The sequence below is a fragment of the Panicum hallii genome, chromosome 3 (genome assembly GCF_002211085.1).
Source record: "Panicum hallii strain FIL2 chromosome 3, PHallii_v3.1, whole genome shotgun sequence".
Lineage (NCBI taxonomy): Eukaryota > Viridiplantae > Streptophyta > Magnoliopsida > Poales > Poaceae > Panicum > Panicum hallii.
In genome coordinates, this window is record NC_038044.1 from 52977579 (window position 1) to 53048636 (window position 71058).

Consider the following 71058-nt stretch of genomic DNA (forward strand, 5'->3'; position numbering starts at 1 on the left):
CAAACTCTAATTAAGTAAGACATCCATATACATAAAATGAAGAAAACATTAAAACAAAACGGTAGAGTACAACATCTATTTGCACCTGACTAAGCGGCCAACTGCATGTACGAATGTTGTGACCAAGTCTGCCGCATCTACCATATTTATTTTTGTCGGGGTCAAAAAGAAAGGGGGTTCCTCTCCTCCGTCTAGTTCTTCTTGAAACTTGGTCCATGGCCATTTTATATCTCATCCTCTTCCTAGTTCCAAGCTTTTTCCAACGGGCCCCTGGATCCGCAATGTATTTCGGACCCGTATACGTTGGCCACTGTCCCTCATCTAGGTAAGGCTCAAACCAGGGAGACCATGTAAGTACAAGGTTGTTAACAGTGAACTCCCGTGGTATCCTGCTCTTGTAGGCAAAGTTGCGGTGCCGAGCTGCTGCAATATAATGGGAACATAGAAAGTGGTTCTGCCTTGTTCTCCCACATGTGCATGAGAAATCAATCAGTATGACAATATAGCTCCTCGAAGGCCGCACGTCACCATCGGAAGTTGTACCACCCCTTTCCGTGACCTCATACTTTCCCGTCGTGTGGTCAAAACATTCAACCTCATGTGTGCGAGCCCTATCCTCTGCCTTAGCAAGATGACGCATAGGTTTAGGGGCCCATAGCTGGTTCTTGCTCTATAGTGCCATTGCTTGTGAGTATCTGTCATTGAACCATGCAACAAGCCTGTAGAAGGTGAATGATACGATAGCATTGACAGGCATCGCCCGTATCCCCTTAAGCACAATGTTGAATGACTCAGCCATGTTGCTAGTCTGAAACACGTACCTACGGCCACCATTATCATACGCTCTTGACCAGTTCTCAGGCTCCCTCATAACTCCTCTTAACCAACGCCTACCTGCATCGTTTGTTGCCTTTTTAGCTCCTGCTACTTCTCTTGAAAGAACTGCTCGTCAAGCTGGCGAGCAACATCCTTGAATAGAGTAAAGTTATCCTTGTTCCCATCTGTATCTAGTAAATTCTTGGCCATGTGCCGAGTGCACCAACGATGGTGCAATGGTGCATATCCTTGAATTTGCTCCTGTACCGCACTAAGTATACCCTGGTGTCTATCGGATATGACGCCAACCTCCCTGCCAGGGCCTACAACATGTATCCGAACTAGCCGCAAGAACCATCCCCAGCTGGCTTTGTTCTCCCTCTCCACCAAACCAAAGGCCAAAGGAACCAATGCGTTGTCAGCATCAACTGCAATGGCTATCAATAGTGTGCCCTCGTACTTACCAATCAGAAAAGTACCATCAATGGATAACACCGGAAGACAATGCCTGAAGGCCTCCACACACTGTGGAAACCACCGGAAAGCATGTACTCATAGTGCATGCCTGGATTAGCTGCTTTCATTGCATTAGACAGTGCAGGTAGCTTTTCATACCCCTCCTCCCAGTCCCTATATATCATCACAGGCCCATTGTTTTGCCCTCCATACTTTCCCATACTTGATCTTGTAACCAAATATTTTCTCAGCCATATCCATAATTGTCTTCACCTTCAAATTGGGCTGACACTTCAATGTTGAGTACAACTTTTTGACAATGAGGGTAGAGGTCAACTATCAATGCCTCTGCTGTAGATCTATGCCGGCACAAGTGTGTGGACATACAATTTTTATGATTTCGAACTTTACCGTGGTCTTCTGTTTCCGAGCACAGACCCTCCAATTGCAATCAGCCTTCTCGCACACCACTGTGTAGCGCCACTCCACATAGGAGTGCCTAACCTTGAATGGTCTTTTATGTTTCGCAGAATACTCCTGTAACCACATTCTCAATGTAGGCAAGTCCTTGAATAGAAGGCCCTTCTTAATTTCCATGTTGTCCCCAGCCTCAGGAGCCTCTAGTAGCTCGCCATCTCTTCCTTCTGCATAAGCACTACGAGAACGACTGAGATCGCTGAATTCATGAACTAGTGGATCACAATCAGGACAAAAAAGTCCGATGCACTCCATATCTTCTTCGCTCAATGCTGCAATTGGGCGGTCATCATCTGAATCAACAGCTCTTGCATTCCTATAAGGCTCCTCGTCATCATCTATCTGAACATCCACACTACTAGAAGCACGTCCTGTATTGGAAGACAGAGGCACAGGGGGAACACCAATATTATCTGGAATATCTCCTGCATTTAAACAACAATTAAAGATGGCATTGGGACAAAGGAATGGAATCAAGGGCGAATAATAAAAGAAAAGGTGGTGTTACTACAACACTTACTTGGATGGTTCTGCGTCAAAGGAATGTCCTGAGGGGCCGTACCAACATCATCAATCCGACAATGTGCACGAGCATCAGGACAAATGCCAAACTTATTTGGGCCGGATTGAGCATCAGGGACTGCAACTGCATCTTCCTGATCCACCTCAAGGTTGGGTAATGGAGGGTCAACAGATGGCACATTAGGGGCTAAATGCACATGAGGGCTAGGAGCCTTTGACAACTTCCGCACAACCAAATCCAAATATTGATACTTATTCTTCATGACAGTCTTCACATACTTCTCCCATTTAACCTCACATGCAATAGCGACCAGCTGTCTGAAAATCTGGTCCGATTTACCAAAGTGGATGACCCCTTGATTTGAGATGGCATCCTCATTTGAATTGCATTGAAGCTCATCACGAGCCCTACCAAACACCTCACTAAATAACTGCTGATCATCGAATATCATGTAGACCTTGTGCATTCCATCAAAAGTGATATTCTCAAACACATCTTCCTCGACACTGCCTCCATGATACAAGGTCACTAAATTATCCATCTAGTTTGTATGCACAACACAAAGGTTATAACAGGTATAATATTGAAAAATAAGTAATAACATTTCCTAACTATCTAAATTACCTAAATAACTAAATTACCTAACTAAATACCTAGAATTACTTAAAATACCTAACTGAAGTACCTAACTAAATTATCTAATTAAAGACCTAAATTTATCTAACTAAGTTACCTAACTAAATACCTAACTAAATACCTACATCTACTGTCTAACTAAATTTTCTAACTATGGTTTCTAACTATCTACAAGGAATTACTAACTACATTACCTAATTAAACTACTAAAACTAATTAAATAAATTATTTAAAATTAAATAGACTACTAAAATTACCTGAATTGCTAACTACTACAATACCGAACTAAATTAAAAAACTAATTGAAAAAACTTACAGGAGGGGAAGGCGGAAGAGGCCACGCGCCGGCTCGCGGCCGCGCCAGTGCTCTCGTGGTGGTTGGGCGGAGGAGGGCGCCGGCAGAGGCGCGGCCGGCAAGGGAGAGCAAGAGTGCGCGGGGAGAGAGAGAGGAAGAGGGCGCGGAGAGAGAGAGGAAGAGGGCGTGGCGTATAGGATAAGGGCTTGTCACCATGGGTCGTGGCGCCGAAATCTCAGGCACGTTAGCGCCAAGTCAACGGCTAGGTGAGGGACCTCGGCGCCATAGCTCATGGCGCCGAGACATGTTACCCCAGCGCCGTGAGTCATGGCACCGACCCACAGGGTCCAAAATCGGAAATACGTTCTCCAGGATCCAAATGTGAACTTTTTTTAAAAAAGACCAAAATGCAAAAAGTACTGTCGGTCTGAGACCCAGTATCCACAGAATTTTCTTCCACGGATATCAGCTACGAAGACTTAGCTTCAGAGTGATGCTGGAGGGTTGGACCGGCAATAAATGACCTACGGACCGTTTCAGGCTAAAATTCCAGCTCGTGCTCTGACTCGTTCGATAAGGATATATGTCTCAATTCGTTTGGAAAAACTTTCACAAGCCCACCAATATACTTGGGGCTAGCTAATACTCCGTAGCTATGCTTATTTTATAAACCCACCAATACTTAGAACTTTTTTATTCTAACAAAACTACAAAATTTTGACTCTTGCTGTTTCCTATATGCACTCGGACCCACATGTTAGTGGAAGAGAGACAAAACCTTTCCTTCTCTGACGTGTGAAAAGTCAGAGGGAAGCAGCTCCGACGCTAGGGAATGATAATGGAGCTTCGTTGTGCTCGCGAGTGTGACTCTACCCTATCCGATCCCTACGGTCCTCCGATTTCTTGCTAGAGGAACCGGTTTCGTCCGGTCCAAGCGAGCCTTCTCTCCGGTACAATAGAGGGACTCATTCTACTGATATGACGTAACTAGGTGAAACGAATCTCTATTGTATAGGAACGTTTCCGTCCAGACCATGCAAGGAGATATGCATGGGCTTCGTTGTTCCATACTTCCATGAGATGTTTATTATTATAAACACAGAACAATGATGTATTTGAATAAATTTAAACTTATTTCATAGAAATAAAGAGTACTCTCTATCCGTTTCATGAAAAGTGCATCCCTACGATTAAAAAAATCCTATAAAAATGCAATTCTAAAAATTAAACCTCAACTACCTATTTAATTAAGTGGTCATATTTAATTTACATGCTAAAACTAACTGCATGTGGCGACAAATAAGGGTACGGTAGTATTTTCATGCTACTACTAATCTATTTTAAAAAAATTAGAATTATATTATTTTATGGGACGGAGGGAGCTGAGGATGACACATCTACAGCCTACACAGTGCTGCTCCAGTCGGCTGAGGCGCGCAGCAACGAGGGAGATGCCAGACTGGCAGGTCAAGGAGAAGAGCTTGACCGCTGGTAGAGCTTACGGAGACTCGGGGTGTGTTCGTTTCCTGGGGTTTAAAATTTAGAGAGGTCACATCAAAGAGAATCTTATCATTTAGAAGTATTAAATAAAGTCTAATTATAAAACTAATTGCAGAACCCCCATGCTAATTCGCGAGACGAATCTAATGAGATATATTAGTCCATGATTAGCGGATGATTACTGTAGCATCACTGTGGCAAATTATGGATTAATTAGGTTCATTAAATTTGTCTCGCGAATTAGCACCCAGCTGTGCAAAAAATTTTATAAACAGATTTTATTTAATACTTCTAAATAGCAAGATTCTTTTTGATATGATGGGTCTAAAATTTAGATGGTAGGAAACGAACAGGCCCTTGGCACTGCTATCTTTACTTCGGGTCAGTGTCACCCATTAACTGTGAAATTCAATTTTGCAGCCTGCAGGCGCTTATAATTAGGGCCCTCTTTAGTTCACGGGCTGTAAACGTAAAATTTTCGAAGGAATTTTGCTAATTTGAAGTACTAAATGAAGTCTATTTACAAAACTTTTTGTATGGATGGGCTGTAAATCGCGAGACGAATCTAATGAACCTACTTAGTCCATATTTTTGCAACAGTGATGCTACAGTAACCATCCGCTAATTATTGCTTAATCATGGATTAATTAGCATCATTAGATTCGTCTCGCGATTTACAACCCATCTGTGCAAAAAGTTTTATAAATAGACTTCATTTAGTACTTCAAATTAGCAAGATTCTTTTGCAAAAAGTTTTTTTTTACACGCAACGAATTAAACAGGCCCTGGAATGATGTATTGCGGCACGGGCTCAAATCATGAGATCAAATTAGATCTTGTCCGACGGCTGTTGACTTGGCGTGCTTACGTCGGATTCTCTGACTGAAGGGCAAGACTCTCACGTACCGTTTATTCCAACGCCAGCGCATGGAATAAATGTACATCGGATTCACATGTATAGCGGGCTCAGGCAGGAGCAGGAGGCAAGGTCGCCGCTCGCCCGCGGCGCTGCTGCAGGTGGACGCGCAGCCGGACGTGCGGTGTGGCTTCAGGCGGTGGCGCGGCCGTGGCATCGCTGGACGCGCACGCGATGTCGCGGTGCGAGGCAGTGGCGTAGCTAGAGGCAGAACAGGATTGGTTGAGAAGTACAAAAAATTAAAAAGCTACGAAAAGATAATTGTTTCAATCCTATCTTCTACTCATGTACTACCGTGCCAAATACAATTCACTATAATTTCTAGGACATATTAACAGGAACGTAAAATAACCATGTTTACTCCTATTTATTACCTATATTTCGCAGTAATTGATTCTTACCACAGCTAAAGAAGTGAGCATTTGTCCCTAGTGTTGGTACCGGCAGCATAACACCTGCATTTAGCACCGGGCTAAAAGAACGGTGCTCCGGGAGCCATTTAGTACCGGTTGGAGGCTCCAGCTGGTACTAAAGTGCGCCACCGATGCTGTGGGGCAACGGGCCGGTACTAAATGGCGCTAAGGATATTTAGTACCAGCTGGAGGCTCCAACTGGTACTAAATGGAGAGATCTAGCACCAGCTTGAGCCACCAGCTGGTACTATCGTGCCTTTGTCTATATATCAGCACATTTCTTCTCCCCGAGCCCGAGCCATTTATTTGGAGCTTAGGCTTCTTCTTCCCCATGGCGTTTTAGAGAGGGGATGCTGCCCATTTTTCTCAAGATTGGTTGGGATTTCACGCATCCAAGTGCTCAAAAGGCTAAACTTCATCCTCTCTTCTTTGATGTTCTTTATGCTTCGTTTTATGGTTTATACTTACAGAAATTTGTGATTATTAGAAAAAGTGAGAATGGGCATGATTTTTTGGTATTTACACATTCATTTGAGATATATAGCTAGAAGTGATGACTAGAATTTGAATGTGGTTAGTTTGCATGTGGAAAATGCAGAGTGATTTTTTTCAATTAATTTCAAGTGATTTGTGTGTATATATCATTATGCTAATATTTGTTTTCAATTAATTTCAAGTGACACGTGTATTTCCAAGAGCGGCCATTATTGGTATGCTTTGAAGCTAGTGAAATGTATAATTAGTGAATGTGAAATATCTAATTTTTCAAAGTGAAAAAATACATTACTTGGTATTTATTTTGTACTATGAAGGAATTATTTTAACACTAATGATGTATTTATTCAGGCTCCCATTGAAACCATCGAGATGTAAAATAAATCTTTGTTTCGCAATATGTATCTATCATTAACCTTTACCATACGATGATGACACTGTCATTCGGGGCCAATATGATATTCGCAACACGGTGCGGTATAAAGACGTGATGAAGGAGTAAAGTCTTGGTCCCAATGAAGAAATCCTCACCTTTGAGTGAGGTGAGGATGCCACCATTCGAACCAAGGCCATACTTCTTCATCATGTCCTTATACCGCACCGTGTCGTGGATATCAATGTTGGCCTCGAATGGCAGTGTCATCACCGCAGGTTCAAGGTTAAGATATATACATATTCCTAAACAAAGATTTATTTTTTCTCGATGGTTTTTGCATATAGAGCCTGAATAAATGTTTGGAACCTTGATTGCATCTCATATGCCATGGGATTATGAGTCTTCGCCTCAAACTGAAGAGTGTCAAAATAATTAGCGTTTAGAAATAGTGAATATGAAATGTCAAGTTGAATGTAAATGCAAAGATGTAATTTGAATATAGCCAGTGCGTATGAGTATATTTTCATTGTAATTCTAAGAATTTATTCTATTATTTACATTTATTTGATAAGTGTAGTGAAGTTAGTTTTACTTTTGAAAATACTGTAGTTTAGCGCTTCACCCAACATGATGAGTAATTAATGTTTAATCTTTATAAATGGCTTTGCAACATGATGCATTGGAGCGCCGTGCTTTTTGCTCGGACGTCGATATGCAATCATTTGAGGCGCACCAGCCATTCCTTTGAGTTTCGCCCTAAAGAGCATCTTGGACTTGTTAGTGGTCGTATTCATCGTTGGATTAAAAAAAGCATTTGGTTGCCTCGCCCTATGTAATGCTAGGCGCAAAGTTGAGCGTGAATTTGATGTGGAGTTGCATGGTATGGATGATGATCATGAGTTGATGGCTCGACGTAATGCAAGGCGTGAAGCGTTAGGGATATTACAAATTGACCATTCGGTGTCGAGAGTTCGTGAGGCGGTTCACGAGGAATCGGTCAATAGGTCTCATGAGTAGTTTGTATTACCATGTAGCTTATTCAGAATTTTAGATCTTTTAATTAATCATGTTGTGTAATAATATCGTAGACCTTTTAATTAGTCATGGTGTGTGATGGTTATTTGGATCTTTTAATACTGGACCTCTTAATTTATTATTCATGTTGTGTGATTGAGATTGCAGACCTTTTAAGTATTCATGTTATTGCAATACTTAAAAATGTGCATCTTTGATTATAGCTCCTTATTAAAACTAGTGTGATCCCATGGTGTGGATAATATGATTGCAGATGGACCTACAATGGACGTATGGCGACCGGTGCACCATTGCGTGGATTAATAGCCTAACGTCTTTTCTCGATGCAACTGAGGCCCACAGGTCATCGAAAGGTTTCATGTGCTGTCCATGCCGCATTTGTAGAAATAACAAGAAATTATCTAGAAGAAGCACTCTACACGTCCACCTTATTGAAAGGGGTTTCATGGATAAGTGTACTCTTTGGACCAAGCACGGTGAACCTGGAGTTCTAATGGAAGACGATGAAGATGCTGATGATGATAACAATATTCCAGATTTGGCTCACTTGTATGAAGCGGGTGCCTTTAATGATGAACCAATGGACGAGGCTGAAGAAAATGCAGTAGAAGAGCAACCACATGACAAACTAGATCAGGTGTTGCTAGATGCACAGAAAGACAGTGAAACTATGAAGGAATCAAAGAAGTTTGAGAAGTTGTTGGAGGATCACAAAAAGTTATTGTATCCAGATTGCAAACAGGGTCACACAAAGTTGGGTATCACACTGAATTGCTGCAGTGGAAGGCAGCAAATGGTATTACCGATAAGGGATTTGAGAAGCTACTAGGAATCATAAAGAACATTGTTCCCGAGGGTAACGAACTGCCCTCGACAACATACGAAGGAAAAAAAAAGGTTGTTTGCCCTCTTGGATTGGATGTACAGAAGATTCACGCTTGTCCTAATGACTGTATCCTCTATAACAGCGACGAATATGAGAAACTTGATGTTTGTCCTGTTTGTGGCACAAAGCGATATAAGATCAGGCAAAATGATACTGGTGATGTCGACAGGGAGCCTGCCAAGTACCCGCTAAGGTTATGTGGTATTTCCCTATAATACCACGCTTGAAGTACTTGTTCAGAAACAGGGCACACGCTAAGTTGATGTGGTGGCAAAAAGAAGAGAGTAAGCAGGATCAGATGCTGAGACATCTTGCAGATGGGTCGCAGTGGAGAAACGTGGACAGAGAATTCCTAGATTTTGATAACGACGCAAGGAACATAAGGTTTTATTTAAGTACGGATGGAATGAATCCATTCGGCGAGTGAGGCAATAGTCACAGTACATGGCCTGTTACTCTATGTATGTTCAACCTTCGTTCCTGGCTATGCATGAAGCACATCATGATGCGGGTGCTTATCCAAGGCCCAAAACAACCTGGCAATGATATTGACGTGTACCTAAGACCGTTGGTTGATGAACTTTTACTGTTGTGGAAGGAAGAAGGTGTACGTGTGTGGGATGAGTACAAATAGGAGACTTTCAACCTCCGAGCATTGCTTTTCATAACCATCAATGATTGGCCTGCACTTATTAACCTGTTGGGATAGTCGAACAAGGGATACTAGACCTGCACCCACTGTCTAGAAGAAACCGAAAGCTTTTATTTGAAAAATTGTCGGAAGGTCATGTATATGGGCCATTGTCGATTTCTTCCCCTCAATCACCCCTTAAGAGCGAAAGGGAAACATTTTAAAGAGGAACCAGAAACTCGTGCTAAGCCTATGTTCCATGATGGAAAGTGTGTTTTCTCGATCATAAAGGATGTGCATGTAGTGTTTGGAAAGGTCCGTGGCAGCCAACAAGTTCCAAATGATGAAAACGGACATGCACCAATGTGGAAGAAGAAGTCTATATTGTGGGAGCTCTCTTATTGGGAAGTATTAGAGGTCCGCAACGCAATTAACGTGATGCACCTGACGAAGAATCTTTGCATGAACCTGCTCGGTTTCCTGGCTACGTATGGGAGGGCGAAAGATACAATTGAAGCAAGGCGTGACCTGAAAGAAATGAAACAATAAGAAGACCTACGTCCTAAAAAGAGAGACAATGGACAACACTACTTGCGTTCTGCTAGCTATGCTCTCAGCAAGGAGGAGAAGGAAAGCATGTTTGATTGCTTGAACAGTATGAAGGTACAGTCCGGATACTCCTTGAATATACAAGGAAGAATAAATATGAAATAGAAGAAGTTCACAAACTTAAAGTCGCATGACTGTCACATCCTGATGACACAATTGCTTCCGGTTGCACTGAGGGGTATTTACCGGAGAATGTAAAATTGGGGATCGTGAAGCTATGTGCCTTCCCCAATGAGACTTCGCAGAAGGCAATCGATCCAAATAAGCTCATAAAGCTACAGAATGATGTGGTCCAATTTCTTGTCAGCTTTGAGATGTTTCCACCTTCGTTCTTTATTATTATGACACATCTCTTCGTTCACATTGTGAAAGAGATAAACATTCTGGACCCTATATTCCTACAAAATATGTTCCCTTACGAGAGGTACATGGCAGTCCTAAAGAGGTACGTTCGCAATCATTCTCGTCCAGAAGGATGTATCGCCAAGGACTATGGAATAGAGGAGGTCATTGAGTTTTGCGTTGACTTTATTGATGATCTTAGTCCGATCAGGGTCCCCATGTCATGCCATGAAAGGAGACTGAAGGGAAAGGGCACACTAGGGAAGAAATCTAATAGCATATCCCTGATAATGAAATCCGCAAAGCAAACTTCACAATGAAATCCGCAAAGCAAACTTCACGGTTCTACAGAATTCATTCCTGGTGGCTCCATATATGGAGGAGCACATGAATATTGTACAGTCTGAAAACCCGGGCAAGTCCGACCTGGATCACACATCATCACATAGATACCTTTGCTATTTGGCTCATGCGAAAATTCATGGGTGATGGCACGATTGTAGAACAACTTCAATGGTTGGCTAGGGGACTATCAATCACAATCATGGAATACCAAGGGTATGAGATAAATGGGTATACATTTTACACCAGAGCCCAAGATGAAAAGAGCACGAACCAAAATAATGGTGTGCGTATAGATGCAATAGGCAATGATGGAAAAAAGGACAGCTACTATGGTGTCATAGAAGAGATATGGGACCTAGACTATGGACCTTTGAAGATTCCTTTGTTCCGCTGCCAATGGGTGAATCGAGCTAGAGGAGGCGTGATGATAGACCGGTATGAGATGATAATAGTTGACTTCAAAAAGATTGGATATAAAGACGAACCATTCGTCCTAGCCAAGGATGTGACATAGGTATTTTATGTGAAGGATATGTCAAGCAAACCTAAGAAGGACATCTCATGCAAATCTAAGAACGATGAGACAAAACGCCACATAGTTCTTCCACGAAAACGAAAAATCATTGGAGTTGAGGACATTTTGGACAAGTTAGAAGATTTTGATCATTGGGCTGGGCCGTGTGCGGGTAGAGTTGGGCTTGTTAGCAGGCCGAATTCGGCCTTTGGCCATTGGCCGGGCTGGGTTGGTTAGCAAGTTAGGGTTATTAGTGGGTCTGGCCAGTTTTGGGTTAGGATAACGGGCCGGGTCAGGGTAGGTTAGGGTAGTTAGTTAGGAGCTTTTGAAATTTAAATTTGAATGGCTAATTCAAATTTAAAACAAGTTAAACCCAATTAAAACCAAATGGAAAACCAAATTAAATCACACTAACAATTATTGATCCTGAATTTAATTTAAATTTTGATTACTAGGAATTTTAGAAAGGGAAGAGAACATTCTTAAATTGATTCTGACTGTGAGGACTTGCACAAATATTTTAAAATTCACCAAAATTCCACTATAATCATTCCGAAAAAATTCAGGATGTTACAGGGCTGGTGCTTATCTTGCAAGCATTCATAGCAGTTGGTCTCGTAGTTGAGAACTTATGAATTGGGTGAAGGCCTTGGTGATGGTATGGTTCTGTAGTTGCTATGGCTTACTGTCATATTGCCTTATTTTAAGCTTCTGATTTATTGTGTGGTACACTATCTGTTTTTGTATATTTTTAGTGTCCAAAGATATAATCTGAGAGCTCCTTGATATCCTCATAAAGAAGCATGGATAAATCATGGATCAATTGTGAGGCTAGGTACAACACAATAGTTTCATAAATACTAAAACTGTTTCAGGGGTTTAACCAAAAAATTGCATGTAGGCACACGAAGGCATATTTGCAAGGGGTGAACAGTTTCCTAGCTTATGTATTCAGAAATTCAGCAATAGGAAACAAGATATTATGCTCTTGCAGAAAGTGTGTTAACTCATTTTGGCAACAGGACATCAAAGTCATCAGGGTATTGCAGGTAATTTATTTTGGATTTACTTTAAACAACCAGCTCTATCTTTTCCTGTCTTCTTTTGTTCAGCTTATATGTAGTCTATTTCCATGCATTCTACCCTCAGTTTAGTGATGATTAGCCCCAAAATTGGGAAACGGTTCCTCTGCAACACTGTAGAGGGACTCGCTCTCACTGACATGCGGGCCCCACAGCACTAGGGCCCATGTGTCAGTGGGATGAGTCCCTCTGCAGAGGAGTTTCGTCCCCAAAATTTGTCATAGATGCTGACTTGTGATCACCGCATTTACATGTGACTTGAATTTGTAGACATCTTCCTATTTTCATTCTTTATAGTACCACTAAAACTATATCTTGCTGTGATACAGCTGCTAGTGTTCTTCAACAAATCCTAGCATGCGTCTGATTGTTTGTCGCTAAAGACAAATGTAGAGTTCAACTGGTACTCGTGATATGTTTTAAGGACAGTCAGTCAGTCAGCTCGGCATGCATACGTCCGTCGGTATTTCTCACTCGAGCGTCTGGCAGTCGGTGTAGGACTGTCCCTCGATATAAGTTTATACCAACGCTGCTTTCAACAACCTAAGGCTTTCGGTACACGTCTATAGCGACTGATGGTACATGCATGCTCTACATCCTCGTCAAGATGCATGTAATTACATGCTCCACCCAAGTTGCCTATGTCAAGATGCGCTATCGGAGATCCCCAGCGGGATCAAGGTGAGCCCCCTGCAGCAGCAAGTATACCCTAAATGAACTAGGTAAGCCAGGTAATGATCCATTAGTGATCCAGCTGCTGAATTACACATTTACATGGAATATAATCTATCATTCCAAGGGCCATTGCTGCGATCACGGATGTATGGTTGAGGGTCTGTTTGGTTAGACCGTGAGCCGTGAAAGAGGGTTTGTTTGGTTAGACTGGGAGCTGTGAAAAAACTGTTTGAACCGTGAAAAAGCCACTATAAACTGTGAGAAAGCTGAAAGCAAGCAAGGTGCACGTGTAGCAGTCGAGGAAAGGAGGTGAGCTCCAATCTGGCGTCCACACCTTCCTACTCCACCTTCGATTTTGGCAAACATGAGCCAATGATTCACATATTTTGGTGTTGTTGCATGTGTGAGCATATGAAACTCTTGATGCTGTTAAGGATGACATTCCGGTTTGTGCTTTTGGTCTTGCACATATAAACTCTCCCTCTGTATTTGCTATCACATTGTAATCCAATTTAAAAAACAAGCGGTACCCAACTTAGCACAACGGAGCTTCACAGCGAATTATTACAGTATAGTTGCTATACCCTCTAAATGCACTGGTATAGTCACAGCATGCAGTGCTAGTGCAGATCATTCGAGCATGCCAATATAAGCTTCAGCCAGATTTACAATCTAGACTGTATCCCTCCAGCAACAACAATGGTTTCAGCTGTGATGAAGGACGCATCGTCAGAAGCCAGGAATGCGGCAACCGCAGCCATGTCTTCCACAGAACCCAATCTCTTGAGCGCGGTCCTGTCAGTAAGCTCTTTCCTCTGCAGAATAATTAAGGTTAGGTACATTCATTTGCATGGATGGAACAACTGGATCGAGTCTTTGAAATGAATAGTGGTGAATGATTTTTTGTGCCAATATTATTATGAAATAGACAGAAATCTCAGCAAGTATCTTCAGGTTTTGTACTTAGGTATGATATAATGGAACAATATCCCCCAAGCACTAGAAGGATAATGGCATCTGATGTAAGTATCGCCTTCTAAACCCATGTTTTTTAGCAAGCCATTTCTATCTTTTGAAACATGGAAACTAAAAATAGACAATAAAAAAGGGATAGCATGTCATTAATATTGAAGATATCATCCAAACGTTAACTATCAGATAATATGCAATAAAAAAATTGAAGATCCGATCAGGGTAGCCTTCAAGCGGCACATCAGAGCGTTCAAAAGTTGTTTTAGTGCATTTTAAATCGAGTTCGCATATATTTTTCTATCCTTCTAAATAAACCGTGATCCATAAAGGCATTGGTAATTCCTTTCTATCTATTTCTTCAAGTGCACTGGCATGTGCAAGTAAAGCTTGAAGCCATACTTGTTGCATCACAAATTAGAAAACTATGTATAGAAGTGCTAAGCAACGATATTTCTTTATGGCACATAACATTGAAACTTTTAGGAAAATAAGGAAATGTTATAAAAAGGGTCAAATGATTCTTTTCAATTAACCCATCATCAAAATATATGCAGACAAAGTAAGCAAGCAAAAATATAGAAATCACTTACAATGGTCTCATTTTCTGTGAGGAAACTAGCAAACCGTGTAGGAACGAAACCAGGAGCTATACAGTTAACACGAGTATTGGGTCCCATCTCACCAGCAAGAGCCTACAAATACATCAACAGCTTAACAATAAAGTATCCAAAGAAATTAGTTGTGATCTTCAAAAACTGTGTACAATATATAGTTTTTTTACTTCTCCAACTTGTGTACTTCTCTCTAAACTCTGAAGTCTTAGCATCAAACTAAACTTCATTCCTGAGGATGTCTAACATGCAGCCCCTAACATAAGTGCAAAACACCAAGCAGACACTTCTATGTGCAAACTTCATGAAGCAGAGGGAGGGAGGGAGAAAGAGAGAGACGCTTACTGTGTTATATGGCACTGAAAGGATCACTTAGACTACCAGACTAATCTTTATTTATGTGGGAGCATGTATGATGGGAATCTGGAAGTTTTCATTCCAAGCCCCATCCAGTTCTGTACCAAAGGTAGATCAGATGAAACCTCATGCGCTTTGCTACCCAACCATACGGAGTACAATGAAATTTTCAGATTTTTAACATATATCAAGCCAACTCATATGCTCCCAAGGGCCATGCGTGAGCACTTACACAAACCTCTCAAAGGGAAGATAACTTGCTTATGTATACTTCATGAACCCAGCATTATTCAGTTAGCAGCTTAAGTCAAACATGTTATTTTTACATTACAAGTTTACAAAAATTGTAAGTATGAAGGTGTATTAAGATTTATGAGAACTTTCTATACATGTCAACAATAATAACATGACTTTGACATTGATCAAATATAGCAAACAAAGTGAAAAATGACAAAAAAGATGAACATATACCTTTGTGAGACCAAAGAGAGCAGTCTTTGTAACACCATACATTGCCAATCCTTTTTCTGGATTGTACCCAGCAATTGAGGAAATAATAATCACAGATGATCCCTTACGTAGGTGGGGAGCAGCATCCTGAAAAGAAATTGATACAGGAAGCAAATAATGTCAACATCATTTGCAGAGGGTGTAAAGCAGGAGGAAGAATTTTCCCACCTGAAGAAAAAGAATAGAAGCCTTGACGTTAATATCCCACAGTTTATCGAGAACAGCCTCTTTCATTTCAAGAATGCCATCTACAGTAGGATTTGCAGCAGCATTCGAGACAAGAATATCAATGTGTCCAAAGTTCTGCAAAAACATAATCAGTTGATTACTACTACAAGAACAAGAAGAGTCACAATGTTATCTGAAAACTACTTAAGTCCTCAAATGCAACATACTATCTAAGACATGAACAGAATCTAGAAAAGTGTGCATCATGCCCAAGACCAGCTGGGCTTAATAAGCAGCCCATTCAGTACAGCGGGTCATCGTGAGTCAATTCTGAGGAAGAAACTAGAGTGTAGTTGGTTAGTTCCTCTATATATAGAGGCCTGCTGTATCCATTGCAGCTTAAGCAGTAGATCAAGGGTGTAGCCTATCTCTCAGCCTCTGGCTTGGGTGCCTGCCGTTGTGACAACTGGTCCACTGCGCCCAGCAACCCTAGGGCACCGACAATGTCCCTCCCTCCCTCCGAAGAAAAACGAAAAAGAAACTCTGGTAATCTGCAAACATAACAGTTTGCAAGATGCTGTACGAAACATGCGATGTGGGATATGTAAAGGCACACTTTTAGAAGCACACAGAGTAAGACTAGGTATGGCTACTGCATGTGGAAGTATTAATGATTTGATGCAATTTCAGAGAGTCATCAACCTGAATGTCAGATATGCTACATTACTGTTCATTTCCTCATCAACTAATAAAGGAGTGTTCTGCTCATTATTGAAACACAAGTAGATGCTGGTACTACTGAGCTTCTCTTTAGTTCATCATAAAGACAATGTTAACTTTAGTGTTGTTATTTGCACTTCTGCGCAGGTAGATGACTCTCTGAAATTACATCCAACCATAAATCCATGTTTCCTGTTCTGGGAACGCTACTGCACGAAGAAATAGATCAAGCAAGCAGCTAGAAATATCAGGTAGTAAACCAATCCCAATTTCGCCATTGACAGAGAAACCATGGGGGCAGGCAGTTAAGGTCAGCTGAGCAAAAGCCAGTCAGTAGCGTAAAACAACTAAACCAGCGTTCCTGATGCACATTTACAATTGTCGAAGCTTAATTCCCAACAAGGTTCGGCACAACATTGACCGCCAGGAGGCCTGACGGGATCGCTGAGCAACAAAAGAAATCTGACTATGCAATGTAACCCATCTGAGAGACTGAAACCCCCTCCCCCAATTCTGACCTTGACTGCCGTGTCGATGAGGCTCTTGCGCTGCTGGGCGTCGGAGACGTGGCAGACGGCCCCGACCGCGGTGATCCCCTTTGCCTTGAGCCCCTTCACCGCGTCGTCCACGTTCTTCTGCAACACCACCCGTCAAACAGCAGAAACCCCCAATCACAAGGACGGTCCAGGGAAAAACCGGGAGCACGCAAACAAGCAAAGCAGGGGAAACGAAACGAGAAGGGGCCTCTGCTCTGCTCGGCTGGACCTGCTTCCGGGAGGAGATGACTACGGCGGCGCCCTCGAGGCCGAGACGCTCGGCGATGGCGAGGCCGATCCCCTGCGTGGACGCCGTCACGACGGCCACCTTCCCCTCCAGGCGCCGGCACTTGACCTCCATCACCGCGCCGCGCCGCGCCGGCCGAGCTTCGAGGTCGCTCGTTTATCCCCTTCGCCGCCGCTTGTACGGTAGCTGCCCTGCACAGGAGTGGAAATTTGTTTCGATTTGTTCAGGAAAGTGCGATAAGACCCGTCGATGAGTATGTATATACAATTATATACATTAAAAAAAAAGAGACCCGTCGATGGAAGCGAGGCAGAACGGGGCAGCAGGCGTATCTGATCTGGATGCTCTGGATGCTTCAGATGCCGGTGAAATAGGGCGGAGACGACCTGCGCGGCGCGGCCGGAGCTTGGGGGCGGCGAGCAGGCGGCCGGGGCGAGAGCAGAGGGAGAGCGGGGCGCGGATAGCTGTCGCTGAAAGCGACAGGCATCAGCTGTTTTTGTCGGCTGACGGCTCCCGCCGGCCCGCACACGCTGTTTTCTTTAGTATCGGCCCAGCCCATGTAAGAAACGAGAAGCATGTTTTGAGCTCTAAGATTCGTTATTTTATTATGCCACATGTATCTACTACTAGAACCGATTCGTTATGTTATTATGCCACATGTATATTAGTTTGGATGGGTGTCAAAAAAATTATACGAGAGCCGGTGTATGCACATGCATCCATCCGAGAAGGACATAATTGACGATGTCATCATACCGGTAAAAAAAATTGAAACTTGAAAAATCATAAATCTTAAATTAAATTCCGATTGCAAACTATGGCTTCATCTAGCAAGATCTTCAAAACAAGACCCTCCTTACCTATATTTGAATATTTTTTATTTTTTAAATTAAATAATCTTTTATGATATATGCACAAATGGAATAAATTCTACAACCCATGGAATAATATAATTATATGCATCGAACAATTATATGAACTCATACAACAAGGATATATATATATACCTTAAATACAAATTATGAAAACTTATGGAACAAATATATGTACACTTATTTACAAATTAACAGAATAAAGATTTGTACACTTAGAATATAATTATGCAAACTTGTAGAATAAATATATGTACATATATGTACATCTACAACAAACTATACGAATCCAGGCGGAGGCGGAGATGAGCAGACGGCTGTGTTTGGCGCGGCGTCGTATACGGGAGCTTGCTGGTCATGGTGAAAGCGCTCGGAGTCGGCGGCTCACTGGACTCCTGAAATTACACAAGCAGGTGGACAAGAGGGCTTCCATTGGCCGGGCCGGGTGGAAAGAAGTGTATACCTGGTTTTCTAATTTTTACTTATTTCTAAAATAAGCAATAAAGCAATAATTTCTTGATCTGTCAATTGCTAATCAAAACCCGACAAATCTTAAAATACTAATCGGAACCGGACAAATCAATCGGAATCCCAATCATAACTTAAATAATCAATACATCACATGGTGACGACACGGCCTGTTATATAACCCATAGCTAGTAAAGGCTAAAGGAGAAACGAGTTCCTACCTCGTCAATCCTGTACAACTGTTTATTTCGAATCAAGTACGACCTCTCTTGCTGGATCTTTGCCTTATTCCTGCTTCTAGCTAGGTCAAATTGAGCTCTGCAATGAAGTACCTTCGGTGGGCATTCAGGCTGCCAACTTACATATAAATGCATCAAAAATCTTTTTAGGTAATCAAGATGAAAATAACGATGAAAAATGACATTATTCCTCACTGTCAGGTATGTCAGTAAGCCATTTCAGAGAGGTTGAATATCCTAGACTACTACAACCTTTGCAGTAGCTGAGCCTACCTAGCAACTAGTCACTACTGGAAACAAATGTTCCTGTGCGTGCCCAATTTACATGGCAAGTGATTACACTCAGGTTAACCATCAAGGAAATTTATTTTACATTTTTCTATTGGTATTTTTGTATTTCTCTATCAGTTTTAGGGATATTCTGTTTTCCACCCTCACACGTTCATCTCTATATACGCCCGCACGCACATGCACCCTGCTCTATGAACGTTCATAGAAGATTGGCTTTGTTGATCTTGAGATTTTCCAATTCACCATAAATGTTGTCTACAAATACAAAAGAAAAAAAATACCAACGACGTTGGTGAGACGCAATATGTTAAATCTTTGATTTGATCATGGTGGGCATGGGTATACGCACATCTCAAATCCAGAAGAAAAAAATCTAGATTACTCCCTCAAGTATCATCAAAGTGCGGATAATACCCTAAACTATTTCTTGGTTCAACTTGCCTCCTAAACTATGTCATTTGATATTATTTACCCCCTAATAAAATTTATCCTTTTTATTTATCTATGCACAAGCGAAGTCTTGAGTTGAAATTTTCCAGGATGATAACAGACATCATAAAATATTTTAGAAAAATATGTAAAGAATTTTTCATAATTATTTCAATAGGGTATAATATTTAATAATTAATTAACCCTTACGACACAAATTATAGAAAAAATAATGATGAAAAATTTATAATATCTTTTCTTTGACATACATTGTGATGTCCACCACAACCTGCAAAATCTTAAATTAAAATTCCACTTATACGTGGAGGAATAAAAAGATGAATTGTATTATGAGGTAAATTGAATCAAAGGATATAGTTTAGGGGCTAAATTGGACCAAGAGATAGTTAAGGGTATTATCCGGACTTTAGCCATACTCGAGGGGAGTAATTGGAGTTTTCCCAATCTAGAAATTAAAAATTATGATGATGCTCTCTTCATGTGGCACACACCATGCCCATTCTATCAAATATCACGGATAGATCAATCAACAAGCAAATGCAACGTCAAGGCAAACCCTAACCGTTCCAAAACCCCTAAGAAAAGAGAGAAATATGGAAAAAATACTGGTGGCTCAGGACCAGTACAAAGGCACACCTCCACAATCGCCGGGACGAGGAGCGGCATGGAGCTGCTGCTACTGCGTGTGCAAGGAAGAAACAGTCTCGTGTCCAAACCCAGCGCCGCCATTTCAGTTCTGCTCTTGCATGCGGCGCGCTGCCGGGTCGCGCCCACCGCCCTCCGGCCTCCATATATAGCCACGCGGATCAGGCTCTCTTCCCCCACACCTCCGAGTCCCTCACCGGCCACTGTCCTCCGCCATGGCGACCCTTGCGCCATTGCTCCTCCATGGGCTCCTCGCCCTCTCCCTGGCGCTCGTCGCGTACGGCATCCCCGGCGACCACGGCAACCTCACCAGGCAGAGCTTCCCGCCCGGGTTCGTCTTCGGGACGGCGTCGTCGGCGTACCAGGTCGAGGGGAACACGCTCAAGTACGGCAGGGGCCCCTGCATCTGGGACACCTTCCTCAAGTATCCAGGTGAGATCGACGAACCGATCGGGCATCACTGCATCTCTTGGGATTTCTTTCACTTGACGATGCATATCGCATCCCTACTGGTCTGACGTCAATGGCTGCTGGCCACCCATGGATGTGCTTGGACAGGTACTACTCCTGATAACGCCACTGCCAATGTGACAGTCGACGAGTACAATCGCTACATGGTTCGTCCAATGCCTGATCTTGATGCTTCGGTTTCTGAACGATCCATGTCGATGCATGACCCATTTTAGTTGTCTCCCGGTGGCCTCTTGCAGGACGATGTGGACAACATGGTGCGGGTTGGCTTCGACGCGTACCGCTTCTCCATCTCCTGGTCGCGCATTTTCCCCAGTATGTGCGGAAACATTCTCGCAACCGCCACTGGTCATTCATAGGGTTTTCACTGCAGTGACGTGTTTCTGTTTTTTTGGTAAAACAATGCAGGTGGAATTGGGAGGATCAACAAGGATGGTGTGGATTATTACCACAGGCTCATCAACTACTTGCTCGCGAACCGTAAACACATGATCTTGGCTTCTAATTTCTTTTGTTCTTGCGACGGAGATTTCTTTCTTGTGAATGTCAGATTTGGAGGCGTGTAACTGATGAGCCTTGTTTTTTCTTTTGTGCACCAGATATTACTCCCTATGTTGTGCTCTACCACTACGACCTTCCTCAGGTGCTGCAAGACCAGTACAACGGCTGGCTGAGCCCCAGAATTGTGTAAGTGCTCAATTGTTCATGATCAACTCCATCTATCTGAATCTTCTGTTTTGTGTCAGCTCTGACAGGAACCAGGTCTCTGATCGGTTCGCATACCGACATGCTGACCTGATCTGATCTGTGACTGTGGCTACCATTCTGCAGGGACGATTTCACGAGGTTCGCAGATTTTTGCTTTAAGACATACGGTGATCGCGTGAAGAACTGGTTCACCATCAACGAGCCCAGGATGATGGCCTCCCACGGGTACGGCGACGGCTACTTCCCCCCTGCCAGGTGCACCGGCTGCCACTTCGGTGGGAACTCCGCCACCGAGCCGTACATCGCCGGCCACCACCTCCTCCTGGCGCACGCCTCTGCTGTCAAGCTGTACCGGGAGAAGTACCAGGCTAGTGACTTCCCCAGATCACGTTAACATTTTTTGTTTGGTTTCCAGCTCGCACCATGCTCACCATTCCTGGGAAAGCTCGTTTTCAGGTCCCGCAGGGTGGAAAGATCGGCATCCTGCTCGACTTCGTCTGGTATGAGCCACTCACATCCTCCATCGACGACGAATACGCGGCGCACCGAGCAAGGATGTTCACCCTTGGCTGGTAACAAATTCGAACCTTACCCGGTCATCACATCAGCATCTGATGGTGTCTGGGTTCAACTGAACATTCATCCATTTCCAATTTGGTTTCAGGTTCCTGCACCCGATCACCTACGGCCATTACCCGGAGTCGATGGAGAAGATCGTGATGGGGAGGCTGCCCAACTTCACCTTCGAGCAGTCCGCAATGGTGAAAGGCTCGGCGGATTACATCGCCATCAACCACTACACCACATACTACGCCAGCAACTTCGTCAACGAGACGCATACCAGCTACGCCAACGATTGGCACGTCAAACTTTCATGTACGGTTGTTTAGTTCAACACAAAGCCATCTTTTTTTTTTATTTGCTGAGTCTTTTATCCACGTAGCTAACACATTGGATCATCTGTCCAGATGAGCGGAACGGTGTGCCTATTGGGAAAAAGGTAGCAGCAATAATCTTCGTCGATTATCGCCTCGTTTAACTCGGAAAATGTACAAGATTATTACACGTTATGCAAGATTTTTCTGATCGAGAAAAAACTTACTACGCAGGGATTCTCGGACTGGCTCTACGTGGTACCATGGGGGCTCTACAAAGCCCTCCTTTGGACAAAGGAGAAGTTCAACAACCCTATCATGCTCATCGGCGAAAACGGTAAGTCACCCAGCAGCCCTTCCTTGAGTTATCAGTAAAATGAGCAGTAGCACTCTGACACAATCTCAAAGGTAGGGGGGTGAATTGATGACCTTAGGTGCAACTCCAACTCTCTTTAGTTCAAATATTTATACTAATTTTTCAAATTAAGATCCAATTTTGAAATAGTAGTATAAATATTTAAACTAAAGAGTGTTGGAGGTGCATGTAAGCGTCACCAATTTGCACCCCTACTCAAAAGCATGAATCCTGATGCTAAGTTCAATGCTGATGACATCTCCAGGAATCGATCAATCTGGAAGTGATTCTTTGCCGTATGCGCTGTACGACAACTTCAGGATAGACTACTTCGAGAAGTACCTTCATGAGCTCCAGTGCGCGATACACGATGGCGCAAAAGTCATCGGGTACTTCGCTTGGTCACTGCTGGACAACTTTGAGTGGCGGCAAGGGTTCACCTCCAAGTTTGGAATCGTGTACGTGGACCGAACCACGTTCATGCGGTACCCCAAGGACTCTGCGCGCTGGTTCCGGAAGATCATAAAGAACGAAGAGTGAAGGAAGGAACTGAATGGTAGCTAGCATACTGTGCTTCTTCGCGTTCTGTGGGCATCAGTTTTGGTTCTTACAAATAAAATGTGATGTAGTTCAGACTTCAAATAAAGATAGTAGTTCTTTTCCTTTTGGTTTAGAATTTCGTGTTTCGAGGATGGTTGTTTACTGAGTTGTAACGGCGTTGGGCAACACATTCATACATCTGAAGATAACAGAGGTGAAGATTCCACTGTCTAGCTTTCTTTTCTGCTGTTCTTTCATAGTTTCATTGTCCCACTTTGATTGTTTATGCACACTTTTACAAGTAGAACTTTAAGAAATAATTCTGACTCTGGAATATCAGATATAAGGTTATGATAAATTTGGTATAAGAAACGTAATGTCATGAAATTGGAAAGTTCATTTGAAGATCCACCTGTTGCCTCAACAAAGATCAGTTGGGTAGGAAAGTTAAGGCCCTCATTTCTGGCCCTGTGCTCCACTTGCCAGCCTTGTGTCGGTTACTGTTTTCTGATTGTTTATCTTTTCTTCACTTGTCAGCCTCACATTAGATAGCATTTTCGAATAATATATCTTTTTTCTGCCCCTATTATTGGGCACACCTTTACTCCATAGTCTGTCCTAGAACAAAGGCGTCCCTTTCAGTATCAGCTGATCAGAGTGGTGCCAAGTGGACAGGTGAAAGACGTCCTTATCAGTATCAGCTGATCAGGATAGGGCTGGCGCCCCCCTCCACACATACCAAAACCGTCCCAGCATCTAAGTTTCGCTCCTCTTTCTATGTTCCATTAGCACAGACTGAACAAGAAGTTTCAGACAAGCTATACACAGCCATCCATCCGAAGTAAACAAGGCCGGCCCATCCTTCTCACTCTTGTTTCTTAGCACTTCATTTAATACTAGTGCAGGCACAGCGAGGAGAGAGAGAGAGAGAGAGAGAGGAGAGGCAGAGCAGAGGGAGAGAGACATGGCGGCCTCGGCGTCCCTGAAGAGCAGCCTCCTCCTACCGTCTCCTATCTCCGACTTCAGCGGCGCAGCCGTCTCCGTCTCAGCGCAGGTGACCAACCGGCAGAACAGGAATGCCCTTTGTTGGTTGAACAGCGTGATGGATTCCGGTGTGCCGGTGAGCCTGACATGGTTGAGGGTTGGGAAATTTTGTTTGGCCGCAGAAGAGGAGGAGGTCATGGCAGCCGAGGGGGGCGAGGGTGCAGGTCTCGGCGGCTGCGGACTCCAAGAACATTCTTGTCATGGGTGGAACCAGGTTCATTGGTGTTTTCCTGTCCAGACTCCTTGTCAAGGAGGGCCATCAGGTCAGTTGTGCCTTTGCTCAGCAATGATCATTAAGCCAAGCAATACTGCAGTCATTCGAAGATAAAGTGTTTTTCTTAAAAAAAGATAAAAAATCTGTTTCGTCAGGTTACATTGTTCACTAGGGGAAAGGCGCCCATCACCCAGCAGCTGCCAGGAGAATCCGATGCAGAGTACGAAGGCTTCTCCTCCAAGGTGTGCTGTTTGCTCCTCTGTTTTCTGTGTCAGTATCCTCAGAGTAATGTGCACGTAAGAATACACTAAGGTACTAAACTAAGGTACAAAGGATATCAGTGGTAGGACAGTGTAAAAGAGCTTGCTAAGTTACCACTTTCATCAGTAATTTGCTATCAGCAGCTGCCAGGAGAATCCGATGCAGAGTACGAAGGCTTCTCCTCCAAGGTGTGCTGTTTGCTCTGTTTTCTGTGTCAGTATCCTCAGAGTAATGTGCACGTAAGAATACACTAAGGTACTAAACTAAGGTACAAAGGATATCAGTGGTAGGACAGTAAAAGAGCTTGCTAAGTACATTCATCATATTATGCTATCATATAAGTAATAATTGGGTTTGGGATGGTTTACATCTGTACAGATCCAGCACTTGAAAGGTGACAGGATGGACTTCGAATTCGTCAAGACAAGCCTTGCTGCTAAGGGCTACGATGTCGTCTACGACATCAACGGTAATGCCTCCAAATCTCAAAAAGCTACAACTGAGAGTCAGACTCTATAGGCTATGAAGAAACTTCTCATAATAATAATCATTATAGCTACAAACCAGGATGGTGATTCTGTGAGATGTTAACGCCTTTCGCCACATGGTGGTTTCAGGACGCGAGGCTGTGGAGGTTGAGCCTATAATCGACGCCTTGCCCAACCTGGAACAGTAAGCTAGCCACTTCACCTGAAATTTTTAGAATCTACAGTAACATCTCTGATGGTCTCCAATTTCAAAAAAAAATCAACCTTCAGGTACATCTACTGCTCATCAGCCGGAGTGTACCTGAAATCAGACCTTCTCCCACACTGCGAGGTATGGCCAGATCCTCACACGATGGCGCCATGAAAATGGCCTTAGCCACAGGGGCACTGACCACGGCTCTCTCGCTCGTGTATGGCCGGCACCGCAGGCCGACGCCGTGGACCCCAAGAGCCGGCACAAGGGGAAGCTGGAGACGGAGAGCCTGCTCACCGCCCGCGGCGTGAACTGGACGTCCATCCGGCCGGTGTACATCTACGGCCCGCTCAACTACAACCCCGTCGAGGAGTGGTTCTTCCACCGCCTCAAGGCCGGCCGGCCCATCCCCATCCCCGGTGCCGGCAACCAGATCACCCAGCTCGGCCATGTCAAGGTCAGCCAGAATTCAGAAACCATCGGTTGCGCAATGCGCTAGATGTTTCAGAGGGCGCGTGTGCTTTGCTCGACTGAACCTCCGAGCCCGTGCTTGTTTTTCTTTCTGTCCAGGACCTTGCAACGGCATTCAACCTGGTGCTCGGCAACCCGAAGGCGAGCCAGCAGATCTTCAACATCTCCGGGGCCAAGTACGTCACCTTCGACGGCCTCGCACGGGCATGCGCGAAGGTAACGAGATTTCGCCAAGGAACCGTGCTGGTTTCCTGTTGAACTGCCTGGTTCTGCTATCTTTAGTGTTCAGCAATTTCAGCAATGGCTACTGTTTGATGTATGCAGGCTGGAGGGTTCCCTGAGCCGGAGCTCGTGCACTACAACCCCAAGGACTTCGACTTCGGCAAGAAGAAGGCCTTCCCGTTCAGGGACCAGGTACAGCGATCCCTCCCTGTCTGAATGCCTGTCTGACCAAGAAACTGTTACTACTGATAGATGAGTGGGCTTGTGTCTCTGACGCTGGGTGTTTTTCCAGCACTTCTTCGCGTCGATCGAGAAGGCGACCAGGGAGCTCGGGTGGACGCCGGAGTTCGACCTCGTCGAGGGGCTCACCGACTCGTACAACCTCGACTTCGGCCGCGGCACGTTCAGGAAGGCGGCCGACTTCACCACAGACGACATGATCCTCGGCAAGAAGCTTGCGACCGTCTGAGCCTGCCTTGATCTTTGGGAAACGATGGCTCCACGTGACACGGCAAAAGGGCCGGTGCAGCTGCTGGGGACCAAAATGCTGGTTGTAGATGTGGGGAATACATGGGAAATTATCTCAATTTTTGTTTGGACTAGGTTTATATCCGTGCGTTGCCACGGGCGTCGAGAAATTTTCCACACAATAAGTGGAGCATGAAACTACATGGTATTTTAGGATAGATCATAATACACAACAAAATATACCTAATCTTAGCAACAGAATGTGATGCATGGACATCAATTTTACGTAGTGTCGAAAAAGCATGAAACTATACTTCATTGCAGGACGAATTATATGTCATTGTAACTTCTTAAGTGAATTTAACGTATAGCACATAAATAACTATAATTTTTCAAATGTAAACCCCTCGAAACCAATGAAAAGCTGGTACCAATCCATCAAAATAGACAAAAAGCTAACAATCAAATCTTATATTTTCTTTGATCATAAATACAGGTCTATTTGGACATTAATGTTGATTTAGGATACAACGTCTAGTAAAATACAACCCCATACATCTCGATACAAAATCTCATAATCATCAAAACAAATAATGACTTTAGCATGGTCAATTCTGCCGGCTTTCTTTAGCTTGCAATGCATCTCGTTCTAAACATTCATCAATCCTGCATTCCTGTATAGCCATGTTATTTATTTGTACACAGATACACGCACATTAACAGGTAAATACAAGCACTACCACGAAAGGTAACCATGTCTGGATCAAGTACATATGAATATGGAGAGAATATACTGTTGATATTAAGGCCAACTTCTGAAACTATTTTGACATCTGAAAATCTCATCTGTCATAACTCTTAACACATTCTCTTTTCACAGGTAGTCGAGAAATCATATTCTTACTTTTGCCCTCACATTGCCTTTTTCTTTCTGAGGATTCATAAAGCAATGTTTGCACTGAATATTGTAAGGAATACCAAGTGTTGCAACATACCTTTGCAACCTGAAATATGCCGACAAGAAAGTCACAAGTTATATGATAAAGAAAAATTATGAGTACAAATTAAATCATGCATATAGACATATAGTAGTAAACTGATTCTATAGAAAATGCCTAGCTTCTGATTTGAGCTGTTTCTTTTACAGCCTTCTAAGATAATCCTACTCTGTTGTTCCCTTTGCTTTTAGCTATGTTTGTATGTCACAGCAATAGACCGCGTAAAACTGAAGACTTAGGATGTTTTAGTCAAACTTAGAGTGAACTTGCACTATATAAATTGAGCATAAAGCCTGCACCAACTTCGCCCTTGGTTACTTTAATTTATATATCAGCTTATAAATAATGCTTGCAAAATGCAAATCACAAAGAAAAGAGTACCTTTCTAGTAGCAAATTCGGTTGCTTACATTATATTTGTTCGGCTATCAGCTTATATGACTGCTAGAAACTAAGTGACAATAACCAGTTGCTAAATATCAAAAGAAACCAGTAATAAATTGTTCAGAAGCTTCTAAACAAAGCACAAAAATATATTGATGTACACATATACTCATGTACTGCTATTTTAGTTTCGTGGTAATACATAATACAAAGCACTACTTAAAATTATCTTAGGAAATAGAAGAACCATATTTAAAGATAGTAATTAATAAATTCCCACTAAAAACCATGAGTTTGAGCTCAGTGTTGTTAACTTAGAAATCATATGCTCACAGCTAAACTTTAGTCTACTGAAAATCTCTAAACAAGCAAACCTGAATTAACAGATAGATCAAATTAACAAACTTATTTATACCTGTTTCCTCACTAGTCCCTCCGTTATAAAGCTTAGATCATGACGATGCCCACCGCCCATAAGCTGCTGGCACCTTCTCTCTTTGCCACTTGCCTCTGTCTATTAAGTTATGTATCGGTCGTATTGCTTTCTTCTTAATGAAATACGTGCTCGGGCGCGTTTGCAAAAATTCTCCAGCCCCTCTGTATTAAAATTTGGATCGTATACTTGGTTCTTTTCTACCTTGAGTTTGTTCTTTTCTACCTTGATTCTCTTCAAGAATTTTTGTCATTTAGGTATGCACCCAAAGAAAAATATGTTATAGGCTTTCACCTGATTCTTCATAGAAGTTTTTTTGCCATCATAACTTTCATTAAACTATATAGGTACTATGACCCTATTTTAGGAAATCCAGATCGGTTAATTGATCCAAAAAATTCCAAGCCCAAAAGGGCTGGAGCCAAGAATGTGCCAAATGCTTGGTTCTTATATTCTAGCCATATGTGTGCTAAAATGCTCAAACTTTGCTACCTAGTTATTTCTATACTTAATGCAATCATTCGCTTAGGGATACAAAGGCTAGGGGACAGCACATCCCCTTGAGCCTTGATCTGCCCCTGATGTGCATCACGTTTTGAGTTTAGGGGAACCACAGTCACCGAAATTAGCTTGTGGGATTGATGTATTTCTGTTCAAGCAACTCATTTTTATTTTCTTGTTTCCCACCAACCACCAAAAGGAAGCATTGTGATGACTTTTTGCTGTCTTCCTCCTTATGCACTGATTTTTGTTTAATTAGATGCAATAAATAGTATAAAGAAACTAAGAAGCAAGGTTTTGAGAACTTTAACTTCTTTTACAAAATGTGAACTAAATAGGATAAAAGCACTGTGATGACTCTTCATCAGAGACCCTGCCTCTTTCCTTCTTAAAGAACCGTGGCTCAACTTTAAAAGGCGATGTGAAGTCACATTTCTTCCTCATCCAGAATGGCATGAGAAAGAAATAAAACTACGAACAAGGGCAAATGAAAATAAATATATTTTGACTTGCTAGTCCATTCTAAAGTATTGAAAATTCAAAAAAGCTACTCTTGTGTGAATAAATCAGTTAAGAGAACTTAATGGTAGCTATAATGACCACCAATCATGGATATTATTACTCTTTATTTGATAATCATATTTTTCCAATAAAAGTATCATTTTACTTTATTTTTCGGATAGATAAAAGCGTAGACCTCAACTATATGTACACTAACTAATTTTATTCTCACCTTTCCAATTTTTTGGGAGACTAGGACAAACTTCCAAGCATATAATTCCTTGTCTCAGTTTCCTCAAAAGCAAGAAAATCTCTATGGGGCACACAATGCTGCAGCATTTCCTAAGAACACTCATGTAAACATACCCCAAATGTTAAGTCATGGAACTAGGCATGCCAATCTAGTATCTTCTTCATCACGCAATGGTGACTCTCAAAGCAATAATTATGATCAAAAGTATCATCGAACTTATTTTTTAGAAGCACATGGACCCCAAAACAAAGCTAAGCAAGGAACTTCATCTACACTAGCATGTCAAGATGCTTAGTGTAATGTAGAATCTTCAATAGGCGATATTGATACAATAAGAGTTTACCATGGGAACTAGTTAAGGCAAATCACCAATGATTACAAAACCCTCCTCGGTAAAGGTGGATTTTGTAAGGTGTACCTTGGGGTTCTACATGATGGCCAAAAGGTCGCAGTAAAAGTGCCAATTCATACGGCTGATACAAATATAGCAGATTTCAAAAAGGACTTGAGGATTCAATCAAGGATTAAGCACAAGAATGTGGTCAAGTTATTGGGCTATTGCCTGGATGTTAACGTCCCAAAGTTTGTGTATGAGTTTGCAGAAAATGGGAACCTTTATGATAGGCTCCACGGTAACAACAAGAGCGACATGTTGCTCAATGTTTGCTTACGGATTGCTCTTGATTGTGCCGAAGCACTTGCATACATTCATTCATCAACTGATTCACACATCCTTCATGGTGATGTCAAATCCGCCAACATACTTTTGGAAACAACCTAATGGCAAAAGTTTCTGACTTTGGTCTATCAAGGCTACTCTTAGCAAGTGGTTATACAATGCATACTCAGAAAGTTATATGTAGCAATGGCTATGGTGATCCGAAGTTCAAGGAAGAAGGCATCCTCACATAGAAGAGCGATGTGTATAGCTTTGGAGTTCTACTGGTAGAACTCATCACTAGGAGGGTGGCATGAGATGAGTTTGGGAAGAATGAACTTGCACTATACTTCCGTTCTTGCTTCACTCAACGGAAACGGATAGTTCATGATATGGTTGATAATGAGGTTGTAAAAAAGGAAGAGAAAGTGGTTATTGAAGACATCTTCAAGCTTGCATTCAACTGTTTAAACACCGATATCAAAGATCAACTGGATATGAAGAAAGTGGCACAACGGCTATCGAACAACGAGGAGAGGGTCAACAGAGCCATAAACAACGAGCCATAAACAACGGAAGCCTTGCATATATTCACTTTTATGTTTATGAACTTTACATAATATTTGATACTTTTATCTCCTAAATAAATTAAATACCATCAATTGTAACGTCAGTTGTTGCTTGCCCATCAAACTCTTATTATATAAGATATTTTTTTAAATGATCTCTTGTCTAATAATTGTTACACAACACATTTACTATTTATCGATTATATCATGTATTGATTGAGAATTCTCTGTGTTTTCTCCGAAAGTCCTCGGTGATTTAGTAGCATAAAGAAAAAGAAAATGTACTAGAATAAAATAGTGTGCTTCGTCTCTGGACGAAAGCAAATGCACTTCCCAGGTAGCATCATCGTTCGCCAAACATCGGAAAACGGCCGAAAAAACCATCAACCAATCTTTTAATTTGAACGGCTGGCATCGCAGCCATCATGCATGCATCCACCACTTGTCTTGTTAATTCTCTCCATCGTAGAAAAGCCAGCATCCCAGTCTGTGCGTGGGCGGCGTCACCAACCCACAGCAGGCACACAGCGGCGGGCCCTGCCCCGTTCGCCGCCGCGTCACCCACCACCGCTGACCCGCAACCCATACAGGAGCCCACGCGGTCGCGACCCACCCCGTGAGTAGGCAGAGGCAGGCAGCAAGTCAGCCCAGCCCAGCCCACGGGCCCCTCCCTCCCTCCGCCCCCTCCCCCGCCCGCCCCCGTCCGTCCCCACGGCGGCCGACCCGACCGTTGCGAATTGCGATCCATCCATCCCCTCTCCTCCCGCGGGGACCGAGCCCAGCCCTAGCCGCCGCCGCCCTTCGCGCTCTCCCGTCCCCCCCGATCTCCAGCGCCGCCGCTTAATCCGCCCCCGGATTCGCCGGCCGGTCGGGCCGGTCCGGGCCAGGAGGCGGCATGATCCTGGAGCAGGTCGGCGAGGAGGAGGAGGGCCCGGCGGGGCTGGTGGCCCCGCCGGCCAACTTCGGGATGGTGGACGCGGGGGTCTACCGCTCGGGATTCCCCGACGCCGCCAGCTTCGGCTTCCTCCGGGGGCTCGGCCTCCGGTCCGTCGTGTGAGCCGCGAAATCCCCCACCCCCACTCGATCGAATCGTTAGATTGGAATTATTTGGATTGGATACGATCGGCTGGTTTAGTTCCTCCTCGTACCGTGTTTGGCGGCGATTGGGCTGTGGGTTCTCCGTGGCTGACGCGGCGGCGGTTTCCCTCCCGCGGGTGATGCAGGTACCTGTGCCCGGAGCCCTACCCGGAGGCCAACGCGGCGTTCCTCGAGGCCGAGGGGATCCGTCTCTTCCAGTTCGGGATTGAAGGCAACAAGGTGGGTCTTTTCCTCGCCTGTATTATTAAATTTGACTAGACTTGGCACATGATTTTTTTTTCTGAGAAGAATGCATCTAATCTACGAGTTCATATAAAAGATAATTATTCTCTTTAATAAACTTTCAAGATGGCTCCTTCCCCCCTTAAATTGCTCATAAGGTTTTGCATTTATTAATTCTTTGTTTAGTACTTAATTGATTGGTGTTACCTCAATTGCACTCTGGCACTAGTGGAATCCAATGTGCTCAAAGGGCATCTTCGGGGATAATCCGTTATGAAAGAAACAGAATACATTCTTTGAAGAATCAAGAAGTACTGCTATATTTTTTTTTTCATTGTTTTTGCTTTGGTAAATCTGCTGGGAAGCTTTGGTAGTCACTTCTCCAGTTGCATACGCAAACTCGGTGGTAATGATAATTTGTGCTTACTTCAATTTCAACTGCAAAAGGTCTGCAATCTTGAGGACAAATACATTGCTACTTATGCTTTTTAAGTTCTCTAGATTCAGAGGTATACTGCTTTATAACATTGATGAATGGTGGTTATATGTAGCTTTTCTTTACTGCAGCCATGCTTTTTTATGTAAGTATAAGTACTCCGTACCTTCTAAAGGGTATTTAGTGTTGTCAGTTGGGCAGGCATAAGATGCCTCCCTCATTTTTAATACTTTTGCCTTAACAAAATTTAGGAAAATAGACCAGTGGGTATTCTTTATCAATTGTCAAAGATGCATTGGTGTGGACAATCAACAGATAATTTTCTGATCCATTGAATGCTAATTTAATGTTTGAATGCCACTGTGCTGGTTTTTGAGGTGCTTATTAATCTGGTATTTGGAAACAAGTGTGGATGGTAAATTACCTATTCTGGTATCCAAGTGCACAACTACTACAAAATTGTCTCCCCTTATCCATGGTTCTGAATAAGTTGTTGCAGGCACCGATCAATATAGTTTCCTTGTCAAAGGATCAGATTGTTTCTTCTGGTATTGTACACTTCAGATACTGCATCTGCATTACTGAAAACAGACATGTGTTTTCTTGTGCATATACAGTATCTGCCTTTCATTTGATATCCTTTCTAATATGTGACTTGGGACCTCTGTAGTGTTAATTCCTGTTGATTTCCTTTGAAGCAACTACTGTTGTCTGCTGATTTTTTGAATTCTTATATCAGCAAGTTCAGCACATTTTAAATGTTTGCATCTGCAGGACCCATACGTGTCCATACCTGTGGATGCCATCGTGGGGGCTCTTAGGGTCTTGCTTGGTACTGAATTAGGCTCAATCTTTCCAATTTAACTTTGCTGTCGACTAATATTGTTAAATGATCATATGAAACTATTTTGACCCATTAATGACCCGTTTCCTCTTTTTTTTATGGTCCTCAGATGTAAGGAACCACCCAGTTTTAATCCACTGCAAAAGAGGAAAGGTACCTAAAAATTCATTTCTCTGTCTTCTAAGTTGATGATTCTTTTTCTTTCTCTTCTCGTGGCCTTGAATTCTTGCTTTCTCTGTTGTTCTCAGCACCGCACTGGATGTCTGGTGGGCTGCTTCAGAAAGCTGCAGAATTGGTGCCTATCATCCATCTTCGAAGAGTACCACCGCTATGCTGCTGGAAAATCCCGGTTGTCAGACCTGAGGTTCATTGAATCCTTCGATGTCACCTGCATGAGGGATTGCATGCTCAGACTCATCTACCGCTACCACGACTGTCTTCAGAAAAGCAAGCGCCTACAGTACGATGTCAGATAACGACAAGGGGACTGGGAACCAACGTCCCAGGCCCTTGAGTTTTGTTGGAGCATGAACTGCTGAAAGAGTTGTAAAACAAGTCACCAGGGCATTTGTTGATTCTTTTATGTCTTCATGCCTTGTTGTGAGTGATTCTTCTGTAAGTGAAAATCTATTGAGCACAGGCCTCAGCCATTAATCCATTGCATGGTTCGTTTCCTCTGAAACAGTTTGTCACTGCAAGTGTTGCAGTACGTTTCGGTGATGGATGATCCTGATAGAATGCCAAAGCTGTTTGGCAAACTGATGCTTTATGGACTGCGTTCTGTTTGCCGAGTGCAGAATCCGTGTTATATCCGTACAAGAAAGATGATCTTTATGGAGCTTGTTTGGATGTTGAATTTTTTATTCAAATCCCTGGGGTTTAGTTAAAACCTAAAAGAAATTCCACGTCAATTCCCAAATCCAAAAGCACCCGCAACTTAAATGAAAAATCCACACACACACACACACACAGAGAGAGAGAGAGAAACAGCTCTTCTTTCGCCAGATATATATTCCTTCAGTGTGCAGGGGAACGAAGTCCAGGTCACCAGCACTGCAGATTCTGTTTCCACGTGGCGGGACGCCGGCGGCGCCAGCTAGGCATCCATTGGAGGGAGGAGATCTACACGCGTTCGGATAAGGGATAGGGTTGCTCACTCCCTTCACCCAATGAGCGCCACACAGCTCTGAGCCATATCTCAGCTGCTGGGCCCATCCATCCAAACACGCCACGGATTTTCTCTCACACTGGGATCTAAAGATCACAAACTTTAATTGGGCCGTCACACGGAGACCTCTTCTGCCATTTTTGCAGGAAGGAAGAGCTCTGGTGTGTGCGTGAGACAGGAAGAGGGTCGAGATGGCTACGGCGTACGCTCCCATGGCGAGCCAAGTGATGAAGAGCGGCTTGGTGCACTCGAGGCCGAGGGGCCTTTCAGGCGCTGCGCTGACGAGGCGGCCACGCTTCACCGTGAAGGCCATCCAGCCTGAGAAGGTCAGTAGATCAACTGAGCACTGAAAAGATGCATCTTTCTTTGAGAGTTTCGTTCGATTCCAAGTTCTTGATTTCACTTCAGTCATCTTCTATGATTCATTTTGATCTTAGAATTCAATTATTATCGGGATAAAATTATGTTTCAGTTATCTTTGTACGATCAATCAAAAGTCTCTGCCTCTATGGTCTGCAAGATCGTAGTCTTGTATTTTTCTTGTATATCAATAGAAACTCGCACTGTTTTGTGTGCCTCTATCTGATAGATACTGTTTTTGTGTTGCGCAGCCAACGTACCAGGTGGTGCAGCCCATCAACGGCGACCCCTTCATCGGCAGCCTGGAGACGCCCGTCACCTCCAGCCCGCTCGTCGCCTGGTACCTCTCCAACCTCCCGGCATACCGCACCGCCGTGAGCCCGCTGCTCCGCGGCATCGAGGTCGGCCTCGCGCACGGCTACCTCCTCGTCGGCCCCTTCGCCCTCACCGGCCCGCTCCGCAACACGCCCGTGCACGGCCAGGCCGGCGCCCTGGGCGCCGCCGGGCTCGTCACCATCCTCAGCGTCTGCCTCACCATGTACGGCGTCGCCTCGTTCAACGAGGGGGACCCGTCCACGGCGCCCACGCTCACGCTCACCGGCCGCAAGAAGGAGGCCGACAAGCTGCAGACCGCCGACGGGTGGGCCAAGTTCACCGGGGGCTTCTTCTTCGGCGGCATCTCCGGCGTGCTCTGGGCCTACTTCCTCCTCTACGTGCTCGACCTCCCATACTACTTCAAGTAGACGGGGTCCATGCATATTCCCTCCTCTCTACATGTGGGTAGGTGATGTGTCTGTGGTTCTTGATTGAGCAGTGAGCACGTGTATAAATGTATTACTTTCTCTGGATCGGACATGGATGGATGGATGGGGTTGTAACATGGAACAGTTAATTTCTTACTTGGATGGAGTTAATTTACATGGGAACAAAACAACTGGCGTACATGGTGTTGTACGTGTACACTTCGTTCACGGACAGTTATCCTCAATAGATTTGGCTTTGTCAAAAAAATTAGCCAAGACTTTGGTCACATTGTTCATCCTCTAATCGTGACCCTAGGCCTTGATGATGATGATGGCGTCTAAATCAGAGAACGTCATAGATAATTGAGATCAATTATGGTTGAGTCAACTCTTTAACCACAAAGGAGCGAAGACCACGGTGGCACCGTCCTAGATTTGTAGGAAGGCATCCTGATCCATGACATATGGCTGGCTCGGATGCACAGTGCCCAACCCGACATAGAGCAAAGGGTGCACTGCCGGAGAAAGGCACATCAGTGCCGGTCACAGGGAGATTTAGTGCCGGTCCCTGTGACCGGCACTAAATGGCCGGCACTAACGTGACAGCCGTTAGTGCCGGCTTTATTGACCGGCACTAACTGGCGCGTGTTAGTGCCGGTCTGTTACTCCAGCCGGCACTAACGTGCCCAACCCTGCCCGGCTCCTGGCAGCAAGGTTAGTGCCGGCTGGTATAACTGGCCGGCACTAAATCTTTTTTCTTATTTACCTTTTATTTTTCGTTTTTATACGTATGGCTATGCGTATTTGTACCGTATGCGACTACATAATCGTACTTTTTGCATTGCACAGTAATATTAGGACAGCATATTACACTAATATTATATATATATATTCATCATGTATGGAACACTTAGGAGTTTAAAAGTACTTGAGATATTACAAATTAGTAAGAACATCAACTGTAGTAATTTATCAAATTCCCCGTCATCGGATCTTTTTCGGCGACGCTTGTACGGACATCGCCATAAAATTCGCCCTTAGGATTTATGACTTCATCGAGCAGGAATCCGCATATAGCTTCTTGAATTGCCCTGATCCGAGCCATTTCAATGAGTTCTTCTTTCATCCGCCAATGCTGTCACATTTTTCGAAAAAACATGAGAATAAAAGATAATAAATTAAAATGATGAGCAGATGTGATTGTGCTCACGTACATTGAATGCCTCCACTGTCATTTGCCCTTTTTCACTTGCAAAAGTGTTGATCCACTCGCATACGTAGTATCCACATAAGTTGTTTCCTTGTCCCTGTCTCCAACACTATGGACAAATGTGGGTTAAGATATAGAATTTTTCTGATGTTTATTGCGAATGACATTAGTAGCGAGAGTATATTCATACCGGAAAATCAGTCACCCAACAAAGAGGCTCGATTTCACCTATGGGCAAGCCTATGTATTTGCGGAGGTAGCGATGCCATGCAGTATTTACCACCTCGATGAGATCTTGGTACTTTGATTTATCTTACCTTAACGAGTCGTACACCAAGACCTTGTGCTCCTCAATCCGAATACAAAGCAATATCCAATGAAAGCTGTGCATATACATACGCATAACCAATTAATGTTGATTAAAATAGTTATTAAATAGTATTATTAATACGAAGGGATTGAAAACAAGAGGCTAACAAAGAATGACTCACTGATGGTTGTATGGCAAGAGAATGAAGGGACACATGCTATTCTTACGCAACCCCCTGTATATAATATTGACTATTTCATCAGGGTTTTGCTCTACCGTTTTCTCGTGTATAATATCGGGGTCGAAGAACCCGACGTTATGGAAGTTCTTTTTTCGGCAAATTTGAATTTTTGACCTACGGGACACAAGAAAAATGGGGATCAGTCAACACACAAGGCTAAAAATAATGAAACGAGAGACAATACTCACATGCACCATACACTCAGGAGGGACTTGTCAAGGGCATCTTGATGGTATAAATCGTAAAGTGCTTCAAACTCGATATATACTTCACCTGCCCCCCGCCAGAAATGCTCATCTTTAATCCGGGCTGGGAACATCTCTAATTGATTAGCTTTAGATTGCACGGCATACCATTTGTGTAACTCGGCCATTCTCGTTGGTAGGAATGGTAGTAGCTCTGGCCATATCAAAGGTTCACCAAGTACAAACTTTTTCCTGCCGCGGGCATCCTGTAGGGCCTCCCCAAGCAATTGAGCCCTTGTTAGATCAGTTTGCAATATCATCCCAGCCATGGTCAACGGATCTCTTGATTCATCAGGACATTCTTCACGCGGCACTATCAACGAAGCGATCGATTGTTTGGACTGCTCTCCGAGCTGGGGAACGGTCTTTGCATTGATCCGTCGATTCTTGGGGTTGTTGTAGCACTTTCTGATCTGCCGATCATAATCCGACTCCCTTTCTTTCTCCTTGGTGGGATCTTTAATGAAGTGTTTAACGAAGTGTGCCTTCGCAACCGGATCTATTTCTGGCTTCTTGTTCGCAGCCTCCCTCAGTAGCTTGCGCTTCAGCAAGAAGGTTTGAAACGATTCTTCTGCCTCTTTCTCTTCTGGAGCCTTCGCTTTCTTCTTTCTTTGCTGCTTATGAGATGGCTGGACCGAAGGTACCGTGTATGCCTTCTGTCGCTGACTCTGATTCTGTTGTGCGGCTGGTGATGATGCCGAAATTGGCTCGCTTTGTGCGGCTGGTGATGGCGGATCCATGCTGGGGTCCCGTGCAGGCGGTGGAGAAGGTGGGCCAACACTAGGATTCCTGTCATCAGGTGGCGTTGGTGATCTTTGCCTTGAGCACCGAGCGGAATCTGTGGCTGCTTGCACTAATCTTATGTCGCGCTTTGGCCAGGCAATCCATGTGTGTACGGCATGTTGTAGTTCTGTTTCTTCAGGACCTATAGGGATCGGGAGGTCCAAGTCTTCCCAGCGTTCTTCAGTAATTCGGTCAACAAAGACTCTGGCGAATCCTTCAGGAATTGGCTGGCAATGTATTGTCCTGCCTTCTTCTTGGACTTCCGCATTACCCTCAGCACAAACTTTGAGCTTTTTCCCATAAAGAACCAGAAGCTCACACTGGGTCCTAACGGTAATGTCGTCGATGGGGTCCCTCGTCCTGTCGGCACCCAAAGCAGGGTGCTCTGTGGAAGCAACACTGCTACGACGCTGAGAAGGGGTGCTGAACTCCACATTGGCAGCTGGTTGGTCCGAGCGTTGCCCAACTGCTGCCTCAAGTGACATTATCCGGTTTTCTAGGCTACAGATCTTCTCTGCCACTACTGCCTTGCTTCTGCATCGGCTTCGGTAGGTTTCGAGATCTCCGGAAAAGCCATATTTCCACGGAACTACGCCCATGCCTCGGGTCCGTCCAGTGTGTTCCGCATTCCCAAGAGCGTAAGTCAGCTCGTCATTCTCTCTGTTGGGCTGGAAGGTTCCTTCTTCCGTACGCCTCATTGCGTCAGCCTCTCTTAGTACATCGCTAGTCACAAACATTCCAGTGTCGGGGTCTAGTGTGCCTCCATGAGCATAGAAGTAATACCTTGCTCGTTTGGGCCAACTCAAGGTCTGCGGTACGATTCCTTTTGCAATTAAATTATTTTCCATCTTTTCCCATTTCGGAACAGCAACCTTATAACCTCCAGGCCCAAGTCTATGGAAGTTTGTCTTTTTGCTAGCATTCATTTTGCCTTGAATCGAGGCTGCCATGCTGTCAGCACTGTGCTTGTAATTCACGAATTCATTCCACCACTCTCGTTGTTTCTTCCAGACTTTATCAAAATCTGGTGTGAGGCCCTTGTTGACAAAGTTTGCCACCAATTTTTTCTTGAACGAGCCGAACTGAATTGCCATCTTCTTAAATGCCCAACCCTTTACTTTGTCAGCTTTGCCCGAGGGAAAGTTGAAGTGCAACAACACCTCTTTCCATAACAAATCTTTCTCTGAATCTGGCACGATATCTTCAGGTCGATCAGAGACTTTATTTCTCTTCCAAAGCTTGTACTTTATGGGGACGTTCTCCCTAACAAGATATCCCAATTGATTTACAAAGGTCGTCTTAATTTGACCAGGGGCTAGTGGCTCGCCGGTTGCTTCGTTGATCTCCGTGATGGTCGTACATCCTACCATCTTCCTCTTGGAGCCACGTTTCCGTTTAGGCTTCGTCGATCCTGATGCCTGAAAGAATCACAAATTTATTAAGCGGGTTGCTAGCAACTAGTGGACGTCGCGGCAGGTATTGACAAAACGTTTATCCTGATGCCTGGAAGAATCACTAAATTTCATACCTCGGCTTCCTCGACATTTTCTTCTTCCTCCCCACTAATATCTTGCTCCTGGTCGCCATGATAATGCAAGTTTAAAAATTGGCTGCCATCGTTCTCATCCTCATGAAACTCTGGAGCTATTTGCCCAGTACTACCACAAATGAGCTCGTGCATTAACTCGTCTTGGTTGTCCGTAGGATCCATTTCCACTACCCGAAACAATAAAAAAACATTAAGTATTTTCTAGTACTAATAAAATATATGTATTTGCAAGGTTTAAAATGTATGTATTTGCAAGGTTTAAAATGTATGTATTTGCAAGGTTTCAGTCTTAACATTTCGAAGTTCGTACCCGTGCATTGCTACGGGCGATGAAAACAAATTATAATAATACACAGAGTACAAGGAACACCTAATACAATTAGACACAATATCACATAAATGAAAGAATAGCCTCTGTAATCATATTGAAATGAAAAAAGCAAAAAAAAATAAAAAATCAACAGATCTTCCAGCAGCGTGATGCTTGATGATATCAACTGAAACCAACACATTAAGCATTGAGCATTACACGTACATCAAGCATTGACCACACACAATATGTCATACAACTCTTAGATCACCAATTACCGAAGAATATAACTCATATACCTCCTCCATCGACCTTCGAGTTTGTTCGACTTTTATCAGTATTCCAATTACCGAAGAATATAACTCATCTACTAATGATCAAAGTTGAGAAGATCAAGCAAATGCAGATATAAACCTTCTTTAGCAGATTCTTCGGAGGGCGTGGAGGACAGCAAGTTCACCACCACAAGTAACCTGAAATTGTTATAAACACATTGAGATCAAATTAATGAATAATGTGCAGTTAGGTAATGCCTAAATACAAATTAGGAAAACTCACATGATGAGATCAAATTAATGAATAATATTGGTAAAAATCGATATATGCAATTAGCTGATAACAATATATAATTATATATTAACTTGCACTTGTGCATCACCAGGAGAAAGTAACCTGCCCATTCCTTGACATAACAGCTTAGGTAGTTACTATATATAACAAACCAGAAGAGCACTTCTAACAATGCTGATTGTAACATGGCAGGAGAAAAATATAGGACAATAGTTGTGTACAGATCAAAGTCAGTCAATTTTAAAAAGAAATACGCTTGAGAGGAAATAGGCCAATCTCATTTCTGTTACTCAATGGTAAAATAGGTAGAAATACTTACCGGGTCCGGGTAAAACCACACAAGCAAGAAACTCAGAGAAAAATAGAAGACTCTCCAGTAATGTCATGGTTTCAAGAAAAAGTGGAACTGTTATAAATTTCTATCAGCGTGAAACTAGATTTAACAAATGCAAATAGCTTGAGAAAATATAGAATTAACAAATGCAAACTAGATTTAAAAATAGGTGTATTCAACAATGGAATTGGTTTGCCGCAGTTTGGTTTTCAACATAGCAACACTACAAATAGGATAAGAATTATTACCAAAGGATGTCTTGACAAATCTAACGTTGTAAGCTCAATATGATTTGATTTCAATATTTCAACAAGAGTAGAAAAACAAGGTGACTTGACACCCAAGTGAACCATCTCCACCATGAATCAGTTCTCCCTAGCTCCATCCAGCCACAATGTGGATCCATGACTTGATTTTTTGTTGCTATTCAATGTGACCAACCCTTGAATTCTCCCTTCTTCATGATCTTTGCAGCAGAATGTTGTGCCTTGGCTTGTTAGTTGGTGCTAATAGTTGTTGAGATATTTATGTTCTTTGTGTACTTGTTTCAAAGCTTACATCTGAGTTTACCATTGTCTGTAAGAACCATGCAGCAGCAAGGTGTGATATTTGTGCTGTCAATAGATGGAAATGATACATTGGTTTCAGGGAATTGATTACCAATCAATGCTCAATTTTCATATGATTATGCCTGAATTCTGAGGACAATTGTTTTATGGTTTGTCCTATTTTTTTGTATTCCTAGTTCATTTAGCTCTTATATTCTTTCTAATTTGTTCTTATTCATTCCTAGGCACTCTCCGCGAGAGCATTTGAGCAGCATGCATTGAAGAATCGAAAAGAGACACACAACCCGAATGACCATATTATCCTTTGTTCCTCAAATATCTCACTGTTTGAAGCATGCCGGAAACTGAAAGAAGCGAGAAATGAAACTATACTTGAAGCTACATTTGATGCTATCATAAAAAGCCATCACGAGGCGGTGCCAAATGGTTATCACCAGCTGCCCAAAACTTTTGAATTTTGGCATCAATATGTTTTAGATATATAGACCACGCACACACACTACTTTGTTTGTCTTTGATAAATGCCCGGACCACATGAAATTTAAGATTATGTCTGCACATTCTATCACTAATTAGTTCTTTTTAGTGCACTGACCAGTATTTTTGCATTTGCTACTTCTACCATTCTTGATCAAAGTTTTCAATATACAGTTTGTTTTGCTCCTTTGTATTGTATTGTCACAATATATAACTCTTGACAGTAAAAAAAAAACACTTCTTCACTTATGATCATGACAATATTTTCTTAAAATTGTATTCAGAGAGAATTTTGCTAACTCCATTTCCTTGTGGATCTGGACATAAACACATTGTTGCAAAAAAAATCATGTCTCAGTTAGTGATGCTAGGCAAATTGGGCGTCAAGTAGACTCTAAGTTTGTCTTACAATTACGCAATGTAAGGTGATGCATCTATGGAAACGTGAAAAATGTCCCGTAGAGGACAAGGTGCTCACCGCGAATCCGTTTTTGCGATCGGAGGGCGAGGAGGGAGGGGTCGACGGTGATGGGGGCCGGAGCTTCGGGCGCCGCAGCAATGGCGCGAGGACACCGAGCAGTGGCGCGCGGACCTCGAGGCGGCAGGGGCAGCTGGGCGGCCGGGCTGCGCGGAACGGGCCGCGCGCGAGGACGACGAGGTGCGCCGCGGCCGGACCTTCGGGCGGCGGCAGCAATGGGGCGCGAGGACGCAGAGCAGTGCAGCGAGGACCCCGAGGCGGCAGGGGCAGCGGGGCAGCCGGGCTGCGCGGAACGGGCACGCGCGAGGACGACGACGTGCGCGGCGGCCGGAGCTTCGGGCGGCGGCAGCAATGGCGCGAGGATGTCGGGGCGGCGCGTAGGTTGGGGGCGACGTCGATCTGAAAGGGAACGAAGGGGCTAATTTGTTGGGGGATGGCGCAGTTAGTGCCGGCTGACATTACCAGCCGGCACTAAAGCGCCCACGTGACGTCAGATGGGCAAGTTAGTGCCGGCTGGTATAACCAGCCGGCACTAACGTGCTCAAGTTAGTGCCGGCTGGTTATACCAGCCGGCACTAACTTGCCAACGTGATGTCAGATGGACAAGTTAGTGCCGGCTGGTAAAACCAGCCGGCACTAACGTGCTCAAGTTAGTGCCGGCTGGTATTACCAGCCGGCACTAACGTGTACCCGCGCGGGAATTGGCGCGCGGGAACTGGCCACGCCAGTTCCCATTTACACTAAATTTGTAGTATTTAGTGTAATTGAGATGGCATAGGCTTAATAATTAGAATAATATAACAAAAATTTATATCTTATTTTTAGCTACACAATAATTATAGTAATTATATGTACACAATAATAATAGTAATTGAAGTAAATTAACGAATATGCAACCATTCTCAATTATGTGTAGCGTAAAGGGTTTATATGTGTATATGTTTCTGTTATTGATAATAAATCGAAAACATTTCATTTTGATCCATGCAAAATTCTTCAAAAAACTTTTCAATAGTAGCCTATACAATGATATAATCAATTCGCATATTACTTGATTATTTGTTTGTAATTTAATGTTCCAATGCTTCTAGTAATGCAAAATTAGAGAATGTAAATAATATTTATACCATGCAAAAATATAATATTATCTGAAGATGATATTATGTCATCATTGGAGAAATAGTATCAAGAATTGAGATAAATACGATGCGTTGCGTTACATTACATCACTGATTGAGAGAATTCAATACATAATTTATATAAAACTACTACTCATTATCATTATGTACTGGAACATTGATAATCTTCCTTTTGACGAAAGTGCCTTGAGCGTGATCACAGCGTAAGTAAGGTGTGTCCTCTTTGGATAAGAGGATGCTAGGGTCAACGTCAACTGAGAATGGAGGAAGGTCATCAATCTGGTCATAATCTTCCGAATTGTCCGAAATATCCTCAACTCCAACAACTTTTCTTTTTCCTGGAAGAACTATGAGCCGTTTCGGCTAATTTCCAGCCTTGTCTGCTTCAGGCGTCTTATCTGACTTCTTCTTCGGTTTGCTCGACATGTCCTTCACATAGAACACTTGTGTCACATCCTTGGCTAGAACAAATGGTTCATCTTTATATCCAATCTTTTTAAAGTCAACTATGGTCATCCCATACCGGTCCTTCGTTACGCCTCCTCCAGCCACCCATTCGCAACGAAATAAAGGGACAACTATGGGTCCATATTCAAGTTCCCATATCTCCTCTATGACACCATAGTAGTTGTTCTTTTCTCCATTACTGTTTACTATACACATACGGACACCACTGTTTTGGTTGGTGCTTTTTTTGTCTTGAGCTCTCGTATAAAATGTATACCCATTGATTTCGTACCCTTGGTATTGCTGGACAGTGATTGATGGTCCCCTAGCCAGCCATTGAAGTTCTTGATCAACTGTGTTGTTGCCCAATAATTTTCGTCTGAACCAGCCGTCAAAAGTTTTTATATGTTGGCGTGTAATCCAAGAAAGATTCTTTTATGGATTTTCAGACTGTATAATATTCATATGCTCATCAATATATGGAGCCACCTTGGATGAATTCTGAAGAACCGTGAAGTTTGCTTGGCTGAATTCACTACAAGGGATGTGCACATTACATTTCTTTCCTAGTGTGCCTTTCCCCTTTAGTCGCCCCTCATAGTGTGACACGGGGAGCCCAATCGGATTGAGATCAGGAAGATAGTCAACGCAAAACTCAATGACCTCCTCGGTTCCATAGCCCTTAGCAATGCATCCTTCTGGGCGAGAACGTTTACGCACGTACTTCTTCAATACTGCCATGAACCTCTCGAAAGGGAACATATTGTATAGAAAAACAGGACCCAGAATAGTTATTTCTGTCACAATATGAACTAGAAGGTGTGTCATAATATTGAAGAAGGAAGGTGGGAAGACCATCTCAAAGCTGACAAGACATTCGACAATGTCTTTCTGCAGCTTTATTAGATTATTTGGATTAATTGCTTTCTGTGAAATTTCATTCATGAATGCACAAAGCTTTACAACTGCCAATCTCACATTTTCCGGTAGAACACCCCTCAGTATAACCGGAAGTAATTGTGTCATCAGAACGTGGCAGTCATGGGACTTCAAGTTTTGGATTTTCTTCTCTTTCACATTTATTATGCCCTGTATATTTGAGGAGTACCCAGACGGGACCTTGATACTGTTCAAGCAATCGAACATGCTTTCCTTCTCCTCTTTACTCAGATTATAGCTGGCAGGTTTTAAATAGTGGCGTCCTTTGTCTCTCTTCTCGGGTTGCAAGCCTTGTCGTCCAGCTAGCATCCACATGTCGCGCCTTGCTTCCAATGTGTCTTTTGACTTACCATACACTCCCAGAAAGCCTAGTAGGTTGACGCAAAGATTCTTCGACAGATGCATCACATCAATTGCGTTGCGAACCTGTAAGACTTGCCAATAAGGTAGGTTCCACAATATAGATTTCTTCTTCCACATTGGAACATGTCCCTGGTCATCCTTCGGAACAGGTTGGCTACCGGGACCCTTTCCAAATACTACCTTCACATCCTTGATCATCGAGAACACACGCTTTCCATTACGGAACAGAGGCTTACGACGAGTTTCGGGCTCTCCTTTGAAATGCTTACCTTCGGTTCTTAGGGGGTGATCAGAAGGAAGGAATCGACGATGGCCCATGTATACGCACTTCTTACAGTGTTTCAAATAAATGCTATCGGTTTCATCATAACAGTGGGTGCAGGCCATGTATCCCATGTTCGACTGTCCCGAAAGTTTTGCAAGTGCAGGCCAATCATTGATGCATACAAAAAGCAAAGCTCGGAGGTTGAAAGACTCCTGTTTATACTCATCCCACACATGTACACCTTCTTCTTTCCAGAGCAGTAAGAGATCATCCATCAAGGGTTGCAGGAACACATCAATATCGTTGCCAGGTTCTTTTGGCCCTTCTATAAGCACCGGCATCATGATGAACTTACGCTTCAGGCATAACCAAGGAGGAAGGTTGAACATACATAGGGTCACGGGCCATGTACTATGAGCGCTGCCAAACTCACCGTACGGATTCATTCCATCCGCACTTAGAGCAAATCTTATATTCCTTGGGTCGTTGTCAAATTGAGGATACTCTCGGTTAAGGTTTCTCCACTGGGACCCATCTGCTGGGTGTCTGATCATGTGATCCTCCTTACGGTCTTCTTTGTGCCACCGTATCAACTTAGCGTTGTCCTTGTTTTTGAAAAAACGCTTCAGACGTGGTATTATAGGGAAGTACCACACCAACTTTGCGGGAACTCTCTTCTTTACCGGCTCCCCATCAACATCACCTGGATCATCTCGCCTGATCTTATACCGCAATGCGCTACAAACAGGACAAGCTTCCAAGTTCTCGTATTCTCCGCGATACAGGATGCAGTCGTTAAGACATGCGTGAATCTTCTGCATGTCCAATCCAAGAGGGCAAACCATCTTTTTAGCTTCGTATGTTGTTGACGGCATTTCATTACCCTCAGGAAGCATGTTCTTTACAATCTTTAATAGCTCACCAAATCCCTTATCGGTGACACCATTAGTTGCCTTCCATTTCAGCATCTCTAGCGTGGTACCCAACTTCTTCTGATCCGGTTTGCAATTAGGGAACAACGGCCTTTTGTGATCCTCCAACATCTTCTCAAACTTTAATGCATCCTTCACAGTGTCACTGTCTTTCTGTGCATCAAGCAACGCCTGACCTAGCTCGTCAGGTGGCTCCTCTTGTGCAACATTTGCTTCACCCTCGTCCATTGGTTCATCTTGAAAGCCACCTGCTTCATGAACCCATGCCCAATCTGGAAGATTGTTATCACCATCGTCATCTTCTTCATTATCTTCCATCGTAACTCCAACTTCGCCGTGCTTAGTCCAAAGGCTATAGTTACTCATGAAACCATTCAAGGCCAGGTGATTCCATAGAGTTTCTCTTTTCCGGAATTCCTTTTTATTTTCGCAAACACTGCATGGACAACACATTAAACCCTTTGGCGACCTATTTGCCATTGCTGCCTTGAGAAAAGAATCTAAACCCTGAATCCACGCCGAGGTGCTCCGGCTTCCGTGCATCCATTGCCGGTCCATCTGTACAAATTAAAAAAAAATCATGCTCATCTGTACTATGAATTTAGAAAAGTCTAAACGACTGATAATTTGAAACGGAACGGAGGGAGTAGCTTTGAGAGTGAAACTGTGAGAAACTCTCCAGAGGCATATCCAAGGTTTGGAAATTCTAAAAAAAATCAGACATATACAATAGGAGCTTGCAAAATTTTATGATCAAACTCAATCTCATTTTTGAGATATGAAAATCAGCAGATGGAATCACTATTTTCTTTATCTAGAAATTTTATGGGGAAAAAACCCGTTACTCATGAAAATGTATCGAAAAGTCAAGAATGAAGTAAACATCATGTTCTTAGTCATGCTTTTACTGCAATGACGCTGAAAGATTGACAGGGGGTAGTACAAAGATAGAATACCAATGGATCAAGGAAGACAGTTCATTTATTATTAGGAGACAATATAAATTGAGAGGCTTATCTATCAGAAGTTCAGAACATCACTGGTTAAAAGAAAGTTCAAATGCAAATGGATAAGATCTTAAGAGCATAAGAAGAAAACATCAAAATTTTGTTTTTTTGATACTAGCAATAGCTGCACAGGCCACAAGTCAAACATCATCAAATTACTAGCTAGAAGCCTAAAAATTTTATGGCTTATGAGAATTTGAGTGACAATTTGGTAAGTAAATCTGTACTGAGATATAGCCAAAATTATGATGAATAGTTAACCATAAAAAACATAACATCGTACAATAATTTCAGAGCATGTTTTATTTCAAAAGGTTGAACACTCAGATGCTATGTACCTGACCAATAGTTAATAATTTTGTATTGTGGCATCCAAATAGATCAATAAAGAAATCTCATCCGAACTCAGGGTACCCAGATATCAACAATGTTTTTTTTGTTAACAGTAAAGGAAATGTGGTAGTATAAACTTTAATCCAGTTCAAACCACGATACTAAGGTTAGATATCAAATGGTAGAATGGTAGGTCTGTTTGTACAACAAACAAGAGTAATTCCTAAATCCAACTTGCACAGGAAACTGGAAGTACGAAGTTTTCAAATATATCAATGTTATGCTTTACCAATATTCTCATTACTACTAAATTAACCTAAAATATTCTCATTTCTCCTCAACCTTAAAATCACTATTTTCTTTATCTAGAAAGCATGAAACACACAATAAATACCGTGAAAGAAGAGTGGAAGAAGATACTAACCTTTGGTGCACTTGGATGGGTGAAATCCTCACAAATTTGGGGAAAAATGGGCAGCACCTCCCCTGTAACACGCCATGGGAGTGAGAAGAGCTCGGTTGAAGGCTGGGGAAGAAGGAGTGCCAAATGAAATGGAGGGCTGGGTTTGGAGTGGCCGGTATATACGGGGCAAGTTAGTGCCGGCTAGTAGCTTTAGCCGGCACTAACTGTGTACGTTTAGTGCCGGCTAGAGCTGACAGCCGGCACTAACTTGTAATTGACCATGTTAGTGCCGGCTAGATATACCGACCGGCACTAACGTGCGTTTTGACCGTTGTGGCAGTTGGGGGGGATGGCACGTTAGTGCCGGCTGGTATTTCTAGCCGGCACTAACGTGCCCGCATGACACTGTTGAGGCACGTTAGTGCCGGCTCGTCCTTGACCGGCACTAACGTGCTGGTACCGATAGACCGTTTTCTAGTAGTGGTGGTAGGGAGTAGGAAGGTACCGCTTGAACCAGTAGGAATGATGCCTTTGTGGAAGTTATAAGGATTGAGGTGGGTTCAACAAGATGGCAAGAATGATTGGATCCTAATTAATATGAAATCCCAGGCAAGTAATAAATAGAAGTATCCTTTTTTAAGAAAATAGGGCTAAGATGTGAGTTAGGCTCTGTTTGGCAGAGCTCCTAAAGCAGCTTCTAGGCTGAATCTAGGAGAAGCTCTGTCAAATAGTTTTTCTGAGAGAAGTGATTTTATTCTGACTCTATGGAATGATTCTCTGAGCTAAGTAGCTGGGAGCTGAAAAAAATAGCTTCTCCTGATTCATTTCTCACACTAGATATGTTTTTCATAAAGTTAATCTTAGATAATTATAGAGAATAACTTTCAACCAGTGAAGCACTTCTATTAGACAATCAGCTCCCATAGAGAATCAGAATCAGGTGGAGCTCTACCAAACTTTACTCCATTGTAGAAAACAGAATTAAACATGCAAGTCCTCATGTTAAACTCATGCATTAGTTTACTGAACTATTGCACTAATACAAATGCAGAATTTGAAAATATGGACGCCATCTACCTCATCAACTTCTTGTTAGAATCATTAAGTGCTAAACCATGAATCGAGCGTCTCTCTTTATTTCTTTTACAATCAGCTCATTTAGTTAGTCCGGTATAAAAACAGATTAGATCGGTACAAAAGATATCTGTTGTAGATTATTTACAATCTTACTTGTGTACAAGTTCCTATATATGCTTATTTTAAACAAAACTGATTCATAGTGAATGTACTTCCATATTCTTTTCTCCATTTTAATAGTTGATTTGTTAGATTTTCGTGGTTATTGGGGTTAGGGCTTGGTTTAGATTTTGAAAATGATGAACTTGTTGAATGTTTGTGTTGAATTGAGGCTTAGGTAATACGCAGGTGACACTCCGCTCGCGATTTTAATGTGTGGAACTTGTTGCATGTATCAATTTGTGTAGTTTGTGATATTGTGTAGTGAAAAGTGTGTATATATATATTGATTGATGAAATGTTAAATAAAACTATTCGTGGTTATGAAATGTGTAGGTTTCAATGATGGTTTTTGTAGTGAATTTTTGTATAGAATAAGAAATGCGTAGGATTGATTGATGAAATATGTAGTGATACAGTGGAGTGAATATGAAATGTATAGGATGGTGTGCAATGTAGGTTGTTTTGTATAGTTATATTTTTTTTTACCCAAGTGAACTGAGGCATGAGAAAGTGTTTGTAGTTTGTAGATGGATGTTTAGTTCATTTATTTCATGGTGATATTGTGAAGGAGAATGGAGAGTTTGATAATATGAATGAAAATGTTGAATTGTTTGATACTCCTCCATGCTACAAAGATTTAGTTGAGTGTGTGCTTGAGAGGCCATTTTGACTGCGGTAAAGCAAGTTCTCATTATATTTTGATGAAATTAGAATCTGAGATGCATTGGAGGCATTACATAGATATAGTTGAGCATGCAAATGTGGTTAGATGGGAGGTGGTGGTTGAAATATGTCATTGGCCTAGAACAACTGACCATGTTGATAGAGTAGATGAAGTCCTTATACGTATTAAAAATCTTACACATGGGTCTACCATTTATCAAACACACGCGCATACGCACACTTACTCCATTTATTATCAATAAAATAAAAGATAAAACTATTTGAATTTTCATGAAGAAGTTAAAGTACACTCCTCCCTTCTTGATATGGATTAGAAAAAATTATTCAGAGGTCAGATGAAGACCGACTATCCTTTGCTCATATATAATTATTACCCATGTAAAGTAAAATAATTCTTCAGATTTTGAAGCAAATAAACATTTCCTTGTTGTTGTTTTTACTAGAACAAAGTAATAGGTTATATTCATGAAAAAATGAACTATAAACTTTGAGTTGCTATATATATCAAGGGATGTATAAACTAAAATGAAGGTAAAATATAACATCAGATGAACGAAATCCCAACAAATAGTTATATGGAAGAATAAATAAGCAAAGATACCAGTTGGGTCCACGACATTTCTCTATATTTGCATTATGGATTGAGTTTGGGGTAAATATTCTTTTGTTTCTAAAGCATACTTGAGCATCGTTGTGGCAATAAGCTCAACGGATTTGAAGAATGACTAACTAGCATCTCTTGTTACCGTTGAATATCCATATTTTCTTTCCACCCTAATGATTGTATTTCCAAGTTTATCTCCTTTACATACATACGATTCACATTATAATTAAGTGGTTTGTCAAAATTCGCATGACACAAGCTATATATATTTATGCTGAGAATGCAAAAATGGTATTTGAACTAGATGATATAGTATCCTTCATATGTGCCTCCTCTGATCATATATGTAAGTTATTTTAGACAATGACAAGCTATACAAATTAAAAATTCTTAACTAGACATTTCTGTAAAAATAAAATGACAATCAAAGTAAAAAAATTACATACTATGTGAATGTACTTCTGGTATTGTTGGTCCAAGTTCTATCAGTCTAATGATGTGTCAATCTATCTAATTATCTTTTTAGTATTGTTGGTCAAAGTTTGAAAAGTTTGACCAGCAAAAAATTCTGAAAATAATTTATAGTAATGATCGAAGAGAATATTTCAGGCACACCCACTTAAGAAACTATGGTGTATCCCTTATATATAAGAAACATAGTCGCATGAAGGATAAGAAGACCAAACTAAGCATATACAGTGAAACATGATTGCATTGAACTATTAAAGATCAGGGACAATATCTATTGCAATCAATTCACATCTTCATTGGCTTAAGAAGACCAATCAATGCGCGCGCGCGCACACACCCAATTAGTGAATCACTGGCTGACATCTTCATTGCTAGTTACGATGGTTCACAAAGACTATAAGTAAAGTAATCAGATATAAGAGCTGACACTATTAACTTAAAGTAAAGAAAATTGGTTTGCGAATATGCCACATCAGTTGTACCTCATCTATGACTTCAGCAAATATACTATCTTCAATCCTGGTAGCAATACATCAGATCTTAATTTGTCCCTCATGTGAAAATATTGGCAATTAGTTCAACAGTGTCACCATTCTATTCAAAAATTACCAAAAAGTAATTAATGAAAACTTTATACAACAAGCTTAGATTAAATCCATTATTAAATATTCAAAATTGCCAAAAAATTAATTAGTGAAACTTTATACAACAATCTTTGATTAATTCATTATTATATACATTGAATGAAAATGTAGTCATCCAGTCCTACATATTTTTTTTTGATTGGAGAAACTGCATCCTTGAAACTGAGCTTGTAAATCAGGTCCAGAATGGTTCATTATGTTGTTGGATAAGTTGAATGCAAATCAGCTTTTTTCTGTTTCTGGAGAGTCTGGCACCTTTGTAACACAATTCATGGAAGTGGTAAAGCTTCAGTTTTTCGCTTGACTAGATTTGTGATTGGGTACTGGAAGTCACTGATGGATGTACAACATGAGGATAAAAAAGGCAAAAAAATTGTATCTAATCATTGGAAGCCCAATAAGACATATAAATCAGTGTTGAAAGGAAGCAAAGAAAGAAATGGACTCCACCATTGCCAGGATGGGCTAAATATAATGTGGATGCCGCATTTGATTCAATATTTGGTCTGGCAAGTGTGGGGATTATTATTATTATTAGATATCATAGAGCAATTAATGGATCAAAAACCCACTATCATCAAATCTGATTGTCATAATAATATTGTCCAAGCTTTGAACTTCAGGATGGAAAACAAATGCAGCTTCACAAACTCATTGATAGGATTAAAGACATTATGATTGTAATCCTGGTTCTGATTAATGAGAGCACTCTTCCTTTCGCAAAGAAAAAAGAATTAAATTTTCCCATGTGCATTGGTGAATACAACTAGAGGAAGGTCATCTAGTTGTGTTGTATTGGAAGGTTTCAGTCTTATGGTAACTTGGTATCAAGATGAAACTCATCAATATAAGTTCTACCTTATAACAGGAATTGGCCCTAGTTTGGCTTAATATCAATGAAAATTTGTCAAAAATGAAACAAGAAAGATAAATTAGAAAAGGAACAAAGATGGAATCACTCACAAGTGGTATACAGCTAATTGGCGGCGACACACATGAATTAAGACTAGCACATCAGGGGAGACCACATCTCTCCATGGAGAGAATGGGGAATAGCATATGTTGTTTGAGCAAACTATATTTCTTTATGTACGAAGGTAGTTGGGAGATATACAAGTAGTATATTATGGCATTTATTTCGTTGCAGTTGTGATAAGGACATGTCTCCTTTACATATAATACAAGGACCGATCACTAGAGCACGTGAGCGACAGTTGGATCTCCAGGTATGTTCTAACCTTGTTAATTGTTTTTCAGAACTTACACTTGATTCCATGCATGTTTTATTGATTAGGAACAATGGAGAGGACCAGCAAGTACTTGGAGAAGGCCAAGCAGTCAAGGAGGAGTAGCTAGGACGTCCGCACCAAGTAGGAGTCCAGGTCCAATTTGATTTCGACTCCACCTCGGATTCCAGAACCTGACTTCACCAAAATTGACGTCTTGGCCACATATGGAGTCGGATTTGGACATTCTATATATGGTTGGAACCAGAATTTCATAGAACTTCCAATGGCACCAGTTCCACCTTAAAATTCCTTCTGAGTCGATGGGAATCGTCAAAACAAGTGAGCATTCAGAATCTGTCAGGGTGCTGTGTCACCTTTTGTTGGGCCGTTGGCCCGTGTACCGTGTTGGAACCCATTAGGGTTGCGTCCAGGGGACTTGCATGCCCCTAAGTCCTTTTTATTCAGTAGCTGTCGCCACATTAGGGGTTTTTTTTGCTTAGATTCAATCTATCACCGAACAGTGTCGCCGTTCATCAGTTTGTGAGACCCCATCTCGTAACCAAGTTTGTTTGATTGCTTCTCCTGTTCTTGCTTGTGTTCTTGATTGTGCTTGTAGGGATAAGCCTTTGTGGCGAGATCATTCGTGTGACACGGGTGATAACTAACAGAGCAGTGGTGTAGTGATTACGAGGTTCCGATCATTCGGTGCCTTGGTTCATCAACGTCGAGTTCTCCTCCAATCAAGTTTACCGTACCTCTTGAAAGATCGGGACTCATCCTTCTATCAAGTTGTATAGAAATGGTTTGTTCTGGTGGTCAAATGAGCTTTATGCTGATGGTTAGAGCTTTCGCCAGAGACCAGCAATAAATCTATCTATGCTGGTAGTTGGTTTTCACATACCCGCCAGCACAAATACACATGACACTACAAGATCACTTATTTGCCCGCGTGCACATGACCCCACATATATATAGATTGATGTTACATATACAAGGTCACATTAGAAGATATAAATCACTTACAAAGGGACAAATCTAAATATATAAAGTGCATATGATTGAAATATTTAATAAAGCTGATACATATTACAATCCAATTGTTCATAGAGCATCCAAGATCTAGATGTTCAATTGCATATGTTACATGGGATTATGCTGCAAGAGATACTGAACATAGTTAAGATCTCCAATCTTATACCCCAGCTCTTCATAAATATAAATCAAAGCACGAATGAGTGCGCTTTCCTTTGCTTCACATTCACAACCAAATGCTTTGCTATAGATGGTGAATAATGGTTGCACAGAAGGAGAAGTGGTAGATCAAACAACAATAGAAGTTTTCCACATGCCTTCCCTAGTATGTATTATTGAAGACTCGTACCAATAGTAATCCAACTTATGTAAGGCTTGACATAACACTATTTCTAAACTCATCGCCACAAAGGTGTTATAAAAAATATCCTACATATTAATGGATGACAAATATTATGAACTTGCTATATACCATCAAATAAAGTAATATAATATTTAAAAAATAACAAAAGCTCACATACCATATCATGTTTATTTGATCGCGCAAGTCTCTTAGTGATTGCAGCAACATCATGTTCATCCTCATCAAGCACTCTGGGTTTGAACCATGAAATCTGGGAAGAAATAACCATACCGCTAAAGTTCAGTTAGGCAAGCTTGCATGATGCTTCTTTTATATGTCATCGGAGTAGGTGATTCTTGACCACTAGCCACAATTGAAATTTTCCTGTTCTGATCTTCTCTTAAATATATCTAGAAAGAGATAGTTAATTTTGTAAACTTTTGCCATACTGAGGAGTTGTACCATCTATGGTGTGTAACATTAGGAAGGATTAAATATCATTGAAGTAAGAAACCATTATAAGAATAAAAAATTATAGAATCAAAAGAATATTACTATTCCTGGATGCGGTTCGTCTCCATGTGGGTTCCTAGTACGTCTAGTGATGGGTCATCTAGTGAACGTGACTCCTGGAGTGCGAGTTGTAGAAAGAGGGGAGATATCGCGCAGAGGCCAAGCCCTGCTATCACAACCGTAGCCACGACTTGTCATGTACCTAACAATTCATGAAGAATTCCAACGTTTTGATAAAACAATTTTTACAACTTTCCTACAACTTTTCCAAAAAAATATCTTACAAACTTCATACAACTATCCTACAAATTTCCTAAAAAATAAGCGGTTATGGACCCAGGGTCGGTGATGGAGGAGGCGATACTGAAGAGTCACGTCGGAGGCGGGCGGCAGTGGCGGTCCATGAATGGGGTTGGAGCAGCGGCCCGAGGTTGAGTCAGAGTGGGCGGCGGCGGCGTTCCCTGCCGAAGGTCGGAGCAGCGGCTCGGGGTCGCATCGGAGTTCGAGGCAGAGGAGGCGATCCCTGCCCGGGGTTGAAGCGGCGGCCCTGGAGTGCAGCAGAGCGGGAGGCGGCAGCGGCAGGGGTCTTAGCCCGGGTCGAAGCGGGAGGCGGAGGCGGACAAATGGAGGCTGTGTGGGTGGCAGAGTTGCGGCAAAGCAACCGGAGGCGGCCGGAGGCACGAGGGAGGGGGATTTCAGCCACCTGGTGGCGTCATTTCAATTGCGCATGAGAATTTGAAAATTTTCGCCCCTTTCCTGCTAATGTAGAGTCATTTGTGCAGGTGGGCTCTTATGTCACCCACTCTATATTGAATACACTTTCATGGTATAGTAGCAGCGGGGTTGCGGTTTTAAAGCTTGTGACCTGGGTTCAAACACTCTTGGGCATAATTTTTTTATGAGGTAAATTGCGTAAATAGTAGTCTTATATGCCCTCAAAGTATTTACACATGTAATGCAATACATAAAATGATTGTGCTGTAGGTTTTATATTTTTTTAAATGATTTACTATTTTCTATAGATTAAATGATTTTTGCGCGGTTATTCATAAAAATTCCCATTTGAACTATATATGCCTCAAAAAGTGCTCTGCAAACCATAGAAAATTCATATTTGGGTCTACGTGTTACAATATAGATGATATATACAAAATAGATGATAGTTTCAAATGTATTCTTTAGATTATTTAAGTTTGCATTTACGGTTCCATTGAAAATAATAATAACAACAACACATATTTGGTCTAAAAAATCTAAAACTTCGCATAAAATACTTTAATAGGTCAATAACCATGTCAAAATAGTTTCACTACAATTAACAAAAGTTCTTTTGCGGTAATAACATTAAAAAAGTTAGAGTATACATGTTTTATAAATTGATGTATCTATCATATAGTTTCATAAATCTTAAGCTAATCTTTGAAGTTTATACATCATATGACATCCTTTTTGGTGATATGCACTCCGAACTAAATATAAGTCTTGCTGTAGGAGTTTAAATAAATTTTAACCTTATTTGCTATTTTCTAGTAATTAAATGTATTTTTTGCGTGTTAAACTAAATTCTTTGTGCTGGTGGGCAACATAAGCGCCCGCTAGTACAAATGTTCTCATCTATAAAGCCGTTCAGCACTGCTGGCGATACGTAAGCGGCCAGCCACCTACCGCATTTATGCTGGCGGTGGCTAATACCGACCGCCACCGTCATAAATAGAGGCGCAAGCACAAACCGTTTTTTACTAGTGTAGGTACCATACACTCTAAAATCTACATTATTGCGGACACCATCAGTACTATATATATATATTAACTTATTTCCATTATCTTACAAAATGGGATATCTTTGTATTTATTATTAGAGATGTTGTTCTATATAATATATTTACACATCATTTCAAATGCATATCCATATCAAGTTTCCTAGTCCTTTAAATAACTTGAATAGGTAGGCAACATTAATAATGTCCATTAATACTTTCCTACGATATATGCAGTTGGGAGTTGTAAAAGCAATACTCACTCCATTTTTATTTACATGTCACATTTGCCTTGTCCTAAATTAAACTTATCCAACTTTGATCAAGTTTATAGAAAAAATATAACAACATCTATACTAGCAAATATATGCACCATCAAAATATATTCCATGGTGGATTCAATAAAAATAAATTTGGTACGTGGATTTTGTTATATTTTGCTATAAATTTGGTTAAAGTTGGATAAGTTTGACTAAGATAAAGCAAATGTTACATGTAAAAAAATTAGAGAGAGTATTTCATAGTATTTATTTCCTAGATACATTACACTCCAAATCTGCTCTCTACTATGAACACTATGACATCTATATATTAAATTATTTTGATTATCTTTATGAGAAGAAAGAACTTTGCATTTATTATTGGAGATATTATTCTACTCCCTCGGTTCCAAAATTATTGGTCATTTTATCTTTTCTGGATACATAATATTTTCTATATATCTAGACAGTTAATGTCATGTATCTAGAAAAATCAAAACGATCTATAATTTGGAACGGAGGGAGTATAAAATATCAATATGACTCTCCTACGGTGATTTAACCTACACATGCCTTCGTTGGCCATTGGCATGTCCGGACTCCGGAGTGGCGATGGCACAGGGCCCAAAAAACAGGAACTCCTGATCAAAATGATAAGCAACAGCTCGCAGTCTCTCCCCCTGATCCACTGCTGAAATATGGTTTTCACGACGTCCACCCACCCGGCTTCTCTCTCTCTACACCAGGACACAACGTCCATGCATAGTCGCCCATCTCATATTATTTTTCCTCCTACCATGTCACAATTTCCCCAAAACAATAATTATTGGTGCGTCCCTCTGGACCTCAGTATCATCTATTTATTCTTTTGTTCTTCCATGATGTGATATTCAGGTATTAGATTTATAAACACACTAAAGTTTAGTATAAAATATGCATGTTTGATCTTGTGTATGTGTGTTCAAATTTGAATGCAAAAGGGAAAAGGACATTTATGTAATTCTGAAAAATATAGGTCCTTTAGTGTTAAATGGGTGAGAATGGAAGGTGAAATCAAAAATATATGAAGGTAGATGTGTAAAAAGGCAAGAACTTACTTTTAAACCCAAATGGAGGTCAAACTACACATAGGATGTAAGCGTGGTGTGGAAATTTAAAGGGGATTTACTTAAAGTTTAAAACTTTGCCAAGTTTTATGTTAATTTCAAATCCTTGGCTCTTTTGTAACTGGGCCTTAAAGCAAAATTGTAGATCTTGTTGAACTCTACATTTTTGCTTTTGGGCACATTTTCATTTGAGCTATGGTTTGAAAGTTAGCTAGACTTTACAGTGGAGTCCCTGTATTTTTGGAATATTGCGAGTCAGTCCTTTCATCTACCTTCAGCCCTCTGCTCTGCTTTGCTCTGATTTTCCCTCTGCCCGATGCCCCGCCGCCGCTTCGCCGGCCATGTGCCGAGCACCGGCCGCCCCGCGCGGCCTTTCCTCGCGCCACGTGCCGTCCCGGTGTCCACGCCGCCGCTTCCCCGGCCCGCGCTGGCCCTCTCTTGGCCTCCCGACGTCGCGCCGCCACCGCCCGAGCCGCCACGCGTGCCGTCGGCGTCGCCAGCTCCTGCTCGCGCGTGCAACGCCTCTCCCGGCCTTAAGGCATGCTCAGTAGCTGCACCACGACCTTCGTTACTCACTCAAGCACTTCTTTTCCTCAGCATTTCTCTTTCCCAACCACCGCGCCTCGCCGGACCTCCGCCGCAGCCACTGCTCGCCGACGACAGCCGCCGCTGCCGCCTCTTAACCCCGATCCAATACTCCTGCAGCACCACGACAACCTATTGGTGCTCCCCAGCCCATCCAATTTCATTCTCCCATGCCCGAACATCATCTCCCGCAGCGCCGGCGAGCTCAAGCTCCTCCGCCACTCGGCCTCGCCGTCGACCCGACGCGACACCGCCCCTCAGCCCCAACCAAGGGTACTAGCAGCACTGCATCATCCCGCAGAAGTGATCTAGCTACCCCTTCACTGCCCTCCGACACCCTAGCCAGCAGAACGCTGTGCCGCCATCGCCGCCGGTGAAAACCCCAACTGCCTCACCGTCGACGACCCCCTTCCGCCCCACCTCCTGCCGAACCAGGTACGGGAATAGCATCCCCACAACTCGTGCGCGCTCCATCCCTCCATGTTCACTGGCCCCTCGCCGAGAACATGAACCTGCCACCACGGCCGCCGCCACACCTCGCCGCCGGCCATGCTCCACCACTTTTCCTGGTGCACATCACCCACCTTTGAGAACAGCAGGTCCTGTAGGTCGTGTAGAACCAATTTCCCCTCGGCCAAACCCTCACCGCCAGCGAGAACACGCCGGTCAGGCGCCACGGCCGCCGTCTCGACCCAGCAAGGACCCAATTGTAACTAGGTTTACGTATTAGGGTCCCATGTGCAAGAACCCGAGGGCCTCTCTGCAAGTTTCTTAATTAGTGTTAGCTATCAACTTGTAAAATCCATAGGAATGTGTAGAAAAATCCAAAAATTACCAAACCAGTTTTATTGGAATTTAGAAATATACTACAACGTTTGTTAATATAGTCTGGTTTGAAACCAAATGCTTTTAGAGTTATTTTAGAGTTTAGAAAAAGGGGTATCTTGTGTATAACCTTTGCATACAAACTTATTTTCTTGTGATTTTTGGTGTGTAGCCTGTTTAGGTGATGAGTGAACTTGTGTGAAAATTTCATACTCAGTACTGCTCTGTAGTTTAAGTTCTTTTAAACTTTTGCAAATCAAATTTGAAATGGTTTGAATTTATTTTAGCATGTTCCTAAAACTTTCCTGCTTAGATCTTTTTACCATAAATTAATCTATTGATAGTTATTTCCTAATTAATTTTTCAAGAATTTATAACATTGTTTACCTAAGATTTGAATTTAAACCTACCATTTAAACTAAATTCAATTACCCTAGTTTCTATTTTCGGAAAATTATGAAAAATTCATAGTAAGCTTATCCACAAAAATTAAAGGCCATAGCCTTTATGAATTTTAAACTAAAAATCAAACTTGTTAATATAATACAATTAATTCAACTAATTAAGGTAATTGGATTAGAAAGCCAATAATAGGTTTATGTTTAACCCTATTGCTTTATGAGTTTGAATGTATTAACATTTTGGATTGCAACTTTATTGTGAAATAAAACTCTTAACTTGAGAACCATCTAATCAAATTATTCCATATTATGTAGAGTCAATGATACTCGACGACGGAGACTACGAGCTAGTGCCGGAAACTGAGCCAGGGTTTTCTGAAGACCCGGTAAACGTCGTCGAGACTATAACTGAAGCCCTAAACCAAAGTTCGGAAGTCTCGGACACCACTGACCCTAGCCCCGCTCAAGAAGGCAAGCCCCGGTGCATAACCCAGTATTTCAAATTACTACATTATGCAATCTTATACTTATATATTATATCTTGCATTAAATCTAGGATTTGAAATGAAACCTTAAATGCATGAATCCTAGGAACCTATATATTGTGCCTGAGTCCTTATCGCGTAGATGCTTTGCTAATAGATCGGTAGAAGTCAGGTGATTTCCTGTCACTCGCGTGATATAGGAGTTGAATGTTTACTATTCTGAAATCACTATAAGGATCATGGATGGGGTCATGTGCAATATCATGATGCAAGGTTATCCCATCTGTGTTGATAAAAGTTGATAAGGTCGCAGTGTGTGGTAGTGGTGGCTAAGCGTTTGAAAGTACTAGCCACATGCCGCGAAATATGGTAAAGCGGTAAGCCTAGTACCTGATTGGCCCGGCAAATGGACATGTCTCCACCACTCGATTATTTGGTTTCTGTTGTACACACGCACCGACACGTGGGAGTACGTTCTGCGTAGCAGACAGGAGTACGATTATGTAGTCGCGCTACAGACGTATGTCCTGCACAATTGGTGTGCGTACAGTCCTGCAGTCGCTTGTGGTGGTCCTGATCCATAACCCGGAATATGAGGGAAACAGTTGTTTCGGAACGATCTTTGGATGTTCCAAGCGTGTGAGTTAGGTTTACCTTGCAAGGGTTAAAATTCGATTCAGAATCGTCCGTTTCTCGCGGAGATTGAGACTGCTTATTCCTTCTGCCACATAGAGTAAGAACAGTAACCATTATGGAATAATCTGGGTGGATGTTAATCTCTACCTTGTTTGTCTAGAATAGGTGCTTACCTAGAATGGTTAATGAGAATAGAATCTGGAAGCTAAAATATGAAAGTAGATTATACTCTTTGTTGCTTTTCAGCTGAAATTAACTCAGAACCATTACAAGCCAGCATTAGTCTAACTACATGGCTAAGTATACCATGATCCGGTTAAGTCTTGCTGAGTATTAGCATACTCAGTCTTGCTAGTCTATTTTTCAGGTATGACCTTTGAAAACCCCACGGATGGTTCCGCATGGCCAACTTCTGTCCCGTTTGGCTGGTCTGTGGAGTGGGATCCGTCCCCGGCTGGTAGTGACCCTCCTAAATGATGCCATATATCGGGCTGAGTGTGGTGTCAACCTTCGCGACGTGTGTAATCGCATGTTAATTTCTCTTCCGCTGTGAACTTGAGAAGCATGTTTAGCTTGTCGTTTTAAACAATATTTATTTATTACTTTAAGTTTGAACCGGTTTGTAATAATGTTAAATATCCTATGAATTAAAAGTTGATGAGCTGTTATGCGACTGTACAACTCGCCTTCGTGCAAGGTAAACCTGCTTCGATCCTGTTGAACCGTGGTTGCATCAGGTGGAGATCTGACAGACCAATGGGTTGTTCCGTTTGAAGTGCGTTGAATTAGTATCGTCTGTATAGCGATGATTAGCGCACTTAAGCCGGAATAATTCAGGCGGTTCTGCCACACATGATCTAACATCGTGGACCAAAGATCTGTTGTCCTCTGAATAAAATTCTGCTCTCCACCTGATCATCCTGTGCAGGGCCTAACTTTGAATTTTGTACATGCCCCTAAGTTCTCTGGTACCACCTTGATCGAATGATGGGGGATGACAATCAATGTCCTGACCAACCTTTGCATGTGCCAGAGTATAGCAGCCAGTGAGTATGACTTTCAGATGCTTTTTGAGAAGCGTGGGATCTCGCGGGCAGCGTTCCATTCTTGTGCACATCTGGGTCATTTAACTCCCTTTTTGCGACCGGATTGAAGAAAACCGAGGGATGTGTTTGTTGTAAATAATAAAGTTAAAACCAGACCTTGTTTGTTTGACCAGCTGGGGATGTATTTTTTGTTCGTCTTAATAAAATAGTGAAGCCAGTCGCTTTCCAAAATAAAAATCTGTAGCAATAGTTCAACAATATATTGTACCAGAATTAGGAAAACGTCGGCCACCAAACTAGTCGGTTAGCCAACAAGGTACGTGCCACAATATTCTAGAAAAAGTACAAATCAAATTAGGTGCCACAGCCACATGGAAGCCAACAAATATAACCAACCCTTTTGAGTAGGAGCACTCCTTTTTCTTAAAAAAAAGGGTAAAGTGTACATTATTGAACAGCTGGTGCAGTTGTAAGGCTACAATTTGTCTGCTAATATCTTTGGTATTCAGTTGTTCGTGACTATGAATTTGTTCGCACCAAAATTTGGTAATTTTATGGTAAATGGAGTACATGGAAAGAAACCGATAAGGAAGCTTTATTAGTAAGGACTTAAAAAAGGAAAATTGAAGTCTGTGTATCTTAATATTTTTTTAGTTTACATTTTTCTTGCTAGGCAAGTTTATTCCAGGTTATAAATATGTACCCCGGCTATTGTAAAAGAAATCTCTCGATCAACATATCAATATAATTTATCTTTTCAGCTCTCACGCCGATTCTTAGGAGTAGGATGTAACATAGTTCTCGATGAGTTCTTCAGCAGACAAGGCTGCATCGCTTCAATCTCCAGTTCGCCGCGGTCTTCGTTAAAATCAGGTGCTCTAGGCTTTAATCACCAGCGCAATGCTGTGATTTCGTCTAGTTTACCTAATTATCGATTTTACTTTATCTCGTAAGGCTGCATCAGTTTGATCTCTTACTAGATGTGGTAGAATTAAATTATCTCACCTTGAATAAGATCTATCGGCTAGCTTATCTTCTACATCTGTTGCATCGCTTTGATTGTCATATTATAAAAAATTCAACAAAGTGTGCTTCGTTAAGCCGATAGTTTCTTATTCTTGGCCTTTATTGAGTTGTTACCGATCTTTTATCTCGTCGCATTTAGATTTATGAGATGTTACCGATTTTTTATCTCATCACATTTAGATTTATCGGCTAGTGACTTTTAAGTCTACCACCTGGTTGCCAGCGTTGTCTCGGTTAGGTCCGATCCGACTGGTGATGATGTTAGATTAATTGTCATCAGCTTGCTGATTCTATTTATGATGATTTATTTGTTCGGTGATTGCTCAATTTGTTAATTCTATTTGCCGGCTGATGGGCATCTAAATGTTTAATTATCGGATGGGTCATTGGTCATCGGCTCTGTGTTTATCAATTATATCATATAGTTGCATAATTTTATTTGTCAAAGCGTTGTATCGGCTAAACATTGTGATTTTATTAACTGGCCGATATGCTGTTGGTACACACCTTGTCAGTACTTCACGCCCCGAATCTCAAAAAGCTACGAATCTGTACTGGAGTTAAGCAGATCTCCTAGACCAGAGTGTTGCTCGCGAGAAATCATCGTCGGATCAATTTTTGCGGCAACATAACTATATATAATATGAATATATTATAAATTTGAATGTAAGTTTACTAATTGTGCTTGCTATATTTTGCAAATTATCAGACTAATTTGTAACTAAAGATAAGTTTGAACCATGACACCTTTTATGAAATACTTAGGTTGCGCGTGGGTAGGAACTCGGCATGTGTTCTTGTGCAGACAGATACTATACTTAAATAAGAGGCGTTGAGGAATATATAAATTGTTAGCTTGTTTGCGTATAAAAATTCCTGCACATACGGATCCACGTTCACCCCTATAAATGCACACACCAACACTACGAGTACTTTCTAAAGATTGGGCATGAAATATTTACTGACTTACGATCTAATAGATTAATATATATCTTATCAAGCTCCTCTTCTGTGAAACGCGTGCGCGTTTTGAAAAATAGCTCCATAAAAGTAAAATCAACGGTGTATATATTTTTTGAAGCATAACAAATCCCCGCTCACGGCAACACGGCGATGATGGTACATGCTAGCGGGAAGCACCCCAACCGGCGATACGCCGATCAGCCAAGAACACTGCCGCCGCCACCGGATGGGGTTATAGGTCACTTCACGTGATAGCAGCGGAACCATCAATTACATGTGCCATTATCAATCTAATTGTGCTGATATATTAGATGGGCCATCATCAATCCAATTATGGGATTGTCCACGCTGATAATTTCAGCAAAACAAAAGAAAGATTCTGTGCATGTAGAAGATGATAATGATGATGATGCCACTCACATGGATGCAAATTCAAAACTAAAAAAATCTATAAGTATTAAACCGAGCATCCAAATTAAATTAGAATTGCACCATTATCTTTTTTATGAAATGAACTTCAAAACAAGACCACACTTGCTTATATTTGCACGATATTTTGAAAATATATTTTAATATAAAATACATAACATTCCTTTTCAATCCATAATCAAGAATAATTAGGATTTAAATCGCGAATTTCATCGACTAGGAACAAATATTTAAACAACATGAACAAATGATCATTTTCTACGAACAAAAAGATTAAACATAGCACACAAATAATAGTGTACGACGAACAAAAAATTAAACATCGTGAACATTTAATTGTATAGATAAATAATAGAAATTGAATATCACGAACAAATGAGTCAACATCACCGAACAAATTAGTCTATAAATACAAGCAAATAATTTGACATTACGAACTATCGGTGTTTTACCGCCTGCCCACCGAGGGGTATACCCGAGGTGGTAAGTTTTAGGTAGGATGACGCCGAGATCAGGAACTCGAAGGTGCAAGCAACAAAAGGTTTAGACAGGTTCGGGCCGCGATGTGCGTAATACCCTACGTCCTGTTTGGTGGTTTGTATTGCTTTGGGTGTTGATGTTGTTGTGAAGGGGTCCCTGCCCGCCCTGTCAGACCTGGGACTACGGGACTGTATACATAACATAGTTCATACAGCAATAGGGGATAGGACATGTCCTATACCTTATCTATGTTGTACTCTACTCGCATACGAAGTAGGACTAGCCGGTACAGAAGGAAATTACTCGAGTTGTACTCGAGCACGGTTCCTAGGCTAGTGTGTGTGGTAAAACCGCTTGAATTATTCCGGTTCAAGTGCGCCGACCATCGCTATATAGGCAACATAATCTCAACGCACTTCAAACAGAACAACCCAGTGGTCTGTCGGGTAACATCCTGATGAAACCACTGAATTCTGGATCGTCAAACGTACCTCGCACGAAGGCGAGTCCAGAGATACAATCACCGTCATATTTTTACAACATAGGTCCAAATAGTTATTATAAACTAGTACTGTAAACTTAACTAAAACAAATTTATACAGGCATTGTTTGAAAATTTTAAGTTTTAACGAACATTATTCAGAGAGGGCAGCGGAAAAGATACAACAATGCGACTACTCGTCGCAAAGCAAGCACCATACATAGCCCAAAGTATGGCATCATTCCGAAGGGTCATTGCCGGTCGGGGACGGATCCCATTCCACGGACCAACCAGGCGGTAAAGTGCAGTACCATGGGGAACTCGCAACTGAGTCCTCAAATGACATACCTAAAAACCACATTACTAGCAAGGCTGAGTATACTAATACTCAGCAAGGCTTACCCATCAATTAGGTATACTTAGCCCATAACTAGACCATGAGAGGTTAAAAGGCTCTAGGTTTCTTTTGCTGAAAAGCAACAAAGAGTATGTCTTTATTTCCATATTTTAGCTTTCATATTCTAGTTCAATTAACCATTCTAAGTGAGCATCTATACTAGACAAGCAAGATAGATATTAAAGCATACATCAATATTGTTCCATCAACTGTTTCTCTTGTTACTCTATGTGACAGAAGTATCAAGCAGTCTCAATCACCGCGAGAAACGGATGATTCCTGAATCAAATTTCATAACCTTGCAAGGGATCCTAACTCACATGCTCGGAAACTTTCCTTTCCAGGCAACCATTCCCCTCATATGTCGGGTCGTGGATCAAAACCACCACAAGCGACTGCAGGACCATACGCACATCCAATGTGCAGGACGTACGTCTACAGCGCGACTGTATGACCGTACTCCTATCTGCTATGCAGAACGTACTTTCATACATCGGTGCGCGTGAATATACCTAGGTTCAGGGCTTCAGAAAGATCCTTGGTGACGTTCACTTGAGCTTCAGAAATACCCTCATCAGGTTCCAGGATTAGCTCGTAGGTATCATCGGTGAGTGTCGTCAAATCTGCATGATAAGCAATGATTTGAAGCAAATGGTTATTATTTTGTTTTCACGATAAAGTTGCAATCCAACAAGAAAACATTCAATTCATCATGTCCAGACTTAACTAATTTGTACAAACAACAAAAAGATTTGAAAAAGGATAAACTTAAGTGGAGTTTCTGGTGTAAAAACTTTATTCCAATTGGCTATTGGTGAAGATTACTACAGAGCTGATCGAATCTACTTCACAGCATGCTTTTTAGATAACTTATCTAGCTGATTGGGGTACGCATTGGCTGTGATTTTTCTTTAGCAAAAGTAGTCGATAGAGGTGTAGCCAATTGACATGTAGTCGATGGGCATGTGGCCGATAGGTGTGCAGCTGACAGGCGTATATTTTACAAATAAGACCCTAGAAAGAAATAGAGGCTTGCCCTGGGGTTCCTAATCAACTTGAACAGAAGAAGTCGAGCGGCGGGGATTAAAATCCGACGAAGAGGCTTACTGGCAATGAGGGAAAAGTGGAGAAAAAGGTCTAGGAACTCACAGCAGACCTGAGGTTGGTTGGAATCGTAGAAGGGAAGTTCGGAGGCGACGGTTCAACTAGAAACAGAGCCAGTGCGGTGAGGTTCCGAGGGCGGCGATGGTGTTCCGGCGACTGGAGTGTAGGAAAGTGAAGGAAATTGGTCAGGGAGCTTCGGCATGGAGATGTGGTCCTGATGGTGCTCTTGGCGACGGAGGAGAAGGGGTGGAACTTCGGTTCGACTAGAATTAGAATAGCGGCGGAGAGTGAGATCGCCGGCATGGAGTTCTGGGCTGCGTGTGTGCGGGAGGAGGAGGAAGAATGGAGCAGGAAGGGTAATGAGATGCGGCGGTGCTGGTGGAGCATGAAATTGGAGAGGAGGAGCGGCGGAGACGGCTGACGGCGGTGGAGATAGGAGCTCCGGCGAAGTAGTTGCACGGGGAAAAGAACATGAATGCAGTGCGCGTGAGGGAACAGAAGAAAGGAGATGTTTACTGGGCACGTCCCCCAAGCTAAAAAGAGGCGCGCGGGCGGGCGGCAAGCAGCTGCTGGCGGTCAACGACGCGCGTGGCGGCTCGGCGGGTGGCGGCGCAACGCGTCCGCGCGAGGAGGAGCCAGCGGGGTTCTTTAAGCGGCGGGCGGGCGAGCTGGGGGCCAGGTGGCGCAGGAAGAGCGGCGAGGGGGCAGCTGGCGACTGCGGAAAGCACCGGCGATGGGCGGTGGGCGGCGCTGCAGAGAAATAGAGAGGGGAAGCAGGAGGAAGAAGACGGGGACCTGTAAAGTAAAATTTTCTTCCAAACTATAGCTCTAATGAAAATATGCCCAAAATCAAAAGTGTAGAGCTTAAAAAGATCTACCACTTTGCTTTAGGGTCTAACTATAAAATAGTTAAGGTTTTGAAATTATTTTTAAAACCAATAAATCATTCAAATTCAAATAAATCCAAAATAAGTTTTACATTTTTATCAAAGCCTTGAAGTATTTACACTTCTTACAGTGGTTAAAAAGTGAAAACTTACGTTTGCAAATCAACCCTTCACATATTTTTGAAATTACCCCCTATTTGTACACAATTTACAAAAAGAACCCTAATTTTTCCAATATTACAAAAATACCCTTTAATGTATATTTAAGTTTTAAAGGCATTCGTCAAAACAAACACACACTAAGCACCACTTCGTACTAGAAATTAATGTGCCTAGATCCTAAGCACCTGAAATGTCACACTATCGGACTAGGATTCATGTAACCCTGTCCTCCCGGATATATAAGGCCGGGCAGGGACCCCCACAAAACATAACATCAACACCCAAGGCAATACAAACCACTACACAGGACGTACGGTATTACGCACATCGCGGCCTGAACCTGTCCAAACCTTGTGTTGCTTGCACCTTCGAGTTCCTGATCTTGGCGTCACCCTACCTAAAATTTACCACCTCGGATATACCCCTCGGTGGGCAGGCGGTAAAACACCGACAGCTGGCGCGCCAGATAGGGGTGCGCATCAAAAATCTACCAGCGAACTCGATGGCATCGTTCAAGTTCACCAGTGTTGTGCCCCCTTAGGGCACGATGTTTGTTTTCGGCTCGTGGGTTTGCGTCGCAGATGGTGCGGGCAATTTTCATCGATTCATCGCAATATGAAGCCGAAAACTCATAGCGACCTCGATGAGTTCGTCGATAATCTCGACAACTTGTCGACCCATGGCTCCGCTACGAGGACCGAGGAGGAGTCCGTTTTCAACGTGATTCCATCCAGCGCTGCAACAACCTTGCTCTGGTTGGACTCGTTCCAATCTGAGGACTTGCGTAGCCAATCATGATTCGGTCTACGCAATTCGGCCACTGAACTTCAGGAGGCCAACAATTCTGAGTCCCTCTCCGTATTGGAAAAGGACTTGGACTATTTACTCCGAATCGGAAAGCCCGAAGCCACCGCACATCGGGGGGCTATGGGTTGCCTTGGTGACAATGGTCTGATGGTCACTTCCTCTCCTGAAGGCCATTTCGTACATTGGAAGGACATGAAACTCTCCGATCTACTCGAAGACGAAGACCGACTCGTGGTGCACCTCGAGCCCTTGCCTTTTCAGGAGGGCAGGTCATTAGCCACCGTGGCAGAAGAGTCGACTGAGCTAGTCGAAGCGAGCTCCGATGAGCTCATATCATGCCAAGTGTTGATGGCGGAGGAGGGTGAGGATGATGGCATCGCACCCAACGACGCCCTTGATGTGATATCCGAAGACGAGGCCACAGCCAACATTGGTGACGAAAATAACACCGAGCGTGAGTCACGGAGGGCCAGGAACAGAGCCCGCGCAGTCCGGCGAAGGAGGGTCAACGAGCGCATGCGATCTATGCATCGCGAGCTAGATGCCGAATTCGCTGCCATGAGCGAGCGGGGTTTCAGAACTCCTGTGGCCAACATCGCTAGGGTAACTGCCATACTCTAGCGCAGTAACGATCCAAACCTGCATCAAGCACTTCGCTACGCACAGAGGGCATGGATTCAGCTCGATCAACAAAACCCGGCGTCCACCATGAGAGAAGAACATGTGGGCGAAAGCGGTAGCCAGGCTCACAGTCAAACGGCAGGCGGCCGTCCTCGACCTCAGTGAAGCAATAACAACGACAACGCTCGTGGGAGTCAGGCCACTGGCGGGAGGCAGCAGCCACCTCCAAGAGGCAACCCGCGACAGCCCAATCATCGGAATCCTCCAGAAGACCTGCGCCAGAGAATCAATGAAGGACGCGATGTACGATCCATAATTGATTCCAGACGCAGAGAGCGTGAAGTAGCCAATCCGGAGGGTACTGACTGCACTGATCGCTTTCCAGCGTTCACAGCACGGTTCAGCAGTTACAAGTACCCTGAGGGCTTCAAGCCAATTGGGATCACTAAATATGATGGCAAGCAAGCTCCTCAGCAATGGCTACGTTGTTACTCCACCGCCATAGAAGCCGCAGGAGGCTCCAACATCACCAAGGTCGTCTACTTTCCGATGGCTTTGGACCCTGCGCCGCTCACATGGTTGGAGAGCCTCAGCAACAACTCGATCGACTCCTGGGAGCGGCTCAAGAAAGTCTTCATCGACAACTTCTATGGGGCAATCACCCGCGCAGGTACTCGTCATGACCTTGCTGAGTGCAAACAGGAACGCAACGAGCTCCTACGGTCATACACACGCTGTTTCTTCGAATATCTCAGAGGAAGACATCATTGACTGCTTCTACAATGGCATCACCGACCCGGGCATCTACAGAGACTTTGGGCGGAACAGACCAAAAACTGTTGCAAAACTTCATGATATGATGCACGACTGGTCCGAGCAGGAGGAAAAGATACAGGAGCGGTTTCCGAAGAGCAATGACAGCAAAGTGAGGCGCTCAAATGACAATTGTATCGACAAGAGCCAGCGGGACTACTCGGGTCCATCCCGAAAGCGCTAGCCAGACGACCTCATCGTGGCTGTGGATCGTCCTTCGCGAGGCAGGAAGACAACGACGCAGGAGGAGTTCGAAAAGCTCCTGCAGAAGAAATGCCCATGGCATCCAGGTGCCAATCATGCGGCAATTGATTGCTACCACCTCCAGAGGACATTCAGCAATCCCGGTGGCGGCAAGAAGAACAAGCCAGTGGGTAAAAAACCCGAAGAGGATGACCAAGGGGACAAATCGCACAATGCGAAGTTCCAAGATGCGTCGAAAACCATCAACGTCATCTTCGGAGGAGATGAAGAGATTAGTTCCAGGAGGGAACAGAAACTGCTTCTCTAGGAGATTATGTTCGTCGAGCCCGCGGTAC

General features: G+C 42.6%; 5 protein-coding genes and 1 pseudogene across 8 annotated transcripts; 4 read left to right on the forward strand and 2 right to left on the reverse strand.

Annotated features, from left to right (window-relative positions):
* Nucleotides 1–13434: 13434 nt before the first annotated feature.
* Nucleotides 13435–17617, reverse strand: LOC112887487 (tropinone reductase-like 3). Of its 3 annotated transcripts, none has more exons than XM_025953664.1 (7): nucleotides 17436–17617; nucleotides 17126–17334; nucleotides 16879–16995; nucleotides 15641–15775; nucleotides 15434–15559; nucleotides 14585–14686; nucleotides 13435–13837 (listed from the first exon to the last, which is right to left on the reverse strand). In XM_025953664.1, the coding sequence occupies exons 2-7, from the start codon at nucleotides 17255–17257 to the stop codon at nucleotides 13688–13690; spliced, it is 762 nt and encodes a 253-aa protein (XP_025809449.1). In that variant the 5' UTR covers nucleotides 17258–17334; nucleotides 17436–17617; the 3' UTR covers nucleotides 13435–13687. The 3 variants fall into 3 exon arrangements, with proteins under 3 accessions (XP_025809449.1, XP_025809451.1, XP_025809450.1); XM_025953666.1 differs by having other exon boundaries at nucleotides 17419–17617; XM_025953665.1 differs by having other exon boundaries at nucleotides 17126–17344; nucleotides 17476–17601.
* A 2605-nt stretch (nucleotides 17618–20222) lies between these two features.
* Nucleotides 20223–23239, forward strand: LOC112887486 (beta-glucosidase 38-like). Its single transcript, XM_025953663.1, has 11 exons — nucleotides 20223–20540; nucleotides 20667–20725; nucleotides 20819–20894; nucleotides 20988–21059; nucleotides 21179–21266; nucleotides 21411–21654; nucleotides 21744–21859; nucleotides 21952–22163; nucleotides 22256–22287; nucleotides 22397–22499; nucleotides 22783–23239. Exons 1-11 carry the CDS (start codon nucleotides 20324–20326, stop codon nucleotides 23055–23057), a joined length of 1494 nt encoding a protein of 497 aa, XP_025809448.1. The 5' UTR covers nucleotides 20223–20323; the 3' UTR covers nucleotides 23058–23239.
* A 639-nt stretch (nucleotides 23240–23878) lies between these two features.
* LOC112888116 (chloroplast stem-loop binding protein of 41 kDa b, chloroplastic) lies at nucleotides 23879–26676 on the forward strand. Its single transcript, XM_025954470.1, has 10 exons — nucleotides 23879–24111; nucleotides 24224–24364; nucleotides 24471–24557; nucleotides 24955–25045; nucleotides 25194–25248; nucleotides 25335–25395; nucleotides 25493–25714; nucleotides 25828–25944; nucleotides 26053–26142; nucleotides 26243–26676. The coding sequence occupies exons 1-10, from the start codon at nucleotides 24022–24024 to the stop codon at nucleotides 26417–26419; spliced, it is 1131 nt and encodes a 376-aa protein (XP_025810255.1). The 5' UTR covers nucleotides 23879–24021; the 3' UTR covers nucleotides 26420–26676.
* A 4725-nt stretch (nucleotides 26677–31401) lies between these two features.
* On the forward strand, nucleotides 31402–33996 carry LOC112885047 (tyrosine-protein phosphatase DSP3-like). 2 transcript variants are annotated; one of them, XM_025950720.1, is made up of 5 exons: nucleotides 31402–31758; nucleotides 31938–32031; nucleotides 33245–33302; nucleotides 33424–33467; nucleotides 33563–33996. In XM_025950720.1, exons 1-5 carry the CDS (start codon nucleotides 31610–31612, stop codon nucleotides 33788–33790), a joined length of 573 nt encoding a protein of 190 aa, XP_025806505.1. In that variant the 5' UTR covers nucleotides 31402–31609; the 3' UTR covers nucleotides 33791–33996. The 2 variants fall into 2 exon arrangements, with proteins under 2 accessions (XP_025806505.1, XP_025806504.1); XM_025950719.1 differs by having other exon boundaries at nucleotides 31406–31767.
* Nucleotides 33997–34522: 526 nt separating this feature from the next.
* On the forward strand, nucleotides 34523–35784 carry LOC112885046 (photosystem I reaction center subunit XI, chloroplastic). Its single transcript, XM_025950718.1, has 2 exons — nucleotides 34523–34808; nucleotides 35094–35784. The coding sequence occupies exons 1-2, from the start codon at nucleotides 34674–34676 to the stop codon at nucleotides 35583–35585; spliced, it is 627 nt and encodes a 208-aa protein (XP_025806503.1). The 5' UTR covers nucleotides 34523–34673; the 3' UTR covers nucleotides 35586–35784.
* An 8187-nt stretch (nucleotides 35785–43971) lies between these two features.
* LOC112885045 lies at nucleotides 43972–47199 on the reverse strand (annotated as a pseudogene).
* Between the last annotated feature and the right edge of the window lie 23859 nt (nucleotides 47200–71058).

Coding starts and splice junctions, on each gene's coding strand:
- LOC112885046 (XM_025950718.1), top strand. CDS start 34,674: ATGGCTACGGCGTACGCTCCCATGGCGAGCCAAGTGATGAAGAGCGGC. Junction 34,809..35,093: donor AGGCCATCCAGCCTGAGAAG/GTCAGTAGATCA, acceptor TGTGTTGCGCAG/CCAACGTACCAGGTGGTGCA.
- LOC112888116 (XM_025954470.1), top strand. CDS start 24,022: ATGGCGGCCTCGGCGTCCCTGAAGAGCAGCCTCCTCCTACCGTCTCCT. Junction 24,558..24,954: donor ACGAAGGCTTCTCCTCCAAG/GTGTGCTGTTTG, acceptor ACATCTGTACAG/ATCCAGCACTTGAAAGGTGA. Junction 25,945..26,052: donor TCGCACGGGCATGCGCGAAG/GTAACGAGATTT, acceptor TGATGTATGCAG/GCTGGAGGGTTCCCTGAGCC.
- LOC112887486 (XM_025953663.1), top strand. CDS start 20,324: ATGGCGACCCTTGCGCCATTGCTCCTCCATGGGCTCCTCGCCCTCTCC. Junction 20,541..20,666: donor CACCTTCCTCAAGTATCCAG/GTGAGATCGACG, acceptor GTGCTTGGACAG/GTACTACTCCTGATAACGCC. Junction 21,860..21,951: donor AGGATGTTCACCCTTGGCTG/GTAACAAATTCG, acceptor ATTTGGTTTCAG/GTTCCTGCACCCGATCACCT.
- LOC112885047 (XM_025950719.1), top strand. CDS start 31,610: ATGATCCTGGAGCAGGTCGGCGAGGAGGAGGAGGGCCCGGCGGGGCTG. Junction 31,768..31,937: donor CTCGGCCTCCGGTCCGTCGT/GTGAGCCGCGAA, acceptor CGGGTGATGCAG/GTACCTGTGCCCGGAGCCCT. Junction 32,032..33,244: donor TCGGGATTGAAGGCAACAAG/GTGGGTCTTTTC, acceptor TTGCATCTGCAG/GACCCATACGTGTCCATACC.
- LOC112887487 (XM_025953664.1), bottom strand. CDS start 17,257: ATGGAGGTCAAGTGCCGGCGCCTGGAGGGGAAGGTGGCCGTCGTGACG. Junction 15,776..16,878: donor TCATCGACACGGCAGTCAAG/GTCAGAATTGGG, acceptor ATGTTTTTGCAG/AACTTTGGACACATTGATAT. Junction 13,838..14,584: donor TCACAGAAAATGAGACCATT/GTAAGTGATTTC, acceptor ATTATTCTGCAG/AGGAAAGAGCTTACTGACAG.